We start from the raw sequence: 72,089 nt of genomic DNA, 5'->3' as shown, positions 1-72,089 counted from the left end.
CTCCACTGGAGTTTGAATATTGAGCCATTAACCAATGCACATTGAAGTTTGCACCATTAGAGCTATGGTCTGCTGGACTTTGTACCCTATCTCCCTCCATTCCTTGTAAGACTCAACCTTTCCACATGTAGGTGCAAAAGTCTCTCTCTCTCTCTCTCTCTCTCTCTCTCTCTCTCTCTGTCACACACACACACACACACACACACACACACACGCACACACACACACACACACAAAGCCTATGATAGTGACAACATGGCAAGGTGGCAAACAATGATAGTACTTTCTAGATGGCAAGGTGGCAAACAATGATACTACTTTCTAGATAGGTACTCTTTAGTGACACCTAAAATAGGAGATGGCTCATATTGTACCCGGCCCATGGACTATGGCATGGCAAGGTTGCACTACATAGATAGTAAGTAGAGGGGAGCACCTAATTAGGACCAAGGGACTCAAAAGTAGCATGACTGTATTTCTTTCATAGTCAACACAAGAGTGCATTTATACAATCTCTCTTGTCATTCATTAATACAACCATGTCGTCCTTTATGAGAGCTATCGTCCTTCTACGTCCGGAAGGATAGTTTGTAATAAATTTTGAGTGGAAAGGAAGAGAGAGTCAATTTTCAAATTGACCTTGAAGACTAAGATCTCCCATCAAGCCTCTCTTTCCCCCCCAATATAAATGAACAGAAGTTGGTGCAAACAGTAGCAAGTACACTTGTGGAAATCAAATCATGTGCCTCTTTCTACGAAAGCGTACGGAAAAGCACATTTCATCCACACAAACCACTAATCGTGATTGGTAGAGATGATCGATCTTACAAAGAAAATTCTTGACGTGAAGGATGAAGAAAGTGAGGTAAACAAATCTTAACCTGGTAGATTGTCTATTATTCATTACTACAAGTGTTAAAGTAAGTTAAAATGCTTTGCAGACGGCATATCATAATAATAAGTTTGCAATTTGACTGGAGGCTTGCGCAATGTGTCCATGGGTAGGGATAGCTGGATTTGGCACTACCTAAGACACCTGGGGCCATCGATTCTTGGAGTTGCTCACAGAGAGCTCTCCAAGAATGGTTCGGCAGAGCTGCTAAAGTGCAAACCATTAAGTGCCATACTCTTTGAAGATTGTCTCATCCTAAATGCTCACAAATGTATGTTGGTGGATCGAGCCGTACCATTGTATGCCTTTATACATAAGCACCCACACTCGGTCCTCTCCCACTACGCCTTTAGCCTAGGTCAAGGGTTGATAAACCGAGAGGAAATTGTAAAATCCCCTGGCATCAAGTCAGCCATTCGCCCCATACCCACAGATGTAATTTGTAGAAAAACTAATCGACCATGATGTAATATCCAAATCAATACTGAATACCTGTTTTTGTCAATGATTTGTGTCAACATTGAGTACTTGTTTTTTTTCTGATTCATATTGTCCAATAAATTTCATTTCTACAACACATACACACAACCTCCAACATACAGCCGCCGGGCGACCGAGGGGCACGTCTCAGTGATTCTTTTGCGAAACGGGGCGACCGCGGGGGGAGGGTACGGGGTCAACTAGACCACAAATAACAGGGCGGTGCTCGTCGGGGTCAGATAGGGCAAAAAAAGCTCCTCTGATTCACGGTGTGTAGGCAGTAGATCTGTCACTACCAGATCTGCTCCCTGCACGCCGTGGCGTAGAAGGGAAATTTGTTGTCCCGTCTGACCCCGCCGAGCATCGCCGTGGTCATTTGTGCTCCGATTGACCCCGTAGAGATCTAGCGCTTAGAGAGAAAACTCTGTGTGGGTGAGGGTGGACGGGGAGGGTGAGTTTAATTAAATATTTTAATGCATCTAAATTCTCATTGGACCTCCCTAAAGGCCATCCAATAGGATTCAGGCACACTATAAGGGAAATAGGGCTAGGGGCTTGACATGTTTCCTTTAAGCATCTTGAGTCTTGGGATTGCCTTGAGTGTATGTGTGTGTGTGTGTGTGTGTGTGTGTGTTCTCTCTCACTCCCTACTCTTTGGGCTCGTCGCCTCCTATGTAGGAGTCATGTTTGGCTTGAACACCACAAGCGCTTTGGTCATCAAGCATGTCCTTAGTCATGACTCATGACAAGAAACTCAAGCACCTTAGTCATTAAGTACAACAATCATTTCAAGCACCTTAGTCTGCTCAAGCACCTCAAGGAACTCCATAATGGACCTAGCTTGCCTAAGCTCTAAAGTATCAAATGGTACTAGATCTAAGGACCGCTAAGACTAACCTTTTGAGGTCTTTATTGACGCTAACCCTAAGTTCTTCTAAACTCCATTATATGTTCATTGCTCTTTGGTAGACCATCTCCTTTTTGGACCCTCAATGAGATGTAGCCTTCTCTCCCTTTGGTCACGTGTTGAGATAGATCTAAAAGAGAATATCTATATTCTAACTCTTGTTCCCATTCATTTTTCCACATTAAATGATCAATTCAATAATAGAAAATAATTTGGGATAGATAGTTATTAGATTTTATGACATTACCTCTGTCATCAAACCGTAGTCCTCCTCGCCTATGAGGTAGAGAAGGTAAAGCCTTAGTCATTCGTCAATGTTTCTTCGCGGCTAGATGCTGGCCGGCTGCCAAGCCTCACCATATTGATGGTGGAGCGGCCATGGACTTACATTTGAAGAAATACTTGATACAAGGAAGCATAGGAAAATATCGAAAAACCTTTTGTGGAATTTTTGTTCCGTGGAGATCTACTCGATATCTCTCGGGATCACATTTCAGACACTTCTCTATGTCTATGTATTCCCCTCTGAAAAGAATGCAGTCGTTAGGACAAGCGTGGACCGAATTGTAGTCTATTCCCAAGTTTCGCAAGATCTTTCTTGGTTCCTCTCTGGAATCTGGCATCACATTATCTGCCGATAGTGTGTGCTCTTTCAGCAATCTACATAGCGAAAAAATGCGGTACAATTGTGTAAAAATCTATCAGATCATTATACATCTAGAGTTTTTTCTTAAAGTAAACACATTGTAAATAGATCACCTAAAAAGTGTTGTGACACTAGTGTCACTCCATCCAAACTTTGTCTATATGTTAAGAAGAACCAGGAGCGCCTTCAATCTAGACACACGTGCTCCATCATACAATGGTGTATCGGCTTCACTTTTCATATCATCATAGATAATCCTCTCTAAATCCATGATCGTCTCAATAATTTTATCGATCTCAGGCTCAAACATTGACTTGTTGGGAATGTGGTCTGCATGATCATCCCCCGAGGTGTCAAAGGCTACATCTTGTGGCCTCACATATGCTGCTTGACCAAAGCACCTGCGAACACGCCTATTGGGTTGCAAGATTGTTGCCTATTGGCCAGCGTGAGATTTTGACGAGTTATAATTGGAAACAACTCGCTCTATAATAGATGGATCGAACGCGCTGAATTCGCGAAAGTGCTGCAAAGAAACACGTCTTGTCCGTCTTACAACATGCTTGCATTGATTACAAGGACATAAGATCCTAGTTGAGAGATATGTGTTTCGGTTTGACGGCCCCACTCTCTCTCTTTGTTCACACTGTAAACTACCTCACATTCCCAAGTCATGTCCAATCCTCCCACACCTCGGTCTAGAGGTGCAAGGAGATTTGAACCACCGGGTTATAATCTTGTCTTGATTGGTCAATGCCTATATTTGTGGGTACAAGAAATCTACACACCCACATCTACATGATAGTGCATGTAGTGGACAAAACCCCTTTGCCTCTTCTCTAGCTGTAGCATTTCTCAACATCTTAACATCTTTTCAGAATAGATCTTTGTCTGTAGCATGCAGGTACGCCATTCTTGCAATGTAGCTGATGCCTGCTCAATGTCATGGATGCTTGAGAGTCAGTCGTTGCCTGTATCAACGCCTATGTCATCGCCTACATCATCGCTAGAATCTAGAAGTATCTAGAAGATTCTATAAGTTTTAAAAGTATCAAGGAGATTTTAGAAGTTTCTAGAAGCATGGAGAAGATTCCAGAAGAATCTAGAAGGTTCAGGAAAGCTCTAGAAAGTTGAAGAAGGTTCTAAAAGAACTAGAAGGATCAAGAAATTTCTAGAAGCTTGGAGAAGATTCCGAAAGAATCTAGAAGTTTTTGGAAAGCTGTAGAAAGTTGAAGAAGGATCCAGAAGGTTCTAGAAGCACTAGAAGGATCAAGAAGGTTCTAGAAGATTCTAACGTCCTCAAGAAGAACCTAGTAAGTCCTAACCTCCTCAAGTAACCTCCTCAAGTAACCTCCTCAAGCACTAGTATAAATAGGGGTCTTGGGCCACAAGCCCCTGAGTCTTGCCAACACCAGTTGTGAGCCTCCTATGAGGAAATCCCTCTTCTAGTTCTTATGTTCAAGTCTTGTCCTGGCAATCAAGCCTTCTCTTGTACTCAAGTCATGTAATCCAAGTCTTCTATCTAGCTCTCTTAATAAAGTATTAATTCTTGTAATCATTATTAAGCTTATCATAAAATCCAAGTTCTTGTACATTGTGAGCGCCTCCTCTTGCGCTCATAACAGTTTGGCAAGACTACCATCTCTTAATCTTCTCAAGCCATCATTGAGCCGACAATGGAAGGTCTCATCAACACATTGCAAAGCATTCAAGCTCAATTACAAGAACTTCGCGAGAGTATCTCTCAACTTCAAGCAAGGCAACCCCTAATCTTGGGACCAGCGTTGCAAGATCTTCAACGTCAAATTCAAGAGCTTCAAGAGACAAGCACACATCAAGCACAAGGTGCAAGATCCAGCTATTCTCAACAACATAAGATGGAGCCGAAGGTCAGCATGCCGGAAAAATTTGATGGGACTAGATCAAAGTTTAGAGGTTTTCTCGAACAAGTGCATCTCTTCATTAGAATGCAACGAGAGCATTATCCAGATGATGTCTCTCAAGTAGGCCTTATTGGGACCCTCCTCTCAGGTATGGCTCTCTCTTGGTTTTCTCCCTTACTTGAAAAAGAATCTCCTCTCCTTAATGACTTTGAAGCTTTTGTGGGGAGTTCTCTGTAACCTTTGGGGATATTGATAGAGCAAGGGTTGCTGAAAGAAAACTTAGAAATCTCCGCCAAGGATCAAGACCTGCATTCGTCTATGCATCCAAATTTCAACAGCTCACTTGTGATCTGACTTGGCATGAGGAATATTTCATTAGCCAATTTCAGTGGGGATTAAAGGATGACATAAAAGATCTTTTATTGACTATGCCAAAGGCTCACACACTAAGCGAGTTCTTCTCTCAAGCAATAGAATGTGATAATCGACTATTTGAAGGAGACAGGAGAAGCGTCTTGCGGCAACATTGTGACCCCAAACAGAAGTGACACATAATGGATACACACCTCAACAGGGCCATGAATCAAGCGTTGAGCCCATGCAAATTGATTCAGCACGGTTTGAACCTCTCTGAGCCTAGGAGAAGCAAAGGCGACGCATTAATGGCTTATGTATGTACTGCGGAGAACAGGGGCACATAGGTCGATAGTGTCCAAGGAAGGGAAGGATGAAGGTTCATGGTGCAATGGCCTCAATGTGTTCAGAAAACATGGACGTCCAACCCCAATAGAGACCGACAGGTTAACAAAAGGCACAATGGGGATAGAGAGTTCCCGACCAATTGGGACCACCCATCTCGTAGGCAAGCCCCCACTTTCCACCCCCACACTCACACTTCCTTGTGTGACCTAATTACTACCACAAAGGTTGTTCAACATAATCATTCCTTGTTTTAATTCCGAAGCACATTGTTCGTTAAGACATCCCTTCAATCAATATTGCAAACAACACCAAGACAGTATTCTAGTAAAAATTCCAATGTTCTGGAGGTACAACATCCCCCCTCCAGCGAGAGTTTACTCCTCCAGTTGTCGCCTAGCTGCCCATACAACTAGGTATGTCCACCGCATAGAAAGCACGACATGGACATTCCCACCGCTTAACCAGCAGACGTGGATTCCCACCGCTTAACCAGCAGTCGTGGATTCAAGAGCCCTTAACCAGGAACTTTGCCCCCTGTGATCAGGAGGGGATTCATGACTAATTCAACATTGGAAACAGAATGAACATGCTGAGCTAAATTTTCCCTAGCAAACATTCTTTCCTATTGCAACAGTATATCCGTCAATCATTTCTTTCCTACTTTAGACTTTAATATACAAACGAATTCAATTACCGAGGTTTCCGTCGGATTTCTCCAACATGCTTGGGGATATGTTCATTCCTAGCTAAACGTTGTCGAGAAATTTGCGGTCTTGTCGGGAAAGCACTGGGCTTATGGCTGTGAGAGTTTGTGAGAGAACTCAAAAAAAAACTATATGAAGGAGTTAAACCATAGATGCCATGAAGACTAGGGTTTGAAAGGAAGTGCAATAAAAAAAAGACCCACTCTTTCTCTCTTGCACTCACACACACAAAAAAAGAATACAAAAGAGAATGTCAAAATAACACAAAGATGAAAACATCAAGGCTATGGTCATATCGTATCATGGGTAGTATGAAAGGGTTAATAGATGAGTTAATGGAATTCAATCTTGACTAACCAAATAGGCTACGAATTGTTCTTTGGAATTGTAGTTTTGTGCTTACCATAATATATATATTTTGTCTAGTGATTGGGATTAATTATGTATACAAATCCTCTTGGTTCATAGCAAGATAACTACGCTTACGTCAAAAGAAAAGTTATAGTCTATGAGAGGTAGTATAATGGGATCCGGTGATAGAAGTATCTCATTGAGTCTTTCTGGGACAAAGAGAAACACTATACGTTGTTGAAAGTGTATTTTACGGCTAATCTATATGTTAATTCTAATAGATCGTACAGAGTGAAAGCGATAGAAATTATCATCATGTGGGTTATTCATCTAGGATAGTATATGAGAAATGTAGATATGAGAGAAGAGAAGGGAAGAGAAGAGAAGAGAGTTTCCCTCCCAAGCCCTATTCTTGCCCGTAGGCAATAAGGATACTGCGGGGAGAGATGTACCTGTAGCAAGGAGAACCTAAAATTTGTAGAGAGGATGAATTACTAAGAGTGAGAGAGATAGATTTGGTTAAGGAAATGATATTAGATATATATATATGTTGGATTAGAGATGAAAAAGAAAACAACAAGAAATCAAGAAAACATCAATGTAAAACACATCTTACTTGACAAACCCTTTGGCAACATTATTGATGGAGAGAGAAGAAGAGGGGAGAACTCCACTTTGATTGATACGCCAAGTGCCAGACCTTCTTTGATTAGATTTCATCTTCTGAGGATAGCGTACAAGAATGGCTAGTCTTCCAAAAATAGAGAAAATTATTGTAAATCCTAAAAAAGTAACCTAATTTTGTAAAATTTCCTCTTGGAAAATATAAGGAAACGAATTTTGTATGTTTGGAAAATTGATTTTTTCTGAACATTGCTTAGAGGTGACTTTGATTCGACATTCGAAGTTTCATTAGCCCTATCCTCATACCTGCTGGAGCATTGACGTTGCATGTAAGCGATGATCGAGGTCTGGAGGAAGCCTCTCTTTGTAACAACAGCCTAAAGTTCGTTCTAGTGCCATGTGTTGGAAACTAGATCATGCCTTTCGTGAGGGATTCACTCTTTGTAAAAAGGGACTTGCCACTTGCAGGCAAAAAGTCTTAGAAAAACCTCTATCTACAATTAGTTTATTTTAATATACCTTGATTGGATAATCTTTATTCCTAAGGAAGTACTCATCAGATTATTCTCGATGACAATCTGATTTGTATGAAAAGGGTTTATGTTTTGTAATATCGAAAATTGAACTTCAAGTGGCATCAGATGAGAGTAACAAAAATTATGCGAGCAATGTTAACCTCTGATGGCTTCATCAAAATCTCTCTCTCTATATATGTGAATGGCATTTTTATTTAAGGATATACCTAACAGAGAAGACATGTTTCTCTCATTTCATCTCTATCTCTTCTCCTTCTCCTTCTCCCCTCTCCCTTCCCCTTGAGTAAGACTTACCCCCCCCCCCCCCCCCATCCATCTCCTTACAATTCTAGAAGGCGAATTATCGGGGGTCCATCCGTAGCTTATAAGCTTATCTCCTGCTCATGGAGGGAGGCAAAGCGGTCTCCTTTGGTGCATGGCACTGGACAACTATGTTTAGGCCTACCCCATCTCCCAATATCGTCCGCTTGTGTTGCATTCTAGGCCTAGAGATCAACCCTTCCCCTCTTCTTGTCAACTGCCTCTAAGGGCGCTCTTGAGGAGGTCAAGGGGTTTGTATCGGACAATGCTTGTATTATAGAACACAAGGCCTTAATGGCATTGAGTGTAGGTGCACAAAACGTCTTTAAAATGGCCTGGCCGCTTCCTAGGCACACCTCCTATGCCTTAATTCTTTGCTCTAGTGAAACCCGTAGTCCCAAAGAAAGACAGTGATATTGCCCAAGTTGTTTCCTGGCAACTTCTGTTTTTAAAGCCACCATCTCTAAGCTTTGGCCTTATGAACCTGGGTTTTGAGGGACCCCAACTCTAAAGCATATGCCCACAAACCTGTTTCTCGCTTTAGAATAGAGTTGGAAAATTAAAAGTGAGATCAAGTAAAGCTTCGTTTGCCTCCATAGGCTCGATTCTTCTTTGATTGAGATATCTATACAATATGCATGGCGGAAGAAGTTTCGGGATATATGTTGCAATTTCCTTGATCCATATTCTTTCTACTACTTTCTAGATAGGTACTCTTTAGTGACACCTAAAACAGGAGATGACTCGTATTGTACCTATGGACTATGGCATGGTAAGGTTGCACTACATAGATAGTAAGTAGAGGGGAGCACCTAATCAGGACAAGGGCCTCAAAAGTATCATGATCGCATGTCTTTCATAGTCAGTTGACACAAGAGTGCATTTATACAATGTCTCTTGTCATTCATTGATACAACCATGTCGACCTTTATGATAGCTATGATCATTCTACGTCCAGATGGAGAGTTTGTAATCAATTTTGAGTGGAAAGGAAGAGAGATTCAATTTTCAAATTGACTTCGAAGACCAAGATCTCCCAGCAAGCTATTATAAATGCTTCTTGCAACGGAATATGGCTAATAGCATCGATTGTAGCGGAATATAAGTAACAATAGTGAGCATTCCGTTAAGAGGATTCTTAATAAACAGACATAGAGTACTCAATCGAAGGTTTCAAAATAAACATCATAACTTGCTAGCTTGGCATGAACAATACTTCCAAGAGAGAGAGAGAGAGGGGGGGGGGGGGGGGGGGGGGGGGGGGGGAGAGAGATAGATAATTAGAGAAATTGACAACAATCGAGGATCGGATTTACTTGGAGCCACTCCTCCCTCCAAACAGATTTTGTATTATAGATTCTCCCTTGAAGAGAGACTTGGTACAATACATGCTTTGCTCCTAGTTGAGACCTTAATGGTGCCATGAAGATGGTAAGCTTCATGCACCAGTATTATGCATGTAACTAACTTGCAAAAACATTAACTTGTCCCTGGACTCAATCCCAAGACCTCAAACACCTTCAAAGGTGGAGAGAGCTAGCAAGGAGTGAGGGAAGGGAAGAGGAAGATGATGTAGCATACAAGAAAGGAGTGCTTTTCTAACCATAGATTACTCTTGAAGCCTAGCTTAGCATAGTAGTATAGATGGTAGAAAGTGAAAAAAGGAGGGCTCTCCCTTGCCTTCGTCGACATCTCTCTCTCGACTCTAGCTTGCTCCTAATTGGTGTATGGCAACCCTGGCCAATCACAAGCTATGGTCATATCAAGCAGTATGGGTAGCATTTGGCAAGTTTCCTTCTTTCCCCCTTTTATAAAGACATATTAATTAATTTTTTTAAAGCATCTAAAATCTCATTGGACCTCCCTAAATTCCATCTAATAGGATTCAGGCACACTATGAGGGAAATAGGGCTAGGGGCTTAACGTGTTTCCTTTAAGCATCTTGAGTCTTGGAATTTCCTTGAGTGTGTGTGTGTTCTCTCTCACGCCCTACTCTTAGGGCTCGTCCCCTCCTATGTAGGAGTCCTGTTTGACCTGAACACCACAAGAAATTTGGTCATCAAGCACCTCAAGCACGTCCTCAATCATGACTCACGATGATAGACTGCTTTTGGTGTGTAGAAAGTAGCGTTTATATGCATGGTCATATGTACAAAAAGATGTAAATACATGCATTTTTGAGTTTTGCAAAGTGGTTTCCAGTTCGAAAAAAGGTGCAACGTATGCACATTGTAAATATGCGTGCTTACGTGTCGGCAGCCGGACACATGTACATGCCCGTATAGGGTATCGGGGCCTTGGATATGGTTTTAGGTGGCTTATTTTGGCTCTAGATAATGTGTTTGAGCTTTCTAGAATGTAAGTAATGCAAGTGACAAGTGTGGGTACTCTTATCCCGCTCGAGAAGTTTGACACATGCGGTAACTGTCTATTTGCTGAGCCTGATCTGCGGTGATACGTGCATCGCCCTCGAAGTGGTCAAAAATGGAGTTTTGGGATGTGGAAATGTGATTTGGGTATGGAGGATCAAGCGTGAAAAATTTGGTGAATTTTGGAGTTTGTTTGGGGTTTTTCCTGCGAAAAATGCCCGTCAAGGGTCAAAACTGGCCAAAACTGGGCCAAAAAGGGTCAAAAAATGGTAAAAAAAGGTGTGAAATGGCTTCAATGGCCACATCACTCACAGTGCCGTGAGTGTTGATGCTGAGGGAGATCTTTTGAAGTAAAATATCAACACTTGCACCCCTATGTGTATGGGAGTAAGCAGGGTTCCTACAGGTGGTCTAGTGCAATCCCATTGCGTTCGTGTCCTGTTTTCGAGTGTGTGGAGTAGTGAATGAGAGCTTTCTCTCTTCAATTTTTCACTTAGAAGAGTCTATGGGAGTTCTGAGGTTTCCATGGATGTGTGTGTGCAAGGAATTGAGGGAAGAAGGTGCGGATTTTTGCAAGACTATGTGACCCTATATCGGTGCCATTAGGGTTGGCGCTACTCCAAAGATCGAGTCCAACAGAGTGGAGTTTGGTGAAGCTTTTGCAATGGTTTCAGAGTTTCCTTTTGTGGCTGGAGTTTTTGGTTTTGTGATGGGTTTTCTTGTATATTTTGGTCATCAATCAAGCGTGATTTCAAGTGTTGATCACCTCGACTCACCTTGTAGTGTCTGCGTGCAGGCAAGGGCTTGTAAGTCGAGGCGTTTGGAGTTTGAATTGAGCTTGTGGGTAGAGTTTTTAGTGAGCGTTTGAGTGGTAGTGAGTGAGGTGAGGAATTCAAGTAAATACCTTCTGTTATGTTGGTTTGTCTCTGTGTGTGAGTGTGCGCACGGCGTCTTTTGCTCCATCATCCTTTGGCGATCCCGCTGGGGAGCGGAAATTTGCCGGTTGTGCACCCAAGTGAAGCGGTTTTGCTGTGAAGTTCGAGCTTCATTGAAGAAAAGTGGTGGTTTGGTTGAGGTGCAAGACTTCAAATTTTATGGAATTACTCACGCAAGGGAGAAGGGACTTTAAAGGGATGGCGTATAGTCGGCCAGTGTTTACAGGGAAGGAGGATGTGAAGGACTGGATTGCGGACTTCGAGTGGCATACGCTTGGTATGCACATTGTGAATGACGAAGCCAAGCTTCATGTATTTCCTCTTGCGCTCAAAGGAGAAGCTCGGGAGTGGTTTGAAGGTTTAGAGGAAGAAAAAAACCAAACATGGGAGCAGGTGAAGCTGGCAATTTTTGACAGGTTTGGAAAGAAACTAACCGCAACAGAAGCGACGACAAAATTGAGAGGTTTGCAGCAAGATGTTCATGCTAGCTTTAAAGAGTTTTTGCACACTTCAAAGGACTTTGGGTTCAATTAGAGGCGACATCCCAAGTACCTCCAGGGGATTTCTTTAAAGTGCGTCAGTTTATGGATTGTATCCATCCAAGTGTAAGGGAGAAGGTCGATCAAGAGGAGCCTGCTACATTTGCAAGAGCTATGGAAATTTCCGAGGCCAAGATCAAGAAGATCAAGAGAAGGTGGGAGCAAGGCCTGACACATACTGAGCCAGTTGTGGTGCAACCAATGGTCCCTCTGACAATGGATGATAGAGTGGAGCGAGTGGTTCAAGGTCCAGATCCTGTTACGGCCCGGGTTTTGCATGATCTTGCTGGTGAGTTGCAAGAATTAAGAATTAACATAATGAATAGGAACCAAAGAGAGTAGCGGCGAGCTTGGAGAGGCAGGGGACGAAGGCTACAAGGTAGATGCTACAATTGTGATGAAGAGGGTTACTATGCCCTTGATTGTCCTGAACCACCAAGAGAGAGAGGAGAGATATGCCCCTTATATGGACGTGGTCGAGGAAGAAAATAGAAGAGAATCATCAATAACAACTGCAACCATTGCTTGCAAATGGAGAAGGTAGGGCTATTAACATCATTACCCTTGAGCATCAAGATGTGGATGTTTTGGCCAATAAGAGATCTAGGCATGATAGGGAGAAAGAGATAGAAGAAGAGAGGGAAACAAGAGCAAGGAAAGGAAAGGCTAAGGTAGAAGACAAACCAGAAAGTAGCAAGAGGCGGCGAAGAAGGAAAAGTGGTCCATAGGGCTACCTCCTTGGCGAAGGTGTTGAAGAGTATGATATTGTCGAAGACATACGAAATCAAAAGGCAAATATATCTTTTGGTCAATTGGTGGCTTTGAAAGCTAAATTGAGGAGGCAGTGGACCAAGTGTGTGAGTACGCGGCTTCCTTCCAATAAGGAAAAGCATCAAAGCATGGTGTCATCTTTGAGGGTTGGTCACCCATGGATATGGTGCCAATAGTTGAAGCTATACTGGGGAAGAAGACGGAAGTGCAAGCATATGTGGATGGTGGTGCGCAGGTGTGTGTCATGACCGAGGCTATCATGAAAGAAGCAGGCGTTAAGATGTCAGTGAATGCTTCGATCCGTATGAGGATGGCCAACCACAAAAAGGCAAGCTGTCTTGCAATAGCTGAAGAGGTGAAGATAAAAGTCTTGGGGATTGAGTGGTTGGTTGATTGCTACGTGATGCAAGCCGGTGAGAATGCGTATCCAATCATTTTAGGGAGGCCAACAATGCTTAAGCTACTCTATCGAAACGAGTGCAAGCATATGAAACGAGAGGTCAACAATGCTTAAGCTACTCTTTCAAACCATTTATAGTAGCTCAGTTGTGTGTGTGTGTGTGTGTGTGTGTGTGTATATATATATATATATATATATATAGGGTTGTTAAAGAACCTTGAAAGAGCATATTATAAAACAAGAGTGATGTAGCTCCTTTGAACATTGTAAATGTATATTTGAAATATTTTAATATGATGGTGGGTGTCTATAGATCTATGGGTTTTTCCTTTGAGCCCCCAAGGGATTGACCTTCATTTGAGTAGGGGTGTTGAGCTATATATAGTATCTCTACATATAGCACCTTGGTCCCCTCTGTATAAACTTATCTCGTGTGATCAATTGACACACTTTTTGGGGTTCTACATCTCACGTCTCGTCTTGGTCTCCCCTCAACTTCTCTCTCGGTTTTGCTCGTCTACATGTTGTTTCTCCCTCTAGTTCAACGGAATATAGTTTCATGTTATATTCAGCTAAAGAATGTATACCTCCTACACCACATCATCTGGGTTGGGGTCATGCTCAAAGGTTTAGCACATTGAAACATGCATGCAGACCGAGTATCATATAAAAAATTAATGAAGCATGCACACTTTCACCAAGTGGAAAATTTTCCCACACTTACCAAAACACAATTTTTTTGAAGCCAACAGCGTAGTTGATTACATTCACACATGTATGCATGGAAGATGCATTCAAACACGCATGCATCAAAAACAAGTGAAAAAAAGTAAAACTAGGGATATTCAATGTTCAACTCTTTGCCTCCCCACGGACTCGCTTGGACCCTCTTCATCGAAAAGGGCAGATGCTTGTTGTGAACGTTCCAAGGACACAATCTTCTTAGCACTTGGCCTTGTCTTCGGGATGCTTTTGTCTTCCACATCCATGCTACGTGTCATTGTCTCGTTCATACTCGAAAGGGATTTCATCTCACTATCCTTCCCCTTTGGTTTTGGTTTGGGACCAAATGAGCAGACTTGCTTAATGGGGTGCTCATGGAACGACACTATCAGCTCCTTTAAAGGAAAGAGAACTAGCACAACTAGGGTAGAGCACTATCAGAGCTAGAGTTCTACCCACCACAAGAATAGAAAAATCTACCGTTCATAGAGTGATTGCAAGCAAGCTCAACAGAAACCTTTTTTAAATGGCACTACTTGACTCTCTCCCAGAAGTTGAAACATTCTCCACTCCAAAAAATAATGAGCCCATCACCTTACAGTTGTTTTACACATGTGGTCACACTTTAAAAATTTCTTCATTTGGCTTCGATATTAAAAAGTATAACGTTTTGCAACCACTGGATTCCCTCCAAAAGTCCACTAGAACTAGCCGTAACATGTCTTTCATCATATGAAGCAAACTTCAAACCAGAAAGGTAATCGATCTAGTTGTTTCACTGCTTGCTAACGTATGCACTTTGCATATCCTTTAGTGCTAAATAGAATGCTTGTAAGCTGCCCATCCTAAGAGTGATGAATAGCAACAGTAACAGTAAGGTGCCAGCTTGGAGAGGCAGGGGACGAAGGCTACAAGGTAGATGCTACAATTGTGATGAAGAGGGTTACTACGCCCCTGATTGTCCTGAACCACCAAGAGAGAGGAGGGATATACCCCTTATATGGACGTGGTCGAGGAAGAATAGAAGAGAATCATCAAGAATGGGTACTAGAAGCACCGCCACCGCAACAACAACTACAACCGTTGCCTGCAAATGGAGAAGGTAGGGCTATTAGCATCATTACCCTTGAGCATTAAGATGTGGATGTTTTGGCCAATAAGAGATCTAGGCATGATAGGGAGCAAGAGAAAGAAGAAGAGAGGGAAATAAGAGCAAGGAAAGGAAAGGCTAAGGTAGAAGACAAACTAGAAAGTAGCAAGAGGCGGCGAAGAAGGAAAATTGGTCCAAAGGACTACCTCCTTGGCCAAGGTGTTGAAGATTATGATATTGTCGAAGACATACGAAATCAAAAGGCAAATATATCTTTTGGTCAATTGGTGGCTTTGAACGCTAAATTGAGGAGGCAGTGGACCAAGTGTGTGAGTACGCGGCTTCCTTCCAAGAAGGAAAAGCGTCATCACATGGTGTCATCTTTGAGGGTTGGTCACCCAGTGGATATGGTGCCAATAGTTGAAGCTATGCTGGGAAACAAGACGGAAGTGCAAGCATATGTGGATGGTGGTTCCCAGGTGTGTGTGATGGCCGAGGCTATCATGAAAGAATTAGGCGTTAAGATGTCAGTGAATGCTTCAATCCGGATGAGGATGGCCAACCACAAAAAGGCAAGGTGTCTTGGAATAGCTGAAGATGTGAAGATAAAAGTCTTGGGGATTGAGTGCTTGGTTGATTGCTACATGATGCAAGCGGGTGAGAATGCGTATCCAGTCATTTTAGGGAGGCCATGGCTTATAGCCCTTGGTTCTAAGGAGTATTGGGGCACGGTCTTGATCGCCATCCCCGACAAAGAGAAAGGAACTACCATTGTCTACAACATGAAGACACACGAGAGCCGTACACAGGCCCTAGTGGAGATGCAAGATACGGATTCGACGGAAACCACATCATACGATAGTGATGCTTCGTCTACATCATCAGAGGAAAGTGTAGACGAAGGCTTGATGCAATTAAGTCCTGATCTTTTTGGGATAAGTGTTAAAAAGGAAGCATCGATGCATGATGTGAAGGTCAAGGAGGAGAAGGATAGTCCAAAAGCAATTGTAGAGCCTGCCAAAGTGAATGTAAGGAGCATGCTAGGAGAGGAATTGAAAAAAAAAGAAAAAAAAGAGTATGAAGACATGTTTACAGAGTTTCCAAAGCTATTCGCCCCACTGAATATACAGAGTTGCAAGGAGCGAAAGGAGTCGAGCATAGAATCAATCTAAAAGAAGGTGCCAAGCCAAAGGTTCAAAAGCTTAGGAAGTTGGGGGTCATTCATGAGAACGCACTTCATGAAGAGGTGACGAAGCTTTTGGAAGCAGATTTCATCTTTCGAGTGGAGGAGTCCGAATGGGTCTCTCCAGTTTTCATTGTGCCCAAGAATGGATGCTACCTTCCAAGGATGGATGAATAGATTGTTTGTTCCCTACTTGGGTAAGTTCATTCATGTTTTCATGGATGACATTGGGTGTTATAGCTCAAGGGTCACACATTTGGAGAAGCTGAGGTTGAGTTTTGAAAGGCTTCAACAAGAGAGTGGGCAACTCAACCCAAAGAAGTGTAAGTTTGCTCATGCCAGAGTCCATTTGCTAGGACATGTGGTTTCCCAAAATGGAATAGAAGTTGACCCAGAGAAATTTAAGGCTTTATTGCTTATGGATCCGCCCAGCAACACAAAGGATTTGGCATCATTTGTGCATAAGCTCAGGTACTTGTCACGTTTTTTCTGGATGCTATGTCAGTATGTGTATCCTCTCCAGAAATTGAGTCAAAGAGTTCAAGGGTTTGAATGGAATGAAGACATGCAACAGGCTTTTGATGGCATCAAGGAGGTATTGTGTGCTTTACCAACAATGAGTCCTCCTGACTTGCAGTCGATTTTCTATGTATCTATTAGTGTGGGGTCAGTAGCTTTTGGGTCGGTTCTCATACAAAAGCAAGGAAGGAACTTGAAGCCAGTTTATTTTGAGAGCAAGATGAAGAATGTAAGCGAGCTCTCCTACACGAAAATGGAACAGTGGGTATTCGCCTTGGTTCTTGCTTGTCAAAGGTTTAAAACCTATTTGTTGCCCCAAAAGTTCTAGTATGTGCTCACCACATCGAATCTTTTGCTGGATGTAGTACAACATTTGAATCCTAGCAAGCGCATCTTAAAGTGGACTTTGGAGCTTCAAGAGTATGAGTTTGAGTTTAAAGTGGATCATTCTGTTAAAGCTCACTTGGCAGACATAGTGGTACATAAGGGGGGGGGGTTCCATCTTACCCAAGGGTTGATAATGATGATCATGAAGAGGAAGTAGATATTACAGATGCGTATACAATGATGTTTGATGGTGCATACATGAAAGTTCTTCAAAAGGCAAGTTAAGGGGTAGTCATTACGAACCCAAAAGGCGATGTGATCTTTTCTAGAGCTTACGATCTTGATGAAGCTGAAAGTAACAATGAGGCCGAGTATCTCACGCTTTTCCTTGGGTTGAAGCAGTGTGTTGAGTTTGGACTGAAGAGGGTCATTGCAAAAGGGGATGCATTGCTAGTCATGAATCAGTTGCTTGGTTTGTGGAATGTTAAGAAAGACGATTTGAAGAAGTGGTTCTATGGCATCAAGAAGCTTTTGCATGAGTTTGAGAAGATACAGTTTAAGCATGTTCCTCGTGAGCAGAATAAAGAAGCTGATGAGTTGGCTAGGGACAAGTTGGATGCCTTGGTAGCTCCTTTAAAGGTCAAGGAAGCCTTGTATGCAGGAAGGGAATCATTGCAAGATGTAGAAGTATTTCTTAGTAAAGGGCAATGTCCAAAGGGCATGTCAAAGGTTCGGCGTAAGAGAATAGTTGCAAAATCAAGAAACTACACATTGGTAGGTGAGGATCTCATGCTTTATGGCAAGGATAGCATTTTGAGAAAAGTGCCATAAAAAGAAGAGATAGGCTTGATTTTGGAGCACTGCCATGAAAAAACAGGACGTCAAGGCAAGGATCAGGTTGTCTTTCGTGTTTTGAGAGCAAGTTACTGTTGTCCCTCTATGATGAGACATGCTTATTTTTGGTGCAAGTCATGCCATGAATGCCAAGTGCTTTCAAATCGGAAGCTTTTGGCTGAGCCTCAGAAATCTATAATGTCTTTTGATGCATTTGCAAAATGGGGAGTAGATGCTGTAGGTCCAATGCCAAGGACCAACAATGGTAAAAGGTATATCCTTGTGGCTGTGGACTATTTGACAAAATGGGTGGAGGCAAGATCAGTAAAAGATGTAACCGTAGGAAGAGTGGCCTCTTTTTTATATGAACAGGTGTGTTGTAGGTTTGGAGCTCCTATGGTTATTATTTCTGATCGTGGACCAGGATTTAGGGGAAAACTTGTTGCTGCTCTCAGGGAGAAATTGAAAATTCAGCATAGGCATTCTTCTCCTTACTACCCACAATGCAATGGGTTGGTTGAGAACTACAATGGTCAAATTGTGAAGATGCTATCAAAGTATGCTAGAGAGCATCCTAAAGAGTGGGACTTGGACTTGGAAAAGTGTTTGTGGGCTTATAGAACTGCGTATAGAGTGTCAACACAGTTTACACCATATGAACTTGTTTATGGAAAAGAAGCTCTTATGCCCATACAAGTGCAGCTGGATGCCTTGAAGTTTTTGTGCAGAATGCAAGCTGAGCATAATGACAAGCTGCAAGAAAGAATTCTTTCTCTAGAGTTGCTGCGAATGAATAGAGAGAAAGCCAGTGATTATTATCTTCAACAAGCAGAGACAAGGATGGAGAAAATTAATAAGAGGGACAAACGGTTGGGTCCATACAAAGTGAAGGAGATTTGGTGATGAAATATGATTCTTGCTTGGATTTTACTTTTCAGAAATTGAGGGACAAATGGTTGGGTCCATACAGAGTGAAGCATGTATTTTCTAATGGCACCTATGAGTTGGAAAAATTGTCTGGTGAACGTTTGAGCTACAGAACAAATGGTTATAGACTAAAGAAATATTTTGCAAGGGATGTGGTTCCAGATGCAAATAGTCTCTTGGTTGAGCATAAATGCTCTACCTAGAGGGTGGGCAATGATGATAGACCTCTTTTGGCGTGTACAAAGTAGCGTTTATATGCATGGTCATATGTACAAAAAGATGTAAATACATGAATTTGGGAGCTTTGCAAAGTGGTTTCAAGTTCAAAAAAAGGTGCAACGTGTGCACATTGTAAATATGCGTGCTTGCGTGTCGGCAGTCGGACACATGTACATGCCCGTATAGGGTATCGGGGCCTTGGATATGGTTTTAGGTGGCTTATTTTGGCTCTAGATAATGTGTTTGAGCTTTCTAGAATGTAAATAATGCAAGTGACAAGTGTGGGTACTCTAATCCCGCTCGAGAAGTTTGACACATGTGGTAACTGTCTGTTTGCGGGGCCTGATCTGCGGTGGTACGTACATTGCCCTAGAAGTGGTCAAAAATGGAATGTGGGGATGTGGAAATGGGATTTTGGTATCGAGGATCAAACGTGTGAAATTTGGTGAATTTTGGAGTTCGTTTAGGTATTTTCCTGCGAAAAATGTCCGCCAGGGGTCAAAACTGGCAAAAACTAGGCCAAAAAAGGTCAAAAAATGGTCAAAAAAGGTGTGAAATTGCTTCAAATTGCCACATCACTCATGTTTCCGTGAGTGTTGAGGATGAGGGAGAACTTTTGAAGTACAATATCAACACTTTCACCCCTATGTGTATGGGAGGAAGCAAGGTTCCTACAGGTGGTCTAGTGCAATCCCGTTGCGGAGTGAATGAGAGCTTTCTCTCTTCAATTTTGCACTTGGGAGAGTCTATGGGAGTTATGAGGTTTCCATAGATGTGTGTGTGCAAGGAATTGAGGGAAGAAGGTGCGGCTTTCTACAAGACTATGTGACCCTGTATCGGTGCCATTAGGGTTGGCGCTACTCTAAAGAGTCCAACAGAGTGGATTTTGGTGAAGCTTTTGCAATGGTTTGAGAGTGGCCTGTTGTGGATGGATTTTTTGGTTTTTTGATGGTTTTTCTTGTATATTTTTGTCACCATCAAGCGTGATTTCAAGTGTTGATCACCTCGACTCACCTTGTAGTGTCTGCGGGTAGGCAAGGGCTTGTACCCCTATGTGTATGGGAGAAAGCAGGGTTCCTACAGGTGGTCTAGTGCAATCCCATTGCGTTCGCGTCCTGTTTTCGAGTGTGTGGAGGAGTGAATGAGAGCTTTCTCTCTTCAATTTTTCACTTAGGAGAGTCTATGGGAGTTCTGAGGTTTCCATGGATGTGTGTGTGCAAGGAATTGAGGGAAGAAGGTGCGGATTTCTGCAAGACTATGTGACCCTATATCGGTGCCATTAGGGTTGGCGCTACTCCAAAGAGTCCAACAGAGTGGAGTTTGGTGAAGCTTTTGCCATGGTTTGAGAGTTTCCTTTTGTGGCTGGAGTTTTTGGTTTTCTAATGGGTTTTCTTGTATATTTTGGTCATCAATCAAGCGTGATTTCAAGTGTTGATCACCTCGACTCACCTTGTAGTGTCTGCGTGCAGGCAAGGGCTTGTAGGTCGAGGCGTTTGGAGTTTGAATTGAGCTTGTGGGTAGAGTTTTTAGGGAGCTTTTGAGTGGTAGTGAGTGAGGTGAGTAATTCAAGTAAATTCCTTGTGTTGTGTTAAGTTGTCTGGGTGTGTGAGTGTGTGCACGACGTCTTTTGCTCCATCATCCTTTGGCGATCCCGCTGGGGAGCAGAAATTTTCCGGTTGTGCACCCAGGTGAAGCAGTTTTGCTGTGAAGTTCGAGCTTCATTGAAGAAAAGTGGTGGTTTGGTTGAGGTGCAAGACTTCAAATTTTGTGGAACTACTCATGCAAGGGAGAAGGGACTTCAACGGGATGGCGTATAGTCAGCCAGTGTTTACAGGGAAGGAGGATGTGAAGGACTGGATTGCGGACTTCGAGTGGCATACACTTGGTATGCACATTGTGAATGACGAAGCCAACATTCATGTATTTCTCTTGCGCTCAAAGGAGAAGCTCGGGAGTGGTTTGAAGGTTTAGAGGAAAAAAAAAATCAAACATGGGAGCAGGTGAAGCTGGCAATTTTTGACAGGTTTGGAAAGAAACTAACCGCAACAGAAGCGACATCAAAATGGAGAGGTTTGCAGCAAGATGTTCATGCTAACTTTAAAGATCTTTTGCAACACTTCAAAGGAATTTGGGTTCAATTACAGGCGACATCCCAAGTACCTCAAGGGGATTTCTTGAAAGTGCGTCAATTTATGGATTGTCTCCATTCAAGTGTAAGGGAGAAGGTCGATCCAGAGGAGCCTGCTACATTTCAAAGAGCTGTGGAAATTGCCGAGGGCAAGAGCAAGAAGATCAAGAGAAGGTGGGAGCAAGGCCTGACATATACTGAGCTAGTTGTGGTGCAACCAATGGTCCCTGTGACAACGGATGATAGAGTGGAGCGAGTGGTTCAAGGTCCAAATACTGTTACAGCCCGGGTTTTGCATGATCTTGCTGGTCAGTTATAAGAATTAAGAATTAACATAATGAATAGGAACCAAAGAGAAGAGTGGCCAGCTGGGAGCCTGGCAGGGGACGAAGGCTACAAGGTAGATGCTTCAATTGTGATGAAGAGGGTCACTGCGCCCCTGATTGTCCTGAACCACCAAGAGAGAGAGGAGGGATATACCCCTTTTATGGATGTGGTCGAGGAAGAATAGAAGAGAATCATCAAGAATGGGCACTAGAAGCACCGCCGCCGCAACAACAACTCCAACCGTTGCCTACAAATGGAGAAGATAGGGCTATTAAAATCATTACCCTTCAGCATCAAGATGTGGATGTTTTTGCCAATAAGAGATCTAGGCATGATAGGGAGAAAGAGACAGAAGAAGGGAGGAAAACAAGAGCAAGGAAAGGAAAGCCTAAGGTAGAAGACAAACCAGAAAGTAACAAGAGGCGGCGAAGAAGGAAAATTGGTCCAAAGGACTACCTCCTTGGCCAAGGTGTTGGAGACTATGATATTGTCGAAGACATATGAAATCCAAAGGCAAATATATCTTTTGGTCAATTGGTGGCTTTGAACGCTAAATTGAGGAGGCAGTGGACCAAGTGCGTGAGTATGCGGCTTCCTTCCAAGAAGGAAAAGCATCAAAGCATGGTGTCATCTTTGAGGGTTGGTCACCCAGTGGATATGGTGCCAATAGTTGAAGCTATGCTGGGAACAAGACGGAAGTGCAAGCATATGTGGATGGTGGTGCCCAGGTGTGTGTCATCACCGAGGCTATCATGAAAGAAGTAGGCGTTAAGATGTCAGTGAATGCTTCGATCCTCATGAGGATGGCCAACCACAAAAAGTCAAGGTGTCTTGGAATAGTTGAAGATGTGAAGATAAAAGTTTTCGGGATTGAGTGCTTGGTTGATTGCTACGTGATGGAAGCTACTCTATCGAAACGAGTGCAAGCATATGAAACGAGAGGTCAACCATGCTTAAGTTACTCTATCAAAGCATTTATAGTAGCTCAATTGTGTGTGTGTATATATATATATATGGTTGTTAACACTAGAATGATAACCTAACAGGACATAAAAGTGTCCTTTCAGGGTTTTAGGAAAAATTTCCAAAACCATAGTAGATCCACTCCTTTTGAAAAATCCTTTCATGAGCTTATAGTTCAGTAACTACTACATATGGAAAAAATGAGAAACTTGTAATTTTTCTCATCCCTTGGTCACTACATGCCCCGTTAACTTCAATGGGTTAGTGACCGAAACATAGGGTTGCTTTAACCTCACTAATTTGTTTTTGGGCAAAAAAAAATAGGTACAAAAAAGTTGCATTTCTGCCATTCTTCGGACCTATCATTAAAGTTTCTATAGTCATGCTCAATATAGATACTATATACATGTTTTCTTAGTTCCCTTTGGGCCTTTGGATTCAAAAGGAGCCATGGAGCATGTCAAAAGGATAATGGATCTCTTACGATTGGAACCTTGGGGGCAATGATAAAGTGTTAAATACAGCAAACATGAAAAAACTGGGTTTAGCATTATGACCTCTAGAAACCCATAGAAACTACTCAATATCTAGCCAAGTTTGTACTCTATCATTAGATATGGTTACTAGCTACAAAATACACACAATTGGCCTAAGAAACTAGCAATACTGAGAAAGTTATACTTGCTACTCTAAAATGTTCGTATTCTTCAGCAATCAAAAAACTCAACCATCATCATATACTATGCTATATAGCATATTAGGTCCCCCAAAACTCAAGGAAGATTAGCTTTATGCTATACATTACACTTACATAATAAAAATTGAATTTGGATATCAAGAAAGCCCCAAAAAATCATAAAAGTGGTAATTTTGGCCAAAAAACAGGATTATGCAATTCTTGTAAATTGGTCATAACTTTCAATTTTAACACTTAGCTCTCTCAACAAGCATCAAAACATGTTGAGAACTATGAAGGCCTAACCTCTAGCGATCTAAACCTCACAAACATGAAGTTTAGAGTGGTATAGTTGCTAAAAATTGAAAAAAAGCCAAAAACAGGACCCGTTTTTTCACACACTTTAGATTCAAAAATGTTGTGCAAGAGTAAGGTTAATGGTGAGATCGATACTCCAAAAAAAATGCTAACTTTTTTTCAGCTCATAAGGCAACTTTGTGGATATATAGCACCTAGAAATTCATTTTCATACTCTTCAAATAATTCAAGCAAAATGGTCACTTAACAGGACATAAAAGTGTCCTGTTACCATTCTAGTGTTAAAGAACCTTGAAAGGGCATATTATAAAACAAGAGTGATGTAGCTGCTTTGAGCATTGTAAAGTACATTTGAAATATTTTAATATAACGGTGGGTGTATATAGATCTATGGGTTTTCGCTTTGAGCCCCCAAAGGATTTTTATCACAGGTAGGGACCTTCATTTGAGTAGGGGTGTTGAGGTATATATAGTATCTCTACATAAAGCACCTTGGTCCCCTCTATATAAACTCATCTCATTTGATCAATTGACACACTTTTTGGGGTTCTCCATCTCACGTCTCGTCTTGGTCTCCCCTCAACTTCTCTCTCGGCTTTGCTCGTCTACATGTTGTTTCTCCCTCTAGTTCAACGGAATATAGTTTCATGTTATATTCAGCTAAAGAATGTATACCTCCTACAACACATAATCTGGGTTAGGGTCATTTTAGCACATTGAAACATGCATGCAGACCGAGTATCATATAAAAAATTAATGAAGCATGCACACTTTCACCAAGTGGAAAATTTTACCACACTTACCAAAACACAGTTTGTTTGAAGCCAACAGCGTAGTTGATTACATTCACACATGCATGCATGGAATATGCATTCAAACATGCATGCATCTAAAACAAGTGAAAAAAAGTAAAATTAGGGATATTCAATGTTCAACTCTTTGCCTCCTCATGGACTTGCTTGGACCCTCTTCATCGAAAAGGGCAAATGCTTCCATGGACACAATCTTCTTAGCACTTGTCCTTGTCTTCTGGATGCTTTTATCTTCCACATCCGTGCTAGGTTTCATTGTCTCGTTCATACTCGAAAGGGATTTCATCTCACTATCCTTCCCCTTTGGTTTTGGTTTGGGACCAGATGAGCAGACTTGCGTAATGGGGTCGTCATGGAACGACGCTATCAGCTCCTTTAAAGGAAAGAGAACGAGCACAACTAGGGTAGAGCACTATCAGAGCGAGAGTTCCACCTACCACATGAATAGAGAAATCTACCGTTCATAGAGTGATTGCAAGCAAGCTCAACAGAAACCTTGTTTAAATGGCACTACTTGACTCTCTCCCACAAGTTGAAACATTCTCCACTTCCAAAAAATAATGAGCCCATCACCTTACAGTTGTTTTACACATATGGTCACACTTTAAAAATTTCTTCATTTGGCTTCAATATTAAAAAGTATAACGTTTTGCAACAACTAGACTCCCTCTAAAAGTCCAAATATTGCAACTGCATCTAGCTCTTAGTGAAACATTCAAAAATTAAGATTGATCTCACTTATTGAAAATGTTACAAAATAACAAGGGATATTTTTTAAAAAGGCATAGTGTTCAAACACCTCAGTGCATCACCAGGGGTGCACTACAAGAGGTTGTGTGCACTTGTGACGTTGTTAGCGATGGAAATACATTGGGTTTTTATACTCCCCGGCATCGCTAAAAGCGTCGGTAACAGCGTCGATACGAGAATGTCGCTATAACCATCGCTATTTAGTGACGCCTATAGTGACGATCATAGCAACGTTTACAGGCCACCTATAGCGACGATGCAGAGCCTTATATAGTGATGCTCATTGCAACACCTGAGAGATTTTTTTTTTGGTGAAATGCCCTGCCCCCATCAACCATATTGAATGTTTCAATAATTGAGTAAACCTAAATGAATCCAAGATAAGCCCAGATTCACCTTTGAAAGAAAGTGCAAGCTTAGATATAGCCCGAAGGTGACTAGTCACCCACAAGACAGTATAACCATTAACTCCATCATCCATAGTATTGTTTGCAGAATAAGATACAAAACTAACAAAAGTAAATTGATGAAACTAAATCAATGACAATTGTACACATCATAGGCAAAATCACTTGATAGTTAAACTTTGCAAATGTAATAGTTACAACACCATTGTCATTATTGAAAAAATATACATGGTTTTCTAATAGTTACATAAAGACGTATAAACATCATCTCATGATACATGTCCTATGACAAAAGGAAAGTAATGCTATCTAGCTACGGCTAGACTGACATCGTCTAATCAGACATCTCATCGCATCCATCCGTATCTGTCGGATTCTGCAAAAAAAAACAATAAGACAGCTTTCTATAAGTATAAATATATAATTATAAAACAATACAACAAATAGAAAAGAGTAAACCCTATAACTAACCATGCTGCCGCGAGAACTCAGAATGTCCATCAGGGCGTTTAAGCTCTTCCTGCCTGCGTATTCGCGCTCGTACGGTGTGGGGTCATGTCCTGTCATCGACCATTGTCAAGACATACAAAGAACCCAGTATGTTAGAATTTAAAAACCCCTAAACCCTAAACTATCAAACGTAAAGAGCAATGCAAAAACACTTATAAAATTGGCCTCAAATGATACCCACCCGTCTCTCCCACAAGTTGAAACACACTACAAGAAGCTATTCATATTAGCGACGCTCACACAGCGACGCTCAAAAAAAAAAATCCCGGCGTCGCTATGAGCGTCGCAAATTTCTTTGTTCAAAGAAATTTGCGACGCTCATAGCGACGCCGACTGGGCTAAAAAAATAACAGAGAGCGCCCAAAAACTCAGATCTCAGATCTGAGTTTTTCGGCGCCCTCAAGCAAGGAGCAGGTAACGCTCTCCCTCTCTCTCTCTCTCTCTCTCTCTCTCTTTCTTCTCCACACACACACACACACACACACACACACACACACACGAGGAGAGGAAGGAGAGCCAGGTATGCTCCTTCCCTCTCCTCACTCTCATGTTCCCTTCCCCTCTTTCTCTCTCTCTCTCACACACATACACACACACACATAGTGTTTTTGAGTGAGAGAGAGAGAGAGAGAGAGAGAGAGAGAGAGAGAGAGAGTACAAACATAAACAAAAACGCACACATACATACATAAACAAAGAATGCACACACACATTGAGAGAGGAAAAGAGAGAGAGAGCATGCATAAACAAAAAACGCACACATTGAGAGAGGAAAAGAGAGAGAGAACATGCATAAACAAAAAACGCACACATTGAGAGAGGAAAAGAGAGAGAAAACATGCATAAACAAAAAAACGCACACACATTGAGAGAGAAAGAGAGAGAAACTAATTTAACGTCGTAGGAAACTAATTAAAATTAAAAGACCTAAAGATCTAGCCGACGAGGAGTTGAACTCAAGACCTATTATTCAAGAGGGAAATGGCATAACCAATCTATCATACTTGGCATGGGTGATAGAAAGGTTATACCATTTATCTCTTTTTATTGGCACACACATCCACACACGCGCACACACACAAGAAGAAGAGAGTTATAACGTCGTAGGAAACTATCCTAAAATACGTTAAAGATTAGGTTAGATGTAGACTTACGTTAAATTAGATTTAGGTTTATTTAAGTTAAATTAGATTAGATTTAGGTTTATTTTTAATTAGATTTATGTTTATTTACGCTAGATTTAGATTTACGTTATATTAGATTAGATTTAGGTCTCCATAGACTGCGATGCCTGCATGAAGCGGGTGAAGAAAGCCCTCAATGGAATATAGGGTATTGCTGCCTTCACTCATGGTGGGCTCCGTCGATCCAAAAGTACTGGTGAAATGTCTTCAGAAGATAGGGAAGAAGGTGGATCTTCAGGGCGGCAAGAGTCACTACATCCCCGACACAATGACCATCTAGACAACCTCTAGTCATTCAACAACAACTTCAAAGTTAGTAACAAGAGCAAGAACGGTCTAAAGGGCCAATTGCTGTCATCAGATGTGGATGGAGATGAGGCAGCGTCACCGCCGAAAGTTAACTCTCACATCTTTAGTGATGAGAATGCCAACTCTTGCCGAGTTATGTGAAAAATTATGTGTTAAATCAGTTTTAAGGTTCATATAATCCCTGTTAGTTTACTTCTTTGTTTTTAATATAACATAATTTACGTTAGATTTAGATTTATGTTATATTAGATTAGACTTAGGTTTATTTAGGTTTACCCACACACACACACACACACACAAGAAGAAGAGAGTTTTAACGTCGTAGGAAACTATTCCAAAAGACGTTAAAGATTAGGTTAGATGTAGACTTACGTTAAATTAGATTTAGGTTTATTTTTAGTTAGATTTACGCTTATTTACGTTAGATCGAGTCCACGCAAGAATTACTTACGGTTTAGGGTTTAGAGTTAGACGAACAGTGAAAAGATCTACTGAAAAGATCTACTGAAAAGATGTTAAGATGCTGTGAAGTGCTACAGCTAGAGAAGAGGCAAAGGGGTTTTGTCCACTACATGCAGTATCATGTAGACGTGGGTCTGTAGATTTCTTGTACCCACAAATATAGGTATTGACCAATAAAGACGAGATTATAACCCGGTGGTTCTGATCTCCGTGCACCTCTAGACCGAGGTGTGCGGGGATTGGACATGACTAGAGAATGTGAGGTAAGAGAGAGAGAGAGAGAGAGAGAGAGAGAGAGAGAGAGAGAGAGAGAGAGATAAGACGAAGAATGCCAATAGAATATTAAATTTGTTGTCCAGGTTATAAGATTTTTATCCTCATTATGAGTAGTGACGAGGATGTGGGACCGTCCAACCGAAACACCTATCTCTCAACGAGGGTCTTATGTCCTTGTAATCAATGCAAGCATGCTGTGCGACGGACAAGACGTGTTTCTTTGCAGCACGTTCGCGAATTTGGCCAGTTCGATCCATCTATTATAGATCGAGTTGTTGCCAATTATAACTCGTCGGACTCTGACGCTGGCCAACAAGCAGCAATCTTGCAACCCAATAGACGTGTTCGCAGGCGCTTTGGTCAAGCAGCATATGTGAGGCCACAAGATGTAGCCTCTGACAGCTCGGGGGATGATCATGCAGAGCACATTCCCAACGAGGCAATGTTTGAGCCCGAGATTGATGAAATGATCGAGACGATCATGGATTCAGAAAGGCTTATCTATGATGATATGAAAAGTGAAGCCGATACGCCATTGTATAATGGAGCACGTATGTCTAGATTGAAAGCACTCCTGGTTCTTCTCAACATGCAGGCAAAGTTTGGATGAAGTGACACTAGCGTCACAACGCTTTTCAGGTGATCTATTACAATTAGTTTACTTTAATAAAACTCTAAATGTATAATGATCTGATAGATTTTTACACGACTGTATCGTATTTTTATGTTGTGTAGATTGCTTAAAGAGCACATACTACCAGCTGACAATGTGATGCCAGATTCCCAAGATGAAGCAAGAAAGATTTTGCGAAACTTGGGGATGGATTACAATTCTATCCACGCTTGTCCTAATGACTGCATTCTTTTCAGAGGGGAATACATAGACATGGAGAAGTGTCCGAAATGTGATTCCGAAAGATATCGAGTAGATCTCCACGGGACAAAAATTCCACAAAAGGTTTTGCGACATTTTCCTCTGCTTCCTCGCATCAAGCATTTCTTCGAATGTAAGTCCATGGCCTCCCTAGCATCATGGCATGAGGAGAATAAATCTTCGGATGGTGTGCTACGAATTCCTGCAGATTGCGCAGCCTGGAAACATATAGATGGAACATGGTCGGATTTTGCCAGGGAAGCTCGAAATTTGCGCTTAGGCCTGGCTATGGATGGCGTAAATCCATTTGGTCAAAGATCAACATCTTACAGTGTATGGCCCGTTGTCATCGTCAACTACAAAATTCCCCCGTGGTTGACTACGAAGAAGGGGCACCTATGGCTAAGCTTGATTGTGCCAGGGCGATATAAAGTGGGGAATATCGTTGTGTATCTTCGTCCACTATTGGAAGAGCTATAACAATTGTGGATTGGCATAGAGGTGGTGGATATGAGCCGACACACAAGACGACAGAATGCTTTGATCAGAGGCATTCTAATGTGGACCATGCATGACTATCCCGGGCTAACAGAATGCTCAGGTGATCTATTGACACTCCTCACTCAGACACTGTAAATCTTGTTTTTTCCCATAGTTGATCTATTATCATGTGTATGCATGCAGGGCTTCAAACAAGCGGATACAGAGCATGTGTCACATGTGGACCTAGACTGAATGCACGTAGGGCTCCCTCACTGAAGAAGCAAATCTACGAAGGTCATCAAGCGTATCTTCCAGAGAATCATGTGTTACGCGACGGCTTTTTGGGAAGAGAGCCACCAAGGATGTCTGCACAAGCATGGTTAGAGCAGAAGGAGATGTGCGATGACGGATTGCCTCCAGGGATGAAGAGACTATCCTATGGTACGAGTTACCATACTGGCCCCGACTCATGATCAATCACTTGCTCGATCCAATGCACATATTCAAGAATGTGGGTAATCTACTATGGGACCATCTGACCGGTAAGAAAGATACTTTGGGAGCCAGAGTTGACCTTAGAAATGTGGATCGTATGGAGCAATATTGGCCGCAAATAGCGTCTGATGGATCGATAAAACTCCCTAAAGCACCATGGATTTTCACAGGAGCCCAAGAACGCAAAGTAAAAGAGACCATTCGATCTTTGCGGACCCCCACTGGCGTAATGCACTCGCTCCGAACGTGTTTTACTAAAGAAGGAAAGCTTACCGGTTTGAAGTCACACGATTGGCATAAAATGTGTCAGGTACGTTCATAGTGGACTTTAATATCATTGCATAAAATGTGGATTTACGGTTGCCATTGAGGGATGTTTGTCTCTCGACATCCGTAACACAATCTACAAACTTGCAAAGCTGGTGCAATGGATCTCACAAAAGGAGATCAACGTAGACTCCATACCATTCGCCAAACTAAATGCTGCGGAGCTTGTGTGCATGTTTGAGAAACATTTTCCTACTACCATGCTAACCATTCAGGTGCATCTTCTTGTTCACATAGTTGATGAGGTGGAAATAGCTGGCACAGTTCATTCCAGATGGATGTTCTTCTTAGAACGTTTCATGAAAACGCTTAAGGGATATGTGCGTCAAAAGGCACGTCCGGAGGGTAGCATGGCAGAAGGTTGGTTGGTATCAGAGTCCCTAGTGTACATTGGAGAGTGGCTAGACGGATTTGATAAAGCCCGGGATACGCTATGGCGAACCATAGATGATGAGCGCATATCTGGGATTGTCATGTGTAATCTCGGTGTTGAGAAGAAGATGACGGAAGATCTAGAGGCTAAAATCAACCGATTTTGCATGCTTCACAATCCAGTGATGCAAAAGTGGATTTCACAATATGAGGATGCAAAGCAAGAGCGACAAAGGGCACGAATCGAGTGGAGACGGGGAAGACGACCACCGATGCACTATCCGATGGTTCTGGAGAGCCTACCAACCTTCATGAGCTTAAGATGGTTGCACAACCAATTGAAAATTGCACAACAATGCGGTGACGAAGTGACTGAGAAAGAGTGGGAGTACTCTCGGGGTTGCACGACCAAGGTAAGTTTGCAATGTACGACTAGCTAGTGACTTTATTTCTAAACGTTTGAACGGCCACTCATAATCTTTGTTCGTTGTAGTATAAGTCATACACAGCAGCATGGTGTAAAGGTCGAAATTTTAGGGTGGAACGAATCGACAAAAAGCGTTTTACACAAGATTGTGGAATCATGGCAAAATTTGAACGGTCTAGTCGACGACGTTCCTCTGATGCAGATCCTGTGGTGGCAGAACTCACTTACTTTGGCACGCTGCAAGAGATTTTGAGGATCGATTACAGAGGATTTTTTGTCGACTTGTTCGACGTGCAATGGTTAAAGATAATCATGGAGGGTCACAACACTACTGTGCGTAGAGGAGAGTCTGGTTTTCTTGAGGTGGATTCTACTAAGAAATGGACTGACCTAAGAGACACTTTCGTACTACCCGAGCATTGTGAACAAGTAAGTATGTAAATAGTTAACATCCCCCTTTTACAAGTTATGTGCTTGAAAGCTCTCATGTAAGTTATGTGGCTCTGGCAGGTAATATTTCATCCTACAAAGTCTACATCAAACTGGTGGTACGTCATAGAGGTAGCCCCTCATAGTGCAAGGACGTATGAAGGCTACCATGTGCCAATCACAACGGCATCAATGGAGGAGATCAGAGAAGATGCTCAATTAGAAGCCGCTGGGGTTGTGCCAGACGAGCATCAAGATGCTACTACTCTATATGGGGTGCATGCAGAGGAGCTACAAAATGAAACAGAGGATATGTGTTTAAACGGAGAGCTCTATATAGATATAGGAAGTTATGCTGAGTTATGCGAGGATGAGAGAGAGATCTCTTAAAGCCACAAATATTGTATTTGAACAATTTTGCTCCGTGTTGTAAAAGCTCTGGCTCTCTAAGTACCTTCCATGGTGTATAACGCTCTTTTCTACTCGCGCTCACATCTTTTGATTGAAAATTCTGAGTTTTCGCCTTGCCTCTTCTATCACTCAATTCATTGCGTCATTGTATTTATATGCGTCATTATGTCATTGTATTTAATGGTCTTTCGTCATTGTCTACTCTATTCATTCAATATTAAGTTTAAATAATTGTGTGTTTAATGCAGGTATGGATGATGAGGAGTTTCTTTCTTCTTTGTCACCGCAGCAGAGACAGTGGTACGTGGAGCGTCATCGCTCTGGCGCATCATCGCGCGTTCCTACTCCATCCGCATCTCCCTCTATTTTGGAGCATTCGGCGCGCTCCGAAGCTTCGGCATCGACGAGACGAGCTTCACACTCGTCTAGACACCGGCGCTCTAGTGGTGGCGGTGGCAGTTGTTGTGGAGATTCCGCCACCGATGCCTCCACACCGCCTCGTGTTCGACGAGGCTCTTTACCCTCCCCTTCTTTGCCCGCCCCCACACCTGCCACAGCATCACCATCTACGCCAGGTTTTGCACGGCTGACTGTTCCTAGCAGCTACACACCTCTACCTACTCCGCGAGGAGCCACCCCACTCGACACTCCTCGCTTCGGGGCCCAGACGCCGGTGGAGACACCTGACGTCCGTACCCCCATCGACACGCCGCTAGAGACCCCTGCCGGGACACCCAAGTTCACGCGTCACCGGCCAGAGGGATTGCCTTACTCCGTCGACTTCAGCGGCGGCATCATCATGGATGAGGACGGCAAGAAGGTGATCTCGCGCATGCGTGGTATTTGCTCTCAGCTATTTAGACACTACATACTAAACAAATGGAGTGAAGTACCAAGTGATTTAAAAAACAGAGTCATCAGCATACTTCATGATGAGTTTCCCGTTCCAACACGGGATCAACGCTTCAATGAAGACCTGATGAAAATTTGAATGCGCGAATACTGCAAACACAAGCGTTCCGAAGTGCAAAAAGCAATCAAGCATGGGTGGAACAGGCCAGATTGGCTGGCCAAAGAAGATTGGAAGAATGCGAAGAAATCAGCGCGCGAGAATCCCGACAAGTGGAAGCAACAAAAGGATGCATCCAGAGCGCGAGTAGAGGCAAGGAGCTCGCACCACTTGGGGAGCGGTGGATGGGCATCATTTGAGGCCGATTTTGTAAGTGTTTTTGCATTGCTCTTTACGTTCGATAGTTTAGGGTTTATGAGTTTTTTAATTCTAACATAATGAATTCTTTGTATGTTTTGACAATGGTCGATGACAGGACGCGATCCCACACTGTACGAGCGCGAGTACGCAAGCAGGAAGGGCTTAAACGCCCTGATGGACATTCTCAGTTCTCGCGGTGGCATGGTTAGTATTAGGGTTTACTCTTTTCTATTTTTTGTATTGTTTTATAAATGTCGTTATATGTTTATACTTACTGAAAGCTGTCTTATTGTCTTTTTTTGCAGAATCCGACAGATACGCCGCTTGGATGCGATGAGACGTCTGACTAGACGATGTCAGTTTAGCCGTAGCTAGATAGCATTAGTTTAGGGTTTCTCATAGCTTATGTATCATGAGACGGATTTTATACGTCTTTTTGAACCATGTATATTATTACATTTGTCACCGCAGTTCATTTTGCCAATCAATTCTTTATGCCTATGATGTTGTACAATTGTCATTATTACATTTGTCAATCAATTCATTTTGCCTATGATGTGTACAATTGTCAATTTTGCAAACAATGCGTCTTGTGGGTGACTATTTTGGGTCTATTATCTACCCTTGCACTTTTTTTAAAAAGTGAATCAAGTACAATATGGTTGATGGGTGGCACGGCATTCAATGCTCTGTCACCAAAAAAAAAAATTCTCTCGGGCGTCGCTATAACCGTCGCTATTTATGGCTCTGGAGCGTCGATATGAGCGTCCCTATAGACTTCTGTGAAAACGTCACTATGACCGTCGCTATGAGCGTCTCTATATAGCGACGGTTAAAGCGACGCATATAGAGACGCCTATAGCATCGCATATAGCGACGCTGTCGTAGTGACGCTATTAGCGACGGTTTTAGCGACGCCGAGGGTTATAAAAACCCAGTGTATTTCCGTCGCTAACAACGTCACAAGAGCACACAACCTCTTGTAGTGACATTCTCCACTCCAGAAAATAATGAGCCCATCATGTTACAATTGTTTGACACATATGGTCACACTTTAAAAATTTCTTCATTCGGCTTCAATTTTAAAAAGTATAACGTTGTGCAACCACTGGATTCCCTCCAAAATTCCAAAGGCTATGTGGCTAAGTCCCAGTCAGGGTGGAATAAAAAAGGGTCCTTTTTGTTACCACAAATCTTGCTTTTAGCCTTGTCCAAATATTTGCAACTGCATCTGGCTCTTAGTGAAACATTAAAAAATTAAGATTGATCTCTCTCATTGAAAATATATGTGTCAAAATAACAAGGGATATTTTTTTAAAAGGCATAGTGTTCAGACACCTCAATGCATCACTAGGGGTGGACATATTAGACATACAACATTTGACCTCAATCTAGCTGGAACCTAAACAAGATCAATAGTAAGATTAGAAGGTGGAAGTACATACTCCTCCCCTTTCCTAGCTGAGTGATTGTGGTTGACTCCTTGATTATTGAATAAATATTCTTCGTGTCCTCTATCTTGAAAATGGACAAACACAATTGGAAAGCATTTTTAAAGCCCATTAAACGATCAAAATATTATTTGTCTCGTCTATCTTAAACATGACCGAATGCAATTGGTCCACTATTGAAAATAATTTATAAAACCCATCAAACCATTCCTATCAAGAAACAACACAAACAACACAACTCCATGGTATTGGGGAAATGGAAATGGGTGTTGAGAACCAAGGTGGCATTGGAATCCTACACCTAATGCTATACATAAAATAATTTCTAAAACCCATGAAACCAGTCCTATCAAGAAACAACACAAACAGCACAACTCCATGGTAGTGGGGGAAATGGAAATGGGTGGTGAGAACCGAGGTGGCATTGGAATCCTACACCTAATGCTATACATAAAAGCCTTCTGTGCAAACCAGGAAGTATCCTTTACACATCATGGGCCGGATTGGGCATCCATGGCTTCGGATATGCTTGACAAAGTAGAGATTACTTTACAAGAAGGCCCATGGAAGGAGTCTATCGTGCATAGAAAAATGGTTGCTTCAAGGTGGAATTCTTTAAAAGTTGGAGATCGATAAAGTGGCGACAAAGTGGCATCATCATAAGAGGGGGAGACCTTCAGATACGTCACGTGCTCCATCTTTCACTGGTCTCCTTAGCTGTCCAACCTAGGAACATGTTAGGTTTTGGATAAATGTTTCCATAAATATGAATAACGAAGGAATATCAAATGTGTCATGTTCATGGGACAACGACAACTTTTGTTGGAAGGATGTGGACCAATGGGTGGTGCAACATAATTTGAATCTAAATGAAAGGCTATTGTATTGAAAGCAGGGTTTGTTTGTACGAAAAAAGGACGAATCCTTTCCCCCTTATTGGTACCAATGAAATAGTGGGGACCTTGTAGTTTGTGTCAAAACTTGTCCAAATTTGTAATTTGAGGTTCTTCTTTCAAAGATGTATGCAATAATATATAGTATTGTAATATTTTCTTTTGGGACTTTGACAAATTGCATTCCAAATATTTTTCAAAGGTATGATATCAACGACACTCAATTTTGTTCCACTAAACCCTATTTTCAGCCATTGAGCAATAGAGTCTCAGAAGTAATGTTCAATTCCCAATACCTTTCATTGGGATGAAGCTCAACCGGAAAGCTTGGCTTTGGTCAAGGACATAACTTTTGCACTACCAAAAACACTAGGAACTTATAAGAAGCTTATTTGCAAAGCAGATTGGATCACTCCCCTCATGAAATTCAATAGGGTAGAAAATAATAAGATTAATCCTTTTCCAAGGTATTCACTAAGTTACCTTATGGTATCATGTGAGTGTACAATAAGGGGGTTTTGAAAGAAAAGAATGCAAATTTTACAAAGGGATAAAACAAGGCAATTTATGTGCATGCAAGTGACATCTCCGTATTACTACAAGAGAGTTCCCCCTCATCACTATATCACACGGGCATGGTCAAATGGGATCAATGGTGGAGGAGGAAAAGGCGGGGTGCGTCAATCATGGACCATCAGATCTGAGGTTGCCCCGAATTTACCAGTTTGTCCAAATTTACAATTTTGCCCCGAATTCACTAATCGGCCTAGATTTACAATATGACGTACTCGAATCTCCTATATTTCAACGTACGCATGAGGGTGTAGTGGTTCATGCACATGACTCGTGGTGGGGAGGTCGAAGGTTCAAGACATGGGATGCGGATCGATCCGAATTTACTTTTCTCCCCGAATTTACCAAATGCGCATCTGACGGCCCAGATCACCTCGATCGTCGATCCCATTTGAGATGCCTGGGCGAGATAGTGTGGAGAGTCCCCCATGAATGCTTTGAGATAAATGCCCTATTGGACAATGTAGCTAAAACTTGCTTAGATGATCTTCCGTGTCAAGTGTATGTAAGCAGGCTGGTGCGTAGACTAATGCTCAATAAAAATCATTGTGTACGTAAGCAGGCTGGTGCCCAGACCAATGCTCAATAAAAATCATTTTAGCAACCCAAGCGTGTATTTTGTATGGATGTTGAGTAAATGCCGATTTTTACGGTAGAATTGTCTAAATTTTGTTGTATTTCTGTAGGCCCAGTTTTTTGTACTAGGCCCAGTGCGACAAAACTGGAAGAGTGCCCTTAATTTTGTCCGCAAAACGGGAATGGCTTCAAATTTTGTCCGCAGAACGGGATGAGGTGCCCTTGATTTGTTGGGTTAGGGAAAATGCTTTTGTCAAGCTGTGTAGTACGCTTTTCTTTCCATTACTTTATGTCAGGTGGGGGTACTGCAGTACAATCACGCGGAGAAATGCCACGTTGTGATGCTACAGCAATAGATCACGTACATTGATTGTAGTTGCAAGCGCCGTGCAAGGGCCGCCCCCAGCCCGGGCCCTTAAAATGCCTGCTGCGGCCTTCCCTTTTCATTGTAAGACAGCGTCGACGTCCAGCTCCTCTTCCTACTTTGAAGTAGCGCAAGCTTGCAAGCAGCAGCATGGCGGTATTATCGTATAAATCTAGCTAGGCCGGGTTGTGTGTCTGTGTGTGTGTGTGTGTGTGTGTGTGTGAGAGAGAGAGAGAGAGAGAGAGAGAGAGAGAGAGAGAGAGTATGATCATCAACTTATAATGACCGATGATATTATACTGGTGCAGGCGACGTCGAAGCCCGCCGTTGTGGGTCCGTGGGGAGCCCCGGGTGGCAAAGCGTTCGACGATGGATGGAGCACCGGCGGGATAACGCGTGTGACCCTCTATTATATGCCTGACTATCTGCGAGGTCTGGAGGTGGTGTATGCGAATGGAACAACGACTATGCACGGGGGACGTGTCGGCACCTCGATGACCATTCAAGTAACTAGTACTGCATTTATTTGTCAGTGTTGTTGTTGCTGTTGGTTGGTTGACTGAATCATATCATATTTCAGCCTGGAGCGAATGAGGCGATAGCTAGTGCTACTGTCTCAATCGGCAAGAATGCCCACTTCAACAACAACTACGGCGTCGTAGCTCTGGGCTTCAACACCGCCACCAGCAGCACTATTGCCCCGCCTGGCAACCCCACCGCCAATGACGTACTTTCATTCGCCCCACGCATCTTGGGCTTCTTTGGGCGTGCGAGCTCTGGTGCCATAGACCAGTTGGGCTTCTACCTCTCTAACGAAACCCAGGCCTAGCTTATAGGCTTCCCTCAAGCACACAACAATAATATATAATACTGAGACCTTGGTCGAGTTGTGGGTCGTACAACTCTTGATTAAAGAACGGCTTCGGTTCATGTCACGAGACTGTAGCCCTGTAGATGCCTTTCTTTCTTGTTTGTTGCAAATTTTCATGTCCTAGCCCTGTAGATGACTCTATAAGTTCATGCATCCGTTACCTTTATCTTTTAAGTATGCGTTTCAGCTTAATATCGTTCCGTTTTCAATTTCAAACATGTCGATTGAGGGCAAGGGAATAAGGACAAATTTCTCCCCAAAATAGAGAAAATTATTGTAAATCTTAAAAAAGTAACCTAATTTTGTAAAATTTGCTCTTGGAAAATATAAGGAAACGAATTTTGTATGTTTGGAAAAATGATTTTTTCAGAACATTGCTCAGAGGTGACTTTGATTCGGCATTCGAAGTTTCATTAGCCCTATCCTCATACCTGTTCGGGCATTGACTTTGCATGTAAGCGATGATCCAGGTCTTGAGGAAGCCTCTCTTTGTAACAACAGCCTAAAGTTCGTTCTAGTGCCATGTCTTGGAAACTAGTGCATGCCTTTCGTAAGGGATTCACTCTTTGTAAAAAGGGACTTGCCACTTGCAGGCAAAAATTCTTAGAAAAACCTCTATCTACAATTAGTTTATTTTAATATACCTTGATTAGATAATCTTTATTCCTAAGGAAGTACTCATCAGATTATTCTCGATGAGAATCTCATTTGTATGAAAAGGGTTTATGTTTTGTAATATAGAAAATTGAATTTGAAATGGCATCAGATGAGAGTAACAAAAATTATGCGAGCAATGTTAACCTCTAATGGTTTCATCAAAATCTCTCTCTCTATATATGTGAATGGCATTTTTTATTTAAGGATATCCTAACAGAGAAGACATGTTTCTCTCATTTTATCTCTATCTCTTCTCCTTCTCCTTCTCCCCTCTCCCTTCCCCTTGAGTAGGACTTATCCCCCTCCCCCCCCCCCCAATCCATCTCCTTAAAATTCTAGAAGGGGAATTATCGGGGGTCCATCCGTAGCTTATAATCTTATCTCCTGCTCATGGAGGGAGGCAAAGCGGTCTCCTTTGGTGCATGGCACCAGACAAAGGTGTTTAGGCCTATCCATCTCCCAATATCGTTCACTTGTGTTGCATTCTAGGCCTAGAGATCAACCCTTCCCCTCTTTTTGTCAACTTCCTCTAAGGCGCTCTTGAGAAGGTCGAGGGGTTTGTATCGGAGAATTCTTGGATTATAGAACTCACGGCCTTAATAACATTGAGTGTAGGTGCACAAAACGTCTTTATAATGGCATGGCCGCTTCCTAGGCACACCGCGTATGCCTTCTTTGATCTAGTGAAACCCGTAGTCCCAAAGAAAGACAGTGATATTGCCCAAGTTGTTTCCTGGCGAGCTCTGTTTTTACAACCACCATCTGTACCCCAAGCTTTGTCCCTATGAACCTGGATTTTAAGGGACCCCAACTCCAAAGGATATGCCCACAAACCAGTTTCTCCCTTTAGAATAGAGTTGGAAAGATAAAAGTGAGATCAAGTACAGCTTCGTTTGCCTCCATAGGCTCGATTCTTCTTTGATTGAGATATCTATACAATATGTATGGCAGAAGAAGTTTCGGGCTATGTGTTGCAATTTCCTTGATCTATATTCTTTCCCTTAAGTTTGGGCATCCTAAAGTGGTTTTATTATTGCCTACCTGCAATCACACATTGGTAGAAAGTGGGTCTTGCTGACTCCCATAATGAAGGTGATTTGCTCAATGCTATTATTTCTATGCCTACTCCACTGGAGTTTGAATATTGAGCCATTAACTAATGCACATTGAAGTTTGCACCATTAAAGCCATGGTTTGTTGGACTTTGTACCCTATCTCCCTCCATTCCTTGTAAGACTCAACCTTTCCACATGTAGGTGCAAAAGTCTCTCTCTTTCTCTCTCTCTTTCTCTCTCTCTCTCTCTCTCTCTCTCTCTCTCTCACACACACACACACACACACACACACAAAGCCTATGATAGTGACAACATGGCAAGGTGGCAAACAATGATAGTACTTTCTAGATGGCAAGGTGGCAAACAATGATACTACTTTCTAGATAGGTACTCTTTAGTGACACCTAAAATAGGAGATGGCTCATATTGTACCCATGGACTATGGCATGGCAAGGTTGCACTACATAGATAGTAAGTAGAGGCGAGCACCTAATTAGGACCAAGGGACTCAAAGGTAGCATGACTGTATTTATTTCATAGTCAACACAAGAGTGCATTTATACAATCTCTCTTGTCATTCATTAATACAACCATGTCGTCCTTTATGAGAGCTATCGTCATTCTACGTCCGGAAGGATAGTTTGTAATAAATTTTGAGTGGAAAGGAAGAGAGAGTCAATTTTCAAATTGACCTTGAAGACTAAGATCTCCCATCAAGCCTCTCTTTCCCCCCCAATATAAATGAACAGAAGTTGGTGCAAACAGTAGCAAGTAAACTTGTGGAAATCAAATCATGTGCCTCTTTCTACGAAAGTGTACCGAAAAGCGCATTTCATCCACACAAACCACTAATCGTGATTGGTAGAGATGATCGATCTTACAAAGAAAATTCTTGAAGAGAAGGATGAAGAAAGTGAGGTAAACAAATCTTAACCTGGTAGATTGTCTATTATTCATTACTACAAGTGTTAAAGTAAGTTAAAATGCTTTGCAGATGGCATATCATGTTAATAAGTTTGCAATTTGACTGGAGGCTTGCGCAATGTGTCCATGGGTAGGGATAGCTGGATTTGGCACTACCTAAGACACCTGGGGCCATCGATTCTTGGAGTTGCTCACAGAGAGCTCTCCAAGAATGGTTCGGCAGAGCTGCTAAAGTGCAAACCATTAAGTGCCATACTCTTTGAAGATTGTCTCATCCTAAATGCTCACAAATGTATTTTGGTGGATCGAGAGGTACCATTGTATGCCTTTATACATAAGCACCCACACTCCGTCCTCTCCCACTACGCCTTTAGCCTAGGTCAAGGGTTGATAAACCGAGAGGAAATTGTAAAATCCCCTGGCATCAAGTCAGCCATTCGCCCCATACCCACAGATGTAATTTGTAGAAAAACTAATCGACCATGATGTAATTTGTACACCTCGGTCTAGAGGTGCACGGAGATCAGAACCACCGGGTTATAATCTCGTCTTTATTGGTCAATACCTATATTTGTGGGTACAAGAAATCTAGAGACCCACGTCTACATGATACTACATGTAGTGGACAAAACTCCTTTGCCTCTTCTCTAGCTGTAGCACTTCACAGCATCTTAACATCTTTTCACAGTAGATCTTTTCACTGTTCGTGTAACTCTAAACCCTAAACCGTAAGTAATTCTTGCGTGGACTCGATCTAACGTAAATAAGCGTAAATCTAAATAAACGTAAATCTAACTAAAACTAAACCTAAATCTAATTTAACGTAAGTCTACATCTAACCTAATCTTTAACGTCTTTTGGGATAGTTTCCTACGACGTTAAAACTCTCTTCTTCTTGTGTGTGTGTGTGTGTGTGTGTGTGGGTAAACCTAAATAAACCTAAGTCTAATCTAATATAACATAAATCTAAATCTAACGTAAATTATGTTATATTAAAAACAAAGAACTAAACTAGCAGGGATTATAAGAACCTTAAAACTGATTTAACACATAATTTTTCACATAACTCGGCAAGAGTTGGCATTCTCATCACTAAAGATGTGAGAGTTAACTTCCGGCGGTGACGCTGCCTCATCTCCATCCACATCTGATGACAGCAATTGGCCCTTTGGACCATTCTTGCTCTTGTTACTAACTTTGAAGTTGCTGTTGAATGACTAGAGGTTGTCTAGATGGTCATTGTCGGGGATGTAGTGACTCTTGCCGCCCTGAAGATCCACCTTCTTCCCTATCTTCTGAAGACATTTCACCAGTACTTTTGGATCGACGGAGCCCACCATGAGTGAAGGCAGCAATACCCTATATTCCATTGAGGGCTTTCTTCACCCGCTTCATGCAGGCATCGCAGTCTATGGAGACCTAAATCTAATCTAATATAACGTAAATCTAAATCTAGCGTAAATAAACGTAAATCTAACTAAAAATAAACCTAAATCTAATCTAATTTAACTTAAATAAACCTAAATCTAATTTAACGTAAATCTACATCTAACCTAATCTTTAATGTCTTTTATGATAGTTTCCTACGACGTTATAACTCTCTTCTTCTTGTGTGTGTGCGCGTGTGTGGATGTGTGTGCCAATAAAAAGAGATAAATGGTATAACCTTTCTATCACCCATGCCAAGTATGATAGATTGGTTATGCCATTTCCCTGTTGAATAATAGGTCTTGAGTTCAACTCCTCATCGGCTAGATCTTTAGGTCTTTTAATTTTAATTAGTTTCCTACGACGTTAAATTAGTTTCTCTCTCTTTCTCTCTCAATGTGTGTGCGTTTTTTTGTTTATGCATGTTTTCTCTCTCTTTTCCTCTCTCAATGTGTGCGTTTTTTGTTTATGCATGTTCTCTCTCTCTTTTCCTCTCTCAATGTGTGCGTTTTTTGTTTATGCATGCTCTCTCTCTCTTTTCCTCTCTCAATGTGTGTGTGCATTCTTTGTTTATGTATGTGTGTGTGCGTTTTTGTTTATGTTTGTACTCTTTCTCTCTCTCTCTCTCTCTCTCTCTCTCTCTCTCTCTCTCTCAAAAATACTGTGTGTGTGTGTGTGTGAGAGAGAGAGAGAGAGAGAGAGGGAGAGAGAAAGAGGGGAAGGGAACATGAGAGTGAGGAGAGGGAAGGAGCATACTTGGCTCTCCTTCCTCTCCTCGTGTGTGTGTGTGTGTGTGTGTGGAGAAGAAAGAGAGAGAGAGAGAGAGAGAGAGAGAGAGAGAGGGAGAGTGTTACCTACTCCTTGCTTGAGGGCGCCAAAAACCTCAGATCTGAGATCTGAGTTTTTGGGCGCTCTCTGTTATTTTTTTTAGCCCAGCGGTCGTCGCTATGAGCGTCGCAAATTTACTTGTAAATTTGCGACGCTCATAGGGACGCCGGGAAAAAAAAAATTTAGCGTCGCTGTGTGAGCGTCGCTAATATGAATAACCTCTTGTAGTGAATTGTGATGAAGACGGTCACTACGCCCCTGATTGTCCTGAACCACCAAGAGAGAGAGGAGGGATATACCCCTTATATGGATTTGGTCGAGGAATAATAGAATAGAATCATCAAGAACGGGCACTAGAAGCACCGCCGCCGCAACAACAACTCCAACCGTTGCCTGCAAATGGAGAAGATAGGGCTAGTAACATCATTACCGAGGCCCGCTACGATCCGTATGAGGTTGGCCAACCACAAAAAGGCAAGGTGTCTTGGAATAGGTGAAGATGTGAAGATAAAAGTCTTCGGGATTGAGTGCTTGGTTGATTGCTACGTGATGCAAGTGGGTGAGAATGCGTATCCAATCATTTTAGGGAGGCCAACAATGCTTAAGCTACTCTATCGAAACGAGTGCAAGCATATGAAACGAGAGGTCAACAATGCTTAAGTTACTCTATCGAAGCATTTATAGTAGATCAATTGTATGTATATATATATATATATATATATATAGGGTTGTTAACACTAGAATAATATAGGGTTGTTTAATAGGACATAAAAGTGTCCTTTCAGGGTTTTAGGAAAAAGTTCCAAAACCATAGTAGATCCACTCCTTTTGAAAAATCCTTTCATGAGCTTATAGTTCAGTAACTACTACATATGGGAAAAATGAGAAACTTGTAATTTTTCTCATCCCTTGGTCACTACAAGTCTCCAAAGTTGATAGACCAGTGCATTTTGCCCAAAACAGCAATTTCTTACGATTGATTGCATATAAATAAGAGTGGGGATTTTTGTAGGACATAAGATAAAATGCCCCGTTAACTTCAATGGGTTATTGACCAAAACATAGGGTTGCTTTAACCTCACTAATTTGTTTTTGGGCAAAAAAAATAGGTACAAAAAAGTTGCATTTTTGCCATTCTTCGGACCTATCATTAAAGTTTCTATAGTCACGCTCAATATAGATACTATATACATGTTTTCTTAGTTCCCTTTGGGCCTTTGGATTCAAAAGGAGCCATGGAGCATGTCAAAAGGATAATGGATCTCTTACGGTTGGAACCTTGGGGGCAATGATAAAGTGTTAAATACAACAAACATGAAAAAATTGGGTTTAGCATTATGACCTCTAGAAACCCATAGAAACTACTCAATATCTAGCCAAGTTTGTACTCTATCATTAGATATGGTTACTACCTACAAAATACACACAATTGGCCTAAGAAACTAGCAATATTGAGAAAGTTATACTTGCTACTCTAAAATGTATCGTATTCTTCAGCAATCAAAAAACTCAACCATCATCATATACTATGCTATATAGCATATTAGGTCCCCCAAAACTCAAGGAAGATTAGCTTTATGTTATACATTACACTTACATAATCAAAATTGAATTTGGATATCAAGAAAGCCCCAAAAAATCATAAAAGTGGTAATTTTGGCGAAAAAATAGGATTATGCAATTCTTGTAAATTGGTCATAACTTTCAATTTTAACACTTAGCTCTCTCTACAAGCATCAAAAAATGTTGAGAACTATGAAGGCCTAACCTCTAGCGATCTAAACCTCACAAACATGAAGTTTAGAGTTGTATAGTTGCTAAAAATTGAAAAAAAGAAAAAAACAGGACCTGTTTTTTCACACAGTTTAGGTTCAAAAATGTTGTGCAAGAGTAAGGTTAATGGTGAGATCAATACTCCAAAAAAAATGCTAACTTTTTTTCAGCTCAAAAGGCAACTTTGTGGATATATAGCACCTAGAAATTCATTTTCATACTCTTCAAATAATTCAAGCAAAATGGTCACTTAACAGGACACAAAAGTGTCCAAGGACATAAAAGTGTCCTGTTACCATTCTAGTGTTAAAGAACCTTGAAAGGGCATATTATAAAACAAGAGTGATGTAGCTACTTTGAACATTGTAAAGTACATTTGAAATATTTTAATATAACGGTGGGTGTATATAGATCTATGGGTTTTTCCTTTGAGCCCCCAAGGGATTTTCATCACAGGTACGGACCTTCATTTGAGTAGGGGTGTTGAGCTATATATAGTATCTCTACATAAAGCACCTTGGTCCCCTCTATATAAACTCATCTCATTTGATCAATTGACACACTTTTTGGGGTTGTCCATCTCACGTCTCGTCTTGGTCTCCCCTCAACTTCTCTCTCGGCTTTGCTCGTCTACATGTTGTTTCTCCCTCTAGTTCAACGGAATATAGTTTCATGTTATATAGTTTCGTTCTGTTTTCAATTTCAAAAATGTCTGTTAAGGGCAACGGGAAAAGGAAAAATTTCGCCCAAAAATAGAGAAAATTATTGTAAATCCTCAAAAAGTAACCTAATTTTGTAAAATTTCCTCTTGGAAAATATAAGGAAACGAATTTTGTATGTTTGGAAAATTGATTTTTTCCGAACATTGCTTAGAGGTGACTTTGATTCGACATTCGAAGTTTCATTAGCCCTATCCTCATACCTGTTGGAGCATTGACATTTCATGTAAGCGATGATCGAGGTCTTGAGGAAGCCTCTCTTTGTAACAACAGCCTAAAGTTCGTTCTAGTGCCATGTCTTGGAAACTAGTGCATGCCTTTCGTGAGGGATTCACTCTTTGTAAAAAGGGACTTGCCACTTGCAGGCAAAAAGTCTTAGAAAAACCTCTATCTACAATTAGTTTATTTTAATATACCATGGTTGGATAATCTTTATTCCTAAGGAAGTACTCATCAGATTATTCTCGATGACAATCTGATTTGTGTGAAAAGGGTTTATGTTTTGTAATATCGAAAATTGAATTTGAAGTGGCATCAGATGAGAGTAACAAAAATTATGCGAGCAATGTTAACCTCTGATGGATTCATCAAAATCTCTCTCTCTATATATGTGAATGGCATTTTTATTTAAGGATATCCCTAACAGAGAAGACATGTTTCTCTCATTTCATCTCCATCTCTTCTCCTTCTCCTTCTCCCCTCTCCCTTCCTCTTGAGTAAGACTTAACCCCCCCCCCCCCCCCCCCCCCCCCCCAATCCATCTCCTTATAATTCTAGAAGGCGAATTATCGGGGGTCCATCCGTAGCTTATAAGCTTATCTCCTGCTCATGGAGGGAGGCAAAGTGGTCTCCTTTGGTGCATGGCACCGGACAAATGTGTTTAGGCCTAGCCCATCTCCCAATATCGTCCGCTTGTGTTGCATTCTAGGCCTAGAGATCAACCCTTCCCCTCTTCTTGTCAACTGCCTCTAAGGGCACGCTTGAGGAGGTCAAGGGGTTTGTATCGTACAATGCTTGTATTATAGAACACAAGGCCTTAATGGCATTGAGTGTAGGTGCACAAAACGTCTTTAAAATGGACTGGCCGCTTCCTAGGCACACCTCCTATGCCTTCTTTGATCTAGTGAAACCCATAGTCCCAAAGAAAGACAGTGATATTGCCCAAGTTGTTTCCTGGCGACTTCTGTTTTTAGAGCCATCATCTCTAAGCTTTGACCCTATGAACCTGGGTTTTGAGGGACCCAACTCTAAAGCATATGCCCACAAACCTGTTTCTCGCTTTAGAATAGAGTTGGAAAATTAAAAGTGAGATCAAGTAAAGCTTCGTTTGCCTCCATAGGCTCGATTCTTCTTTGATTGAGATATCTATACAATATGCATGGCGGAAGAAGTTTCGGGCTATATGTTGAAATTTCCTTGATCCATATTCTTTCTACTACTTTCTAGATAGGTACTCTTTAGTGACACCTAAAACAGGAGATGACTCTTATTGTACCTATGGACTATGGCATGGAAGGTTGCACTACATAGATAGTAAGTAGAGGGGAGCACCTAATCAGGACAAGGGCCTCAAAAGTATCATGATCATATGTCTTTCATAGTCAGTTGACACAAGAGTGCATTTATACAATGTCTCTTGTCATTCATTGATACAACCATGTCGACCTTTATGATAGCTATGATCATTCTACATCCAGATGGAGAGTTTGTAATCAATTTTGAGTGGAAAGGAAGAGAGATTCAATTTTCAAATTGACTTCGAAGACCAAGATCTCCCAGCAAGCTATTATAAATGCTTCTTGTAACGGAATATGGCTAATAGCATCGATTGAAGCGGAATATAAGTAACAATAGTGAGCATTCCCTTAAGAGGATTCTTAGTAAATAGACATAGAGTACTCAATCGAAGGTTTCAAAATAAACATCATAACTTGCTAGCTTGGCATGAACAATACTTCCAAGAGAGAGAGAGAGAGAGAGAGAGAGAGAGAGAGGGGGGGGGGGGGGGGGGGGGGGGGGAGGGAGAGAGATAGATATTTAGAGAAATTGACAACAATCGAGGACCGGATTTACTTGGAGCCACTCCTCCCTCCAAACAGATTTTGTATTATAGATTCTCCCTTGAAGAGAGACTTGGTACAATACATGCTTTACTCCTAGTTGACACCTTAATGGTGCCATGAAGATGGTAAGCTTCATGCACCAATATTATGTTTGTAACTAACTTGCAAAAACATTAACTTGTCCCTGGACTCAATCCCAAGACCTCAAACACCTTCAAAGGTGGAGAGAGCTAGCAAGGAGTGAGGAAAGGGAAGAGGAAGATGATGTAGCATACAAGAAAGGAGTGCTTTTCTAACCATAGATCACTCTTGAAGCCTAGCTTAGCATAGTAATATAGATGGTAGAGAAGATGAGCATGCCATTGAGTCTTGACTCCTAGTTGGATTTGCATTCCATAGCCAAGTGGGGTTGCTGTAGGATCTCTACTTCTCAAGCTTGGAGAAGGAGATGTACTTATTGCTCAACACATGAGAGAGTGTGTTTGTGTACGCGCGAATGTGAAAAAAGGAGGGCTCTCCCTTGCCTTCGTCGACATCTCTCTCTCGACTCTAGCTTGCTCCTAATTGGTGTATGGCAACCCTGGCCAATCACAAGCTATGGTCATATCAAGCAGTATGGGTAGCGTTTGGAAAGTTTCCTTCTTTCCCCCTTTTAGAAAGACATCTTAAGTAATTTTTTTAAAGCATCTAAATTCTCTTTGGACCTCCCTAAAGTCCATCCAATAGGATTCAGGCACACTATGAGGGAAATAGGGCTAGGGGCTTAACGTGTTTCCTTTAAGCATCTTGAGTCTTGGAATTGCCTTGAGTGTGTGTGTGTTCTCTCTCACGCCCTACTCTTAGGGCTCGTCCCCTCCTATGTAGGAGTCCTGTTTGACCTGAACACCACAAGAAATTTGGTCATCGAGCACCTCAAGCACGTCCTCAATCATGACTCACGATGATAGACTACTTTTGGCGTGTAGAAAGTAGCGTTTATATGCATGGGCATATGTACAAAAAGATGTAAATACATGAATTTTGGAGCTTTGCAAAGTGGTTTCAAGTTCTAAAAAAGGTGCAACGTGTGCACATTGTAAATATGCGTGCTTGCGTGTCGGCAGTCGGACACATGTACATGCCCGTATAGGGTATCGGGGCCTTGGATATGGTTTTAGGTGGCTTATTTTGGCTCTAGATAATGTGTTTGAGCTTTCTAGAATGTAAGTAATGCAAGTGACAATTGTGGGTACTCTTATCCCGCTCGAGAAGTTTGACACATGCGGTAACTGTCTATTTGCTGAGCCTGATCTGCGGTGATACGTGCATCGCCCTAGAAGTGGTCCAAAATGGAATTTTGGGATGTGGAAATGTGTTCTGGGTATGGAGGATCAAGCGTGCAAAATTTGGTGAATTTTGGAGTTTGTTTGGGGTTTTTCCTGCGAAAAATGCCGGTCAGGGGTCAAAACTGGCCAAAACTGGGCCAAAAAGGGTAAAAAAAGGTGTGAAATGGCTTCAATTGCCACATCACTCACGGTGCCGTGAGTGTTGATGCTGAGGGAGATCTTTTGAAGTAAAATATCAACACTTGCACCCCTATGTGTATGGGAGTAAGCAGGGTTCCTACAGGTGGTCTAGTGCAATCCCGTTGCGTTCGCGTCCTGTTTTCGAGTGTGTGGAGGAGTGAATGAGAGCTTTCTCTCTTCAATTTTTCACTTGGGAGAGTATATGGGAGTTCTGAGATTTCCATGGATGTGTGTGTGCAAGGAATTGAGGGAAGAAGGTGCGGCTTTCTGCAAGACTATGTGACCCTATATCGGTGCCATTAGGGTTGGCGCTACTCCAAAGAGTCCAACAGAGTGGAGTTTGGTGAAGCTTTTGAAATGGTTTGAGAGTTTCCTTTTGTGGCTGGACTTTTTGGTTTTTTGATGGTTTTTCTTGTATATGTTGGTCATCAATCAAGCGTGATTTCAAGTGTTGATCACCTCGACTCACCTTGTAGTGTCTTCGTGCAGGCAAGAGCTTGTAGGTCGAGGCGTTTGGAGTTTGAATTGAGCTTGTGGGTAGAGTTTTTAGTGAGGTTTTGAGTGGTAGTGAGTGAGGTGAGGAATTTAAGTAAATACCTTCTGTTGTGTTGAGTTGTCTAGGTGTGTGAGTGTGCGCACGGCGTCTTTTGCTCCATCATCCTTTGGCGATCCCGCTGGGGAGCGGAAATTTGCCGGTTGTGGACCTAGGTGAATCGGTTTTGCTATGAAGTTTGAGCTTCATTGAAGAAAAGTGGTGATTTGGTTGAGGTGCAAGACTTCAAATTTTGTGGAATTACTCACGCAAGGGAGAAGGGACTTTAAAGGGATGGCGTATAGTCAGCCACTGTTTACAGGGAAGGAGGATGTGAAGGACTGGATTGCGGACTTCGAGTGGCATACCCTTGGTATGCACATTGTGAATGACGAAGCCAAGCTTCATGTATTTCCGGTGAAGTTGGAAATTTTTGACAGGTTTGGAAAGAAACTAACCGCAACGGAAGCGACGACAAAATTGAGAGGTTTGCAGCAAGATGTTCATGCTAGCTTTAAAGAGGTTTTGCACACTTCAAAGGACTTTGGGTTCAATTAGAGGCAACATCCCAAGTACCTCCAGGGGATTTCTTTAAAGTGCGTCAGTTTATGGATTGTATCATCCAAGTGTAAGGGAGAAGGTCGATCAAGAGGAGCCTGCTACATTTGAAAGAGCTATGGAAATTGCCGAGGCCAAGAGCAAGAAGATCAAGAGAAGGTGGGAGCAAGGCCTGACACATACTGAGCCAATTGTGGTACAACGAATGGTCCCTCTGACAACGGATGATAGAGTGGAGCGAGTGGTTCAAGGTCCAGATCCTGTTACGGCCCGGGTTTTGCATGATCTTGCTGGTTAGTTGCAAGAATTAAGAATTAACATAATGAATAGGAACCAAAGAGAGCAGCGGCCAGCTTGGAGAGGCAGGGGACGAAGGCTACAAGGTAGATTCTACAATTGTGATGAAGAGGGTCACTACGCCCTTGATTGTCCTGAACCACCAAGAGAGAGAGGAGGGATATGCCCCTTATATGGACGTGTTCAAGGAAGAAAATAGAAGAGAATCATCAATAACAATTGCAACCATTGCTTGCAAATGGAGAAGGTAGGGCTATTAACATCATTACCGTTGAGCATCAAGATGTGGATGTTTTGGCCAATAAGAGATCTAGGCATGATAGGGAGAAAGAGATAGAAGAAGAGAGGGAAACAAGAGCAAGGAAAGGAAAGGCTAAGGTAGAAGACAAACCAGAAAGTAGCAAGAGGCGGCGAAGAAGTAAAATTGGTCCATAGGGCTACCTCCTTGGCGAAGATGTTGAAGAGTATGATATTGTCGAAGACATACGAAATCAAAAGGCAAATATATCTTTTCGTCAATTGGTGGCTTTGAACGTTAAATTGAGGAGGCAGTGGACCAAGTGTGTGAGTATGCGGCTTCCTTCCAAGAAGGAAAAGCATCAAAGCATGGTGTCATCTTTGAGGGTTGGTCACCCAGTGGATATGGTGCCAATAGTTGAAGCTATGCTGGGAAAGAAGACGGAAGTGCAAGCATATGTGGATGGTGCTGGGCAGGTGTGTGTCATGACCGAGGCTATCATGAAAGAAGCAGGCGTTAAGATGTCAGTGAATGCTTCGATCCGTATGAGGATGGCCAACCACAAAAAGGCAAGCTGTCTTGGAATAGCTGAAGAGGTGAAGATAAAAGTCTTGGGGATTGAGTGCTTGGTTGATTGCTACGTGATGCAAGCCGGTGAGAATGCGTATCCAATCATTTTAGGGAGGCCAACAATGCTTAAGCTACTCTATCGAAACGAGTGCAAGCATATGAAACGAGAGGTCAACAATGCTTAAGCTACTCTTTGAAACCATTTATAGTAGGTCAATGGTGTGTGTGTGTGTGTATATATATATATATATATATATATAGAGAGAGAGAGAGAGAGAGAGAGAGAGAGAGAGGGTTGTTGAAGAACCTTGAAAGAGCATATTATAAAACAAGAGTGATGTAGCTCCTTTGAACATTGTAAATGTATATTTGAAATATTTTAATATAACGGTGGGTGTATATAGATCTATGGGTTTTTCCTTTGATCCCCCAAGGGATTGACCTTCATTTGAGTAGGGGTGTTGAGCTATATATAGTATCTCTACATATAGCACCTTGGTCCCCTCTGTATAAACTTATCTCGTGTGATCAATTAGGGATATTCAATGTTCAACTCTTTGCCTCCCCGCGGACTCGCTTGGACCCTCTTCATCGAAAAGGGTAGATGCTTGTTGTGAACGTTCCATGGACACAATCTTCTTAGCACTTGTCCTTGTCGTCGGGATGCTTTTATCTTCCACATCCATGCTAGGTGTCATTGTCTCGTTCATACTCGAAAGGGACTTCGTCTCACTATCCTTCCCCTTTGGATTTGGTTTGGGACCAGATGAGCACACTTGCGTAATGGGGTCCTCATGGAACGACACTATCAGCTCCTTTAAAGGAAAGAGAACTAGCACAACTAGGGTAGAGCACTATCAGAGCTAGAGTTCCACCCACCACAAGAATAGAGAAATCTACCGTTCATAGAGTGATTGCAAGCAAGCTCAACAGAAACCTTTTTTAAATGGCACTACTTGACTCTCTCCCAGAAGTTGAAACATTCTCCACTCCAAAAAATAATGAGCCCATCACCTTACAGTTGTTTTACACATGTGGTCACACTTTAAAAATTTCTTCATTTGGCTTCAATATTAAAAAGTATAACGTTTTGCAACCACTGGATTCCCTCCAAAAGTCCAAATATTTGCAACTGCATCTAGCTCTTAGTGAAACATTTAAAAATTAAGATTGATCTCACTCATTGAAAATGTTCCAAAATAACAAGGGATTTTTTTTAAAAAGACATAGTGTTCAAACACCTCAGTGCATCACCAGGGGTGCACTACAAGAGGTTGTGTGCACTTGTAACGTTGTTAGAAACGGAAATACATTGGGTTTTTATACTCCCGGGCGTCGCTAAAACCGTCGCTAACAGCATCGATACGAGAACGTCGCTATAACCATCGCTATATAGCGACGCCTATAGTGACGATCATAGCAACGTTTACAGGCCACCTATAGTGACATTTATAGCGACGATGTAGAGCCTTATATAGCGATGCTCATTGCGACACCTGAGAGATTTTTTTTTTGTGAAATGTCCTACCCCCATCAACCATATTGAATGTTTCAATAATTGAGTAAACCTAAACGAATCCAAGATAAGCCCAGATTCACCTTTGAAAGAAAGTGCAAGCTTAGATACCCCTTATATATAGACCCAAGGTAGTCACCCACAAGACAATATAACCATTAAGTCCATCATCCATAGTATTGTTTGCATAATAAAGATACAAAACTTACAAAAGTAAATTGATGAAAGTAAATTAATGACAATTGTACACATAATTGGCAAAATCACTTGATTGTTAAACTTTGCAAATGTAATAGTTACAACACCATTGTCATTATTGAAAAAATATACATGGTTTTCTAATAGTTACAAAAATGCGTATAAACATCATCTCATGATACATGTGCTATGACAAAAGGCAAGTAATGCTATCTAGCTACGGCTAGACAGACATCGTCTAATAAAACGTCTCATCGCGTCCATACGTATCTGTCGGATTCTGAAAAAAAAGACAATAAGACAGCTTTATGGAAGTATAAATATATAATTATAAAACAATACAACAAATAGAAAAGAGTAAACCCTAATACTAACCATGCTGCCGCGAGAACTCAGAATGTCCATCAGGGCGTTTAAGCCCTTACTGCCTGTGTACTCGCGCTCGTACGGTGTGGGGTCACGTCCTATCATCGACCACTGTCAATACATACAAAGAATCCATTATGTTAGAATTTAAAAACGCCTAAACCCTAAACTATCAAACCTAAAGAGCAATGCAAAAACACTTATAAAATCGGCCTTGAATGATACCCACCCGTCTCTCCCACGAGTTGAAACATTCTCCACTCCAGAAAATAATGAGCCCATCACGTTAAAGCTGTTTTACACATATGGTCACACTTTAAAAATTTCTTCATTTGGATTCAATATTAAAAAGTATAACGTTGTGCAACCACTCGATTCCCTCAAAAATTCCAAAGGCTATGTGGCTAAGTCCCAGTCACGGTGGAATAAAAACCACAAATCTTGCTTTTAGCCTTGTCCAAATATTTGCAACTGGATCTGGCTCTTAGTAAAACATTTAAAAATTAAGATTGATCTCACTGATTGAAAATGTGCCAAAATAACAAGGGATATTTTTTCAAAAGGCATAATGTTCAGACACCTCAATGCATCACTAGGGGTGGACATATTAGACAGGCAAACATTTGACCTCAATCTAGCTGGAACCTAAACAAGATCAATAGTAAGATTAGAAGGTGGGAGTACATACTCCTCCCCTTTCCTAGCTGAGTGATTGTGGTTAACTCCTTGATTATTGAATAAATATTCTTTGTGTCCTATATCTTGGAAATGGACAAACTCAATTGGAAAGAATTTTTAAAGCCCATTAAACGATCAAAATATTATTTGTCTCGTCTATCTTAAACATGACCGAATGCAATTGGTCCACAATTGAAAATAATTTCTAAAACCCATCAAACCATTCCTATATATATATATAGGGTTGTTAACACTAGAATAATATAGGGTTGTTTAATAGGACATAAAAGTGTCCTTTCAGGGTTTTAGGAAAAAGTTCCAAAACCATAGTAGATCCACTCCTTTTGAAAAATCCTTTCATGAGCTTATAGTTCAGTAACTACTACATATGGGAAAAATGAGAAACTTGTAATTTTTCTCATCCCTTGGTCACTACAAGTCTCCAAAGTTGATAGACCAGTGCATTTTGCCCAAAACAGCAATTTCTTACGATTGATTGCATATAAATAAGAGTGGGGATTTTTGTAGGACATAAGATAAAATGCCCCGTTAACTTCAATGGGTTAGTGACCAAAACATAGGGTTGCTTTAACCTCACTAATTTGTTTTTGGGCAAAAAAAATAGGTACAAAAAAGTTGCATTTTTGCCATTCTTCGGACCTATCATTAAAGTTTCTATAGTCACGCTCAATATAGATACTATATACATGTTTTCTTAGTTCCCTTTGGGCCTTTGGATTCAAAAGGAGCCATGGAGCATGTCAAAAGGATAATGGATCTCTTACGGTTGGAACCTTGGGGGCAATGATAAAGTGTTAAATACAACAAACATGAAAAAACTGGGTTTAGCATTATGACCTCTAGAAACCCATAGAAACTACTCAATATCTAGCCAAGTTTGTACTCTATCATTAGATATGGTTACTACCTACAAAATACACACAATTGGCCTAAGAAACTAGCAATATTGAGAAAGTTATACTTGCTACTCTAAAATGTATCGTATTCTTCAGCAATCAAAAAACTCAACCATCATCATATACTATGCTATATAGCATATTAGGTCCCCCAAAACTCAAGGAAGATTAGCTTTATGCTATACATTACACTTACATAATCAAAATTGAATTTGGATATCAAGAAAGCCCCAAAAAATCATAAAAGTGGTAATTTTGGCCAAAAATAGGATTATGCAATTCTTGTAAATTGGTCATAACTTTCAATTTTAACACTTAGCTCTCTCTACAAGCATCAAAAAATGTTGAGAACTATGAAGGCCTAACATCTAGCGATCTAAACCTCACAAACATGAAGTTTAGAGTTGTATAGTTGCTAAAAATTGAAAAAAAGAAAAAAAACAGGACCTGTTTTTTCACACAGTTTAGGTTCAAAAATGTTGTGCAAGAGTAAGGTTAATGGTGAGATCGATACTCCAAAAAAAATGCTAACTTTTTTTCAGCTCATAAGGCAACTTTGTGGATATATAGCACCTAGAAATTCATTTTCATACTCTTCAAATAATTCAAGCAAAATGGTCACTTAACAGGACACAAAAGTGTCCAAGGACATAAAAGTGTCATGTTACCATTCTAGTGTTAAAGAACCTTGAAAGGGCATATTATAAAACAAGAGTGATGTAGCTGCTTTGAACATTGTAAAGTACATTTGAAATATTTTAATATAACGGTGGGTGTATATAGATCTATGGGTTTTTCCTTTGAGCCCCCAAGGGATTTTCATCACAGGTACCGACCTTCATTTGAGTAGGGGTGTTGAGCTATATATAGTATCTCTACATAAAGCACCTTGGTCCCCTCTATATAAACTCATCTCATTTGATCAATTGACACACTTTTTGGGGTTGTCCATCTCACGTCTCGTCTTGGTCTCCCCTCAACTTCTCTCTCGGCTTTGCTCGTCTACATGTTGTTTCTCCCTCTAGTTCAACGGAATATAGATTCATGTTATATAGTTTCGTTCTGTTTTCAATTTCAAAAATGTCTGTTAAGGGCAACGGGAAAAGCACAAATTTCGCCCAAAAATAGAGAAAATTATTGTAAATCCTAAAAAAGTAACCTAATTTTGTAAAATTTGCTCTTGGAAAATATAAGGAAACGAATTTTGTATGTTTGGAAAAATGATTTTTTCAGAACATTGCTCAGAGGTGACTTTGATTCGGCATTCGAAGTTTCATTAGCCTTATCCTCATACCTGTTCGGGCATTGACTTTGCATGTAAGCGATGATCCAGGTCTTGAGGAAGCCTCTCTGTGTAACAACAGCCTAAAGTTCGTTCTAGTGCCATGTCTTGGAAACTAGTGCATGCCTTTCGTGAGGGATTCACTCTTTGTAAAAAGGGACTTGCCACTTGCAGGCAAAAAGTCTTAGGAAAACCTCTATCTACAATTAGTTTATTTTAATATACCTTGATTGGATAATCTTTATTCCTAAGGAAGTACTCATCAGATTATTCTCGATGACAATCTGATTTGTGTGAAAAGGGTTTATGTTTTGTAATATCGAAAATTGAATTTGAAGTGGCATCAGATGAGAGTAACAAAAATTATGCGAGCAATGTTAACCTCTGATGGATTCATCAAAATCTCTCTCTCTATATATGTGAATGGCATTTTTATTTAAGGATATCCCTAATAGAGAAGACATGTTTGTCTCATTTCATCTCCATCTCTTCTCCTTCTCCTTCTCCCCTCTCCCTTCCCCTTGATTAAGACTTAACCCCCCCCCCCCCAATCCATCTCCTTATAATTCTAGAAGGCGAATTATCGGGGGTCCATCTGTAGCTTATAAGCTTATCTCCTGCTCATGGAGGGAGGCAAAGTGGTCTCGTTTGGTGCATGGCACCGGACAAATGTGTTTAGGCCTAGCCCATCTCCCAATATCGTCCGCTTGTGTTGCATTCTAGGCCTAGAGATCAACCCTTCCCCTCTTCTTGTCAACTGCCTCTAAGGGCGCGCTTGAGGAGGTCAAGGGGTTTGTATCGGACAATGCTTGTATTATAGAACACAAGGCCTTAATGGCATTGAGTGTAGGTGCACAAAATGTCTTTAAAATGGCCTGGCCGCTTCCTAGGCACACCTTCTATGCCTTAATTCTTTGATCTAGTGAAACCCGTAGTCCCAAAGAAAGACAGTGATATTGCCCAAGTTGTTTCCTGGCGACTTCTGTTTTTAGAGCCACCATCTCTAAGCTTTGACCCTATGAACCTGGGTTTTGAGGGACCCCAACTCTAAAGCATATGCCCACAAACTTGTTTCTCGCTTTAGAATAGAGTTGGAAAATTAAAAGTGAGATCAAGTAAAGCTTCGTTTGCCTCCATAGGCTCGATTCTTCTTTGATTGAGATATCTATACAAGATGCATGGCGGAAGAAGTTTCGGGCTATATGTTGCAATTTCCTTGATCCATATTCTTTCTACTACTTTCTAGATAGGTACTCTTTAGTGACACCTAAAACAGGAGATGACTCTTATTGTACCTATGGACTATGGCATGGAAGGTTGCACTACATAGATAGTAAGTAGAGGGGAGCACCTAATCAGGACAAGGGCCTCAAAAGTATCATGATCATATGTCTTTCATAGTCAGTTGACACAAGAGTGCATTTATACAATGTCTCTTGTCATTCATTGATACAACCATGTCGACCTTTATGATAGCTATGATCATTCTACGTCCAGATGGAGAGTTTGTAATCAATTTTGAGTGGAAAGGAAGCGAGATTCAATTTTCAAATTGACTTCGAAGACCAAGATCTCCCAGCAAGCTATTATAAATGCGTCTTGTAACGGAATATGGCTAATAGCATCGATTGTAGCGGAATATAAGTAACAATAGTGAGCATTCCCTTAAGAGGATTCTTAGTAAATAGACATAGAGTACTCAATCGAAGGTTTCAAAATAAACATCATAACTTGCTAGCTTGGCATGAACAATACTTCCAAGAGAGAGAGAGAGAGAGAGAGAGAGAGAGAGAGAGAGGGGGGAGGGCGAGAGATAGATATTTAGAGAAATTGACAACAATCGAGGACCGGATTTACTTGGAGCCACTCCTCCCTCCAAATAGATTTTGTATTATAGATTCTCCCTTGAAGAGAGACTTGGAACAATACATGCTTTGCTCCTAGTTGACACCTTAATGGTGCCATGAAGATGGTAAGCTTCATGCACCAGTATTATGTTTGTAACTTAGCATAGTAATATAGATGGTAGAGAAGATGAGCATGCCATTGAGTCTTGACTCCTAGTTGGATTTGCATTCCATAGCCAAGTGGGGTTGGTGTAGGATCTCTACTTCTCAAGCTTGGAGAAGGAGATGTACTTATTGCTCAACACATGAGAGAGTGTGTTTGTGTACGTGCGAATGTGAAAAAAGGAGTGCTCTCCCTTGCCTTCGTCGACATCTCTCTCTCGACTCTAGCTTGCTCCTAATTGGTGTATGGCAACCCTGGCCAATCACAAGCTATGGTCATATCAAGCAGTATGGGTAGCGTTTGGAAAGTTTCCTTCTTTCCCCCTTTTAGAAAGACATCTTAATTAATTTTTTTAAAGCATCTAAATTCTCTTTGGACCTCCCTAAAGTCCATCCAATAGGATTCAGGCACACTATGAGGGAAATAGGGCTAGGGGCTTAACGTGTTTCCTTTAAGCATCTTGAGTCTTGGAATTGCCTTGAGTGTGTGTGTGTTCTCTCTCACGCCCTACTCTTAGGGCTCATCCCCTCCTATGTAGGAGTCCTATTTGACCTGAACACCACAAGAAATTTGGTCATCGAGCACCTCAAGCACGTCCTCAATCATGACTCACGATGATAGACTGCTTTTGGCGTGTAGAAAGTAGCGTTTATATGCATGGTCATCTGTACAAAAAGATGTAAATACATGAATTTTGGAGCTTTTCAAAGTGGTTTCAAGTTCTAAAAAAGGTGCAACGTGTGCACATTGTAAATATGCGTGGTTGCGTGTCGGCAGTCGGACACATGTACATGCCCGTATAGGGTATCGGGGTCTTGGATATGGTTTTAGCTGGCTTATTTTGGCTCTAGATAATGTGTTTGAGCTTTCTAGAATGTAAGTAATGCAAGTGACAATTGTGGGTACTCTTATCCCGCTCGAGAAGTTTGACACATGCGGTAACTGTCTATTTGTTGAGCCTGATCTGCGGTGATACGTGCATCGCCCTAGAAGTGGTCCAAAATGGAATTTTGGGATGTGGAAATGTGTTCTGGGTATGGAGGATCAAGCGTGCAAAATTTGGTGAATTTTGGAGTTTGTTTGGGGTTTTTCCTGCGAAAAATGCCCGTCAGGGGTCAAAACTGGCCAAAACTGGGCCAAAAAGGGTCAAAAAAGGTGTGAAATGGATTCAATTGCCACATCACTCATGGTGCTGTGAGTGTTGATGCTGAGGGAGATATTTTGAAGTAAAATATCAACACTTGCACCCCTATGTGTATGGGAGTAAGCAGGGTTCCTACAGGTGGTCTAGTGCAATCCCGTTGCGTTCGCGTCCTGTTTTCGAGTGTGTGGAGGAGTGAATGAGAGCTTTCTCTCTTCAATTTTTCACTTGGGAGAGTATATGGGAGTTCTGAGATTTCCATGGATGTGTGTGTGCAAGGAATTGAGGGAAGAAGGTGCGGCTTTCTGCAAGACTATGTGACCCTAAATCGGTGCCATTAGGGTTGGCGCTACTCCAAAGAGTCCAACAGAGTGGAGTTTGGTGAAGCTTTTGAAATGGTTTGAGAGTTTCCTTTTGTGGCTGGACTTTTTGGTTTTTTGATGGTTTTTCTTGTATATTTTGGTCATCAATCAAGCGTGATTTCAAGTGTTGATCACCTCGACTCACCTTGTAGTGTCTTCGTGCAGGCAAGGGCTTGTAGGTCGAGGCGTTTGGAGTTTAATTGAATTGAGCTTGTGGGTAGAGTTTTTAGTGAGGTTTTGAGTGGTAGTGAGTGAGGTGAGGAATTTAAGTAAATACCTTATTTTGTGTTGACTTGTCTAGGTGTGTGAGTGTGCGCACGGCGTCTTTTGCTCCATCATCCTTTGGCGATCCCGCTAGGGAGCGGAAATTTGCCGGTTGTGGACCCAGGTGAATTGGTTTTGCTATGAAGTTCGAGCTTCATTGAAGAAAAGTGGTGGTTTGGTTGAGGTGCAAGACTTCAAATTTTGTGGAATTACTCACGCAAGGGAGAAGGGACTTTAAAGGGATGGCGTATAGTCAGCCACTGTTTACAGGGAAGGAGGATGTGAAGGACTGGATTGCGGACTTCGAGTGGCATACCCTTGGTATGCACATTGTGAATGACGAAGCCAAGCTTCATGTATTTCCTCTTGCGCTCAAAGGAGAACCTCGAGAGTGGTTTGAAGGTTTAGAGGAGGAAAAAAAGCAAACATGGGAGCTGGTGAAGTTGGCAATTTTTGACAGGTTTGGAAAGAAACTAACCGCAACGGAAGCGACGACAAAATTGAGAGGTTTGCAGCAAGATGTTCATGCTAGCTTTAAAGAGGTTTTGCACACTTCAAAGGACTTTGGGTTCAATTAGAGGCAACATCCCAAGTACCTCCAGGGGATTTCTTTAAAGTGCGTCAGTTTATGGATTGTATCATCCAAGTGTAAGGGAGAAGGTCGATCAAGAGGAGCCTGCTACAGTTGAAAGAGCTATGGAAATTGCCGAGGCCAAGAGCAAGAAGATCAAGAGAAGGTGGGAGCAAGGCCTGACACATACTGAGCCAGTTGTGGTACAACCAATGGTCCCTCTGACAACGGATGATAGAGTGGAGCGAGTGGTTCAAGGTCCAGATCCTGTTACGGCCTGGGTTTTGCATGATCTTGCTGGTTAGTTGCAAGAATTAAGAATTAACATAATGAATAGGAACCAAAGAGAGCAGCGGCCAGCTTGGAGAGGCAGGGGACGAAGTCTACAAGGTAGATTCTACAATTGTGATGAAGAGGGTCACTACGCCCTTGATTGTCCTGAACCACCAAGAGAGAGAGGAGGGATATGCCCCTTATATGGACGTGTTCAAGGAAGAAAATAGAAGAGAATCATCACTAACAACTGCAACCATTGCTTGCAAATGGAGAAGGTAGGGCTATTAACATCATTACCGTTGAGCATCAAGATGTGGATGTTTTGGCCAATAAGAGATCTAGGCATGATAGGGAGAAAGAGATAGAAGAAGAGAGGGAAACAAGAGCAAGGAAAGGAAAGGCTAAGGTAGAAGACAAACCAGAAAGTAGCAAGAGGCGGCGAAGAAGTAAAATTGGTCCATAGGGCTACCTCCTTGGCGAAGATGTTGAAGAGTATGATATTGTCGAAGACATACGAAATCAAAAGGCAAATATATGTTTTCGTCAATTGGTGGCTTTGAACGTTAAATTGAGGAGGCAGTGGACCAAGTGTGTGAGTATGCGGCTTCCTTCCAAGAAGGAAAAGCATCAAAGCATGGTGTCATCTTTGAGGGTTGGTCACCCAGTGGATATGGTGCCAATAGTTGAAGCTATGCTAGGAAAGAAGACGGAAGCGCAAGCATATGTGGATGGTGCTGGGCAGGTGTGTGTCATGACCGAGGCTATCATGAAAGAAGCAGGCGTTAAGATGTCAGTGAATGCTTCGATCCGTATGAGGATGGCCAACCACAAAAAGGCAAGCTGTCTTGGAATAGCTGAAGAGGTGAAGATAAAAGTCTTGGGGATTGAGTGCTTGGTTGATTGCTACGTGATGCAAGCCGGTGAGAATGCGTATCCAATCATTTTAGGGAGGCCAACAATGCTTAAGCTACTCTATCGAAACGAGTGCAAGCATATGAAACGAGAGGTCAACAATGCTTAAGCTACTCTTTGAAACCATTTATAGTAGGTCAATGGTGTGTGTGTGTGTGTATATATATATATATAGAGAGAGAGAGAGAGAGAGTGGTTTCAAGTTCAAAAAAAGGTGCAACATGTGCACATTGTAAATATGCGTGCTTGCGTGTCGGCAGTCGGACACATGTACATGCCCGTATAGGGTATCGGGGCCTTGGATATGGTTTTAGGTGGCTTATTTTAGCTCTAGATCATGTGTTTGAGCTTTCTAGAATGTAAATAATGCAAGTGACAAGTGCGGGTACTCTAATCCCGCTCGAGAAGTTTGACACATGTGCTAACTGTCTGTTTGCGGGGCCTGATCTACGGTGATACGTGCATCGCCCTAGAAGTGGTAAAAAATGGAATGTGGGGATGTGGTAATGGGATTTGGGTATCGAGGATCAAACGTGTAAAATTTGGTGAATTTTGGAGTTCGTTTAAGTAATCCCGTTGCGGAGTGAATGAGAGCTTTCTCTCTTCAATTTTGCACTTGGGAGAGTGAATGCTGGGAGCCTGGCAGGGGACGAAGGCTACAAGGTAGATGCTACAATTGTGATGAAGAGGGTCACTACGCCCCTGATTGTCCTGAACCACCAAGAGAGAGACGAGGGATATACCCCTTATATGGATGTGATCGAGGAAGAATAGAAGAGAATCATCAAGAACGGGCACTAGAAGCACTGCCGTTGCAACAACAACTGCAACCGTTGCTTGCAAATGGAGAAGATAGGTCTATTAACATCATTACCCTTCAGCATCAAGATGTGGATTGTTTTTGCCAATAAGAGATCTAGGCATGATAGGGAGAAAGAGAGAGAAGAAGAGAGGGAAACAAGAGCAAGGAAAGGAAAGGCTAAGGTAGAAGACAAACCAGAAAGTAACAAGAGGCGGCGAAGAAGGAAAATTGGTCCAAAGGACTACCTCCTTGGCCAAGGTGTTGAAGAGTATGATATTGTCGAAGACATACAAAATCAAAAGGCAAATATATCTTTTGGTCAATTGGTGGCTTTGAACGCTAAATTGAGGAGGCAGTGGACCAAGTGCGTGAGTACGCGGCTTCCTTCCAAGAAGGAAAAGCGTCAAAGCATGGTGTCATCTTTGAGGGTTGGTCACCTAGTGGATATGGTGCCAATAGTTGAAGCTATGCTGGGAAACAAGACGGAAGTGCAAGCATATGAGGATGGTGGTGCCCAGGTGTGTGTCATGACCGAGGCTATCATGAAAGAAGTAGGCGTTAAGATGTCAGTGAATGCTTCGATCCGTATGAGGATGGCCAACCACAAAAAGGCAAGGTGTCTTGGAATAGTACGTTGAAGATGTGAAGATAAAAGTTTTCGGGATTTAGTGCTTGGTTGATTGCTACGTGATGCAAGCGGGTGAGAATGCGTATCCAATCATTTTAGGGAGGCCAACAATGCTTAAGCTACTCTATCGAAACGAGTGCAAGCATATGAAACGAGAGGTCAACAATGCTTAAGTTACTCTATGAAAGCATTTATAGTAGCTCAATTGTATATATATATATATATATATATATATATATATATATATATATATATATATATATATATATATATCTATATCTATATCTATATATATATCTATATATATATATATATATATATCTATATCTATATCTATATATATATATATAGGGTTGTTAACACTAGAATGATAACCTAACAGGACATAAAAGTGTCCTTTCAGGGTTTTAGGAAAAAATTCCAAAACCATAGTAGATCCACTCCTTTTGAAAAATCCTTTCATGAGCTTATAGTTCAGTAACTACTACATATGGAAAAAATGAGAAACTTGTAATTTTTCTCATCCCTTGGTCACTACAAGTCTCCAAAGTTGATGGACCAGTGCATTTTGCCCAAAACAGCAATTTCTTACGATTCGTTGCATATAAATAAGAGTGGAGATTTTTGTAGGACATAAGATAAAATGCCCCGTTAACTTCAATGGGTTAGTGACCAAAACATAGGGTTGCTTTTACCTCACTAATTTGTTTTTGGGCAAAAAAAAAAGGGTACAAAAAAGTTGCATTTTTGCCATTCTTCGGACCTATCATTAAAGTTTCTATAGTCACGCTCAATATAGATACTATATACATGTTTTCTTAGTTCCCTTTGGGCCTTTGGATTCAAAAGGAGCCATGGAGCATGTCAAAAGGATAATGGATCTCTTACGATTGGAACCTTGGGGGCAATGATAAAGTGTTAAATACAACAAACATGAAAAAACTGGGTTTAGCATTATGACCTCTAGAAACCCATAGAAACTACTCAATATCTAGCCAAGTTTGTACTCTATCATTAGATATGGTTACTACCTACAAAATACACACAATTGGCCTAAGAAACTAGCAATATTGAGAAAGTTATACTTGCTACTCTAAAATGTATCGTATTCTTCAGCAATCAAAAAACTCAACCATCATCATATACTATGCTATATAGCATATTAGGTCCCCCAAAACTCAAGGAAGATTAGCTTTATGTTATACATTACACTTACATAATCAAAATTGAATTTGAATATCAAGAAAGCCCCAAAAAATCATAAAAGTGGTAATTTTGGCCAAAAAACAGGATTATGCAATTCTTGTAAATTGGTCATAACTTTCAATTTTAACACTTAGCTCTCTCTACAAGCATCAAAACATGTTGAGAACTATGAAGGCGTAACCTCTAGCGATCTAAACCTCACAAACATGAAGTTTAGAGTGGTATAGTTGCTAAAAATTGAAAAAAAGCCAAAAACAGGACCCGTTTTTTGACAACGTTTAGGTTCAAAAATGTTGTGCAAGAGTAAGGTTAATGGTGAGATCGATACTCCAAAAAAAATGCTAACTTTTTTTCAGCTCATAAGGCAACTTTGTGGATATATAGCACCTAGAAATTCATTTTCATACTCTTCAAATAATTCAAGCAAAATGGTCACTTAACAGGACATAAAAGTGTCCTGTTACCATTATAGTCTTAAAGAACCTTGAAAGGGCATATTATAAAACAAGAGTGATGTAGCTGCTTTGAACATTGTAAAGTACATTTGAAATATTTTATTATAACGGTGGGTGTATATAGATCTATGGGTTTTCTCTTTGAGCCCGCAAGGGATTTTCATCATAGGTAGGGACCTTCATTTGAGTAGGGGTGTTGAGCTATATATAGTATCTCTACATAAAGCACCTTGGTCCCCTCTATATAAACTCATCTCATTTGATCAATTGACACACTTTTTGGGGTTGTCCATCTCACGTCTCGTCTTGGTCTCCCCTCAACTTCTCTCTCGGCTTTGCTCGTCTACATGTTGTTTCTCCCTCTAGTTCAAGGGAATATAGTTTCATGTTATATTCAGCTAAAGAATGTATACCTCCTACAACACATAATCTGGGTTAGGGTCATTTTAGCACATTGAAACACGCATGTAGACCGAGTATCATATAAAAAATTAATGAAGCATGCACACTTTCACCAAGTGGAAAATTTTACCACACTTACCAAAACACAGTTTTTTTGAAGCCAACAGTGTAGTTGATTACATTCACACATGCATGCATGGAAGATGCATTCAAACATGCATGCATCTAAAACAAGTGAAAAAAAGTAAAATTAGGGATATTCAATGTTCAACTCTTTGCCTCCTCATGGACTTGCTCGGACCCTCTTCATCGAAAAGGGCAAATGCTTCCATGGACACAATCTTCTTAGCACTTGTCCTTGTCTTCGGGATGCTTTTATCTTCCACATCCATACTAGGTTTCATTGTCTCGTTCATACTCGAAAGGGATTTCATCTCACTATCCTTCCCCTTTGGTTTTGGTTTGGGACCAGATGAGCACACTTGCGTAATGGGGTCGTCATGGAACCACGCTATCAGCTCCTTTAAAGGAAAGAGAACGAGCACAACTAGGGTAGAGCACTATCAGAGCGAGAGTTCCACCTACCACATGAATAGAGAAATCTACCGTTCATAGAGTGATTGCAAGCAAGCTCAACAGAAACCTTTTTAAAATGGCACTACTTGACTCTCTCCCACAAGTTGAAATATTCTCCACTTCCAAAAAATAATGAGCCCATCACCTTACCGTTCTTTTACACATATGGTCACACTTTTAAAATTTCTTCATTTGGCTTCAATATTAAAAAGTATAATGTTTTGCAACCACTAGACTCCCTCTAAAAGTCCAAATATTGCAACTGCATCTAGCTCTTAGTGAAACATTTAAAAATTAAGATTGATCTCACTTATTGAAAATGTTACAAAATAACAAGGGATATTTTTTTAAAAGGCATAGTGTTCAAACACCTCAGTGCATCACCAGGGGTGCACTACAAGAGGTTGTGTGCACTTGTGACGTTGTTAGCGATGGAAATACATTGGGTTTTTATACTCCCCGGCATGGCTAACAGCGTCGATACTAGAATGTCGCTATAACCATCGCTATATAACGACGCCTATAGTGACGATCATAGCAACGTTTACAGGCCACCTATAGCGACGATGCAGAGCCTTATATAGTGATGCTCATTGCAACACCTGAGAGATTTTTTTTTTTGGTGAAATGCCCTGCCCCCATCAACCATATTGAATGTTTCAATAATTGAGTAAACCTAAATGAATCCAAGATAAGCCCAGATTCACCTTTGAAAGAAAGTGCAAGCTTAGATATAGCGCGAAGGTGACTAGTCACCCACAAGACAATATAACATTAACTCCATCATCCATAGTATTGTTTGCAGAATAAGATACAAAACTAACAAAAGTAAATTGATGAAACTAAATCAATGACAATTGTACACATCATAGGCAAAATCACTTGATAGTTAAACTTTGCAAATGTAATAGTTACAACACCATTGTCATTATTGAAAAAATATACATGGTTTTCTAATAGTTACGAAAAGGCGTATAATCATCATCTCATGATACATGTGCTATGACAAAAGGCAAGTAATGCTATCTAGCTACGGCTAGATAGACATCGTCTAATAAGACGTCTCATCGCGTCCATGCGTATCTGTCGGATTCTGAAAAAAAAGACAATAAGACAGCTTTCTGTAAGTATAAATATATAATTATAAAACAATATATACAACAAATAGAAAAGAGTAAACCCTAATACTAACCATGCTGCCGCGAGAACTCAGAATGTCCATCAGGGTGTTTAAGCCCTTACTGCCTGCGTACTCGCGCTCGTACGGTGTGGGGTCACGTCCTATCATCGACCACTGTCAATACATACAAAGAATCCATTATGTTAGAATTTAAAAACCCCTAAACCCTAAACTATCAAACCTAAAGAGCAATGCAAAAACACTTATAAAATCGGCCTTGAATGATACCCACCCGTCTCTCCCACGAGTTGAAACATTCTCCACTCCAGAAAATAATGAGCCCATCACATTAAAGTTGTTTTACACATATGGTCACACTTTAAAAATTTCTTCATTTGGCTTCAATATTAAAAAGTATAATGTTTTGCAACCACTAGACTCCCTCTAAAAGTCCAAATATTGCAACTGCATCTAGCTCTTAGTGAAACATTTAAAAATTAAGATTGATCTCACTTATTGAAAATGTTACAAAATAACAAGGGATATTTTTTTAAAAGGCATAGTGTTCAAACACCTCAGTGCATCACCAGGGGTGCACTACAAGAGGTTGTGTGCACTTGTGACGTTGTTAGCGATGGAAATACATTGGGTTTTTATACTCCCCGGCATCGCTAAAAGCGTCGCTAACAGCGTCGATACTAGAACGTCGCTATAACCATCGCTATATACCGACGCCTATAGTGACGATCATAGCAACGTTTACAGGCCACCCATAGCGACGATGCAGAGCCTTATATAGTGATGCTCATTGCAACACCTGAGAGATTTTTTTTTTGGTGAAATGCCCTGCCCCCATCAACCATATTGAATGTTTCAATAAGTGAGTAAACCTAAATGAATGCAAGATAAGCCCAGATTCACCTTTGAAAGAAAGTGCAAGCTTAGATATAGCCCGAAGGTGACTAGTCACCCACAAGACAATATAACCATTAACTCCATCATCCATAGTATTGTTTGCAGAATAAGATACAAAACTAACAAAAGTAAATTGATGAAACTAAATCAATGACAATTGTACACATCATAGGCAAAATCACTTGATAGTTAAACTTTGCAAATGTAATAGTTACAACACCATTGTCATTATTGAAAAAATATACATGGTTTTCTAATAGTTACAAAAAGACGTATAAACATCATCTCATGATACATGTGCTATGACAAAAGGAAAGTAATGCTATCTAGCTACGGCTAGACTGACATCGTCTAATCAGACATCTCATCGCATCCATCCGTATCTGTCAGATTCTCCAAAAAAAAACAATAAGACAGCTTTCTATAAGTATAAATATATAATTATAAAACAATACAACAAATAGAAAAGAGTAAACCCTATAACTAACCATGCTGCCGCGAGAACTCAGAATGTCCATCAGGGCGTTTAAGCCCTTCCTGCCTGCGTACTCGCGCTCCTACGGTGTGGGGTCATGTTCTGTCATCGACCACTGTCAATACACACAAAGAACCCAGTATGTTAGAATTTAAAAACCCCTAAACCCTAAACTATCAAACCTAAAGAGCAATGCAAAAACACTTATAAAATCGGCATGATACCCACCCGTCTCTCCCACCAGTTGAAACATTCTCCACTCCAGAAAATAATGAGCCCATCATGTTATAGTTGTTTTACACATATGGTCACACTTTAAAAATTTCTTCATTCGGCTTCAATTTTAAAAAGTATAACGTTGTGCAACCACTGGATTCCCTCCAAAATTCCAAAGGCTATGTGGCTAAGTCCCAGTCAGGGTGGAATAAAAAAGAGTCCTTTTTGTTACCACAAATCTTGCTTTTAGCCTTGTCCAAATATTTGCAACTGCATCTGGCTCTTAGTGAAACATTTAAAAATTAAGATTGATCTCTCTCATTGAAAATGTGTCAAAATAACAAGGGATATTTTTTTAAAAGGCATAGTGTTCAGACACCTCAGTGCATCACTAGGGGTGGACATATTAGACATACAAACATTTGACCTCAATCTAGCAGGAACCTAAGGAAGATCAATAGTAAGATTAGAAGGTGGAAGTACATACTCCTCCCCTTTCCTAGCTGAGTGATTGTGGTTAACTCCTTGATTATTGAATAAATATTCTTCGTGTCCTCTATCTTGAAAATGGACAAACACAATTGGAAAGAATTTTTAAAGCCCATTAAACGATCAAAATATTATTTGTCTCGTCTATCTTAAACATGACCGAATGCAATTGGTCCACTATTGAAAATAATTTATAAAACCCATCAAACCATTCCTATCAAGAAACAACACAAACAACACAACTTCATGGTATTGGGGGAAATGGAAATGGGTGGTGAGAACCAAGGTGGCATTCGAATCCTACACCTATAAAATAATTTCTAAAACCCATGAAACCATTCCTATCAAGAAACAACACAAACAACACAACTCCATGGTAGTGGGGGAAATGGAAATGGGTGGTGAGAACCGAGGTGGCATTGGAATCCTACACCTAATGCTCTACATAAAAGCCTTCTATGCAAACCAGGAAGTATCCTTTACACATCATGGGTCGGATTGGGCATCCATGGCTTGGGATATGCTTGACAAAGTAGAGATTACTTTACAAGAAGGCCCATGGAAGGAGTCTATCGTGCATGGAAAAATGGTTTCTTCAAGGTGGAATTCTTTAAAAGTTGGAGATCGATAAAGTGGCGACAAAGTGGCATCATCATAAGAGGGGGAGACCTTCAGATACGTCACGTGCTCCATCTTTCACTGGTCTCCTTAGCTGTCCAACCTAGGAACATGTTAGGTTTTGGATAAATGTTTCCATAAATATGAATAACGAAGGAATATCAAAGGTGGCATGTACCAATGAAATAGTGGGGACCTTGTAGTTTGTGTCAAAACTTGTCCAAATTTGTAATTTGATGTTCCTCTTTCAAAGATGTATGCAATAATATATAGTATTGTAATATTTTCTTTTGGGACTGTGACAAATTGCATTCCAAATATTTTTCAAAGGTATGATATCAACGACACTCAATTTTGTTCCACTAAACCCTATTTTCAGCCATTGAGCAATAGAGTCTCACAAGTAATGTTCAATTCCCAATACCTTTCGTTGGGAAGAAGCTCAACCGGAAAGCTTGGCTTTGGTCAAGGACATAACTTTTGCACTACCAAAAACACTAGGAACTTATAAGAAGCTTATTTGCAAAGCAGATTGGATCACTCCCCTCATGAAATTCAATAGGGTAGAAAATAATAAGATTAATCCTTTTCCAAGGTATTCACTAGGTTACCTTATGGTATCATGTGAGTGTACAATAAGGGGGTTTTGAAAGAAAAGAATGCAAATTTTACAAAGGGATAAAACAAGGCAATTTATGTGCATGCAAGTGACATCTCCGTATTACTACAAGAGAGTTCCCCCTCATCACTATATCACACGGGTATGGTCAAATGGGATCAATGGTCGAGGAGGAAAAGGCGGGGTGCGTCAATCATGGACCATCAGATCTAAGGTTGCCCCAAATTGACCAGTTTGTCCGAATTTACAATTTTGCGCCGAATTTACTAATCGGCCTAGATTTACAATATGACATACTCGAATCTCCTATATTTCAACGTACGCATGAGGGTGTAGTGGTTCATGCACATGACTCGTGGTGGGGAGGTCAAAGGTTCAAGACATGGGGTGCGGATCGACCCGAATTTACAAGCCTACCCGTATTTACTTTTCTCCCCGAATTTACCAAATGCGCATCTGACGGCCCAGATCACCTCGATCGTCCATCCCATTTGAGATGCCTGGGCGACATAGTGTGGAGAGTCCCCCATGAATGCTTTGAGATAAATGCCCTATTGGACAATGTAGCTAAAACTTGCTTAGATGATCTTCCGTGTCAAGTGTATGTAAGCAGGCTGGTGCGTAGACTAATGCTCAATAAAAATCATTGTCTACGTAAGCAGACTGGTGCCTAGATCAATGCTCAATAAAAATCATTTTAGCAACCCAAGCGTGTATTTTGTATGGATGTTGAGTAAATGCCGATTTTTACGGTACAATTGTCTAAATTTTGTTGTATTTCTCTAGGCCCAGTTTTTTGTACTAGGCCCAGTGCGACAAAACTGGAAGAGTGCCCTTAATTTTGTCCGCAAAACGGGAATGGCTTCAAATTTTGTCCGCAGAACGGGAAGAGGTGCCCTTAATTTGTTGGGTTAGAGAAAATGCTTTTGTAAAGCTCTACATCACGCTTTTCTTTCCATTACTTTATGTCAAGTGGGGGTACTGCCCGGGTTTTGCATGATCTTGCTGGTCAGTTGCAAGAATTAAGAATTAACATAATGAATAGGAACCAAAGAGAGCAGCGGCCAGCTTGGAGAGGCAGGGGACGAAGGCTACAAGGTAGACGCTACAATTGTGATGAAGAGGGTCACTATGCCCTTGATTGTCCTGAACCACCAAGAGAGAGAGGAGGGATATGCCCCTTATATGGACGTGTTCGAGGAAGAAAATAGAAGAGATCATCAATAACAACTCCAACCATTGCTTGCAAATGGAGAAGGTAGGGCTATTAACATCATTACCGTTGAGCATCAAGATGTGGATGTTTTGGCCAATAAGAGATCTAGGCATGATAGGGAGAAAGAGATAGAAGAAGAGAGGGAAACAAGAGCAAGGAAAGGAAAGGCTAAGGTAGAAGACAAACCAGAAAGTAGCAAGAGGCGGCGAAGAAGGAAAATTGGTCCATAGGGCTACCTCCTTGGCGAAGGTGTTGAAGAGTATGATATTGTCGAAGACATACGAAATCAAAAGGCAAATATATCTTTTCGTCAATTGGTGGCTTTGAACGCTAAATTGAGGAGGCAGTGGACCAAGTGTGTGAGTATGCGGCTTCCTTCCAAGAAGGAAAAGCATCAAAGCATGGTGTCATCTTTGAGGGTTGGTCACCCAGTGGATATGGTGCCAATAGTTGAAGCTATGCTAGGAAAGAAGACGGAAGTGCAAGCATATGTGGATGGTGGTGCGCAGGTGTGTGTCATGACCGAGGCTATCATGAAAGAAGCAGGCGTTAAGATGTCAGTGAATGCTTCGATCCGTATGAGGATGGTCAACCACAAAAAGGCAAGCTGTCTTGGAATAGCTGAAGAAGTGAAGATAAAAGTCTTGGGGATTGAGTGCTTGGTTGATTGCTACATGATGCAAGCCGGTGAGAATGCGTATCCAATCATTTTAGGGAGGCCAACAATGCTTCAGCTACTCTATCAAAACGAGTGCAAGCATATGAAATGAGAGGTCAACAATGCTTAAGCTACTCTTTCAAACCATTTATACGGGGTCAACTAGACCACAAATAACAGGGCGGTGCTCGTCGGGGTCAGACAGGGCAAAAAAAGCTCCTCTGATTCATGGTGTGTAGGCAGTAGATCTGTCACTACCAGATCTGCTCCTTGCACGCCGTGGCGTAGAAGGGAAATTTGTTGTCCCGTCTAACC

At 41.3% G+C, this 72,089-nt stretch overlaps 1 protein-coding gene across 1 annotated transcript; it reads left to right on the top strand.

Moving 5' to 3' along the window:
* The first annotated feature begins 36,924 nt into the window (after positions 1-36,924).
* LOC147440948 (uncharacterized) lies at positions 36,925-37,697 on the top strand. The gene is made up of 3 exons (XM_086483363.1): positions 36,925-37,032; positions 37,177-37,374; positions 37,449-37,697. Exons 1-3 carry the CDS (start codon positions 36,925-36,927, stop codon positions 37,695-37,697), a joined length of 555 nt encoding a protein of 184 aa, XP_086339489.1.
* Positions 37,698-72,089: the final 34,392 nt, after the last annotated feature.

The sequence above is a fragment of the Adiantum capillus-veneris genome, chromosome 15 (genome assembly GCF_014529385.1).
Source record: "Adiantum capillus-veneris isolate H3 chromosome 15, ASM1452938v2, whole genome shotgun sequence".
Classification (NCBI taxonomy): Eukaryota; Viridiplantae; Streptophyta; class Polypodiopsida; order Polypodiales; family Pteridaceae; genus Adiantum; species Adiantum capillus-veneris.
Note: the sequence above shows the minus strand (reverse complement) of the source record. Positions and strands in the feature narration are given on the sequence as shown.

Coding starts and splice junctions, on each gene's coding strand:
- LOC147440948 (XM_086483363.1), top strand. CDS start 36,925: ATGCCTGCTGCGGCCTTCCCTTTTCATTGTAAGACAGCGTCGACGTCC. Junction 37,033..37,176: donor AGCAGCATGGCGGTATTATC/GTATAAATCTAG, acceptor ATACTGGTGCAG/GCGACGTCGAAGCCCGCCGT. Junction 37,375..37,448: donor GCACCTCGATGACCATTCAA/GTAACTAGTACT, acceptor ATCATATTTCAG/CCTGGAGCGAATGAGGCGAT.